Below are 72,089 nucleotides of genomic sequence, written 5' to 3'. Positions count from 1 at the left end.
AGCCCAGAGAGATTCAAGCAGCACATGCCAGCAGAAGTAACCAAAGAAAGGGAACATTAAATAAATTTTAACCTAAGCTACAAATGTTCAAACCAGTATTAAAAAGCTTCAACCTCGTGTACTTTTGTTTTTCCCTGAAACAGTCATGAAATTAAAATTATGAATAAATCAATGCAGCAAATCGGTCTGGATTTAAAGAGTTACTCCTTGATTATAAGCAACTGAAAAGTAATCAAAATATTTTTTCCATCTCCTGTTGCTCAGTGCTCTCCTTACTCAGTTCTTTATGAGAAAAATAATCAAATTGAGGGTGAAGAGGAGAAAAGGCATTACTGATTACTCTGAACTCTTATATTATAAAAGCTGGAAAATAAGAGTGACCGGGCAAAACAACAGAATTATGTGCATTGAGCAGTTGTTTACAGATGGTATGAGTTTCCCAGCAAAAGAAACAGCTGGAAATATTTTTAAAGAATAAATGTATATGGAATGAAACCTTGGAGGGGAGGAAGGTATTGTTATTTTTTTCTTGGGGGGAGAAAAAAGGGGTGAAGGAGCCATGTGATAGCATTTCAGAAATCCACCCATTTTTCCAGGCTTCCAATTTCACAGGAAACTCTCAGGAAATCAATTTTTTTTTAAAAAAAAATCCCATCACAGGCACTTTTCCAAGTTGATAAAACAAACATACTCAACAAGCTACGAACGCACACGGGAAAAAAAATTAAAATAGGACTTATTTATGCAGGGGATCCCAGTCTTGTTCAACACATTCTGTCCAGGAGTTCAGCACCTCCAGCCTCTGCCTTGGAACATCTGATGGGGCTGTGGGGCTCCAGGCACACAGGGACTGCCAGGAGCCTTGCCCAGGCTGAAGGGTGGGGAAAACCTGCAGGGTGGGTTTTGGGGGAGCCACGTCCCGAGCAGAGTGGGCTGGGAGCACAGGCTCTGGTGTCCTGGGCTCATCCCAGCAACGTGGCCAAGGCAGGGATTGTCCTCTGTCATTCCACCCGTGTGAGACCCCTCTGGAGCCCTGTGTCACCTCTGGGGTCCCTGCCACAGGGAAGTCCTGGGGCTGCTGCACAGAGTCCAGAGGAGGTCATGGAGCTGCTCCAGGGCTGGAGCCAGGCTGGGAGAGCTGGGGGTGCTCACCTGGAGAGGAGAAGGATCCAAGGAGAGCTCCGAGCCCTAAAGGGGCTCCAGGAGAGCTGCAGAGGGACTGGGGACAAGGGACAGGACACAGGGAATGGCTCCCAGTGCCAGAGGGCAGGGCTGGATGGGAGATTGGGCAGGAATTGTTCCCTGGCAGGGTGGGCAGGGCTGGCACAGGGTGCCCAGAGCAGCTGTGGCTGGGCAGTGGAAGGTGTCCCTGCAGGAGGCAGCGAGGAGATGCTCACCAAGGCCCCTCCCAGTCCAAGGCACTCTGACACTGTCATTCTCTCCGCACAGCTCAGCTGGCAGCTGGCAGCCCCTCGTCCTGCACACACAGCTCTGCCTCCCCCAGCCTGGGCAGCCCTGGTGGGCAAAGGGCAGCCATGGAGCTCAGGGGGCTGTGTCTGAGGTGTCTGAGCTGGGAGAGCCCTGGGCTGTCACCGAGGGAGGGACAAGCCCCAGCACAGGAGACAGGACACCGTGCCCCTGTGGCTGACACGGGGAGCAGGACAGGTCCTGACAGCAGCATGGCCCAGCACAGCCCGCACCCCGAGGACCCTGCAGAGGCTCCACTCCTGCTCCCCGAGCTTACAGAGGATCCTGAGGAGCAGCCAGCCAAGCCTGGACACAGAGGGAAGCCCAGAGACACCTCCCCTGTGCCCATGGAACCCCAGGGTCCCGTTGGTGCTCCCACCAGCACAGAGACACGGGGATGGATCTGTGGGAACAGAGCCAGCACACGAGGGAAACCTAAAGCCAGCCCCAGCTGGTGCCAAGCCCATGCTCAGAGGGTGGGCACGGCTGGGATGTGCCCTGGCCCCAGCCTGGGGATCTCAGAGCCACGAGGAGCCGGAGGGGAAACGCGTCTTGGGAGGAGCTTTGATAAGGCTGAGACCCTGCACTTCAAACCTGCAGAGGTTGTGGAGTGTCCCCCCGGGAGCTGCTCCAGCTCAGAGCTCAGCCATTTGGGTGTCAGGGGGATCCCTGGGCAGAACTGGACATTTTGGGGCTGGTTTTCTCTCTTTTTTGGTCAATTCTGAAGAACGCTCCGTAGCGAACAGCACTGCGGAGATGCAACGTGCTGCAAATGTTCAGCCTCAATCTGAGAGAAGCAATGAAAATTCAAACACTTGAAAAATACAACTCAAGGCAGAAAATTTGATCTAGAACAGAAAAAAAAAAAAAAAAGCCTAATTTAATAAGTATTTCAGTGAGATAGTGTTAGGAGACGCACCATGAGGAGGTCCAGCCTTGACCAAGGATCCCCTCCAAGGCTGGCACACACTGTTCATGGGAAAGGCTCTGCATTTGTAAAATAGAAATTTTTTCCTTGTAAAATAGAAATTTTATCCTTAGTAAAAAAAAAAAATCTCATGTAGCATTTATAGACAGGCTGTGAGGTTGAAGCTAAAACATTCTCCCTTGGGTGGGTAACTGTGGGACCTCACCTTCTCTCCCCATTTTGTATGATTGGTTTGTTTGAATAGCCTGAAATGGTGGTAATTTTACTTTGGAAAGGGGAAAAAATAGTCAAACCACATTGGTCTAAAAGTAAAAAAGGGGGCAGGCATACAAAGCTGGGTAATTTCTTCAAACTTAAGAAAGAGCAGTAATTATAGGGGGAATTTGGAAAGAGTTTAGTCTGCCTGGTTCCCTCAAAAACAAACAAAAAAAAAAAACCAAAAAAGCAAGGAAAAAATAGTAAAAAGAGAAAAAAGAGAAGGAAGGGAGGAAATGAAGCTGGAGAAAAAGCAGGCTGAAAGTAGAATTCTTAGAAATTCTGCTTGCAAAATAACTCCCATCAGCCAACCACAAATCCTATAAATATCACCAGATCCACTTCCTGAGCAGATCTAAATCAACAAATAAACAAACAAACCTCCAAGATTTAAAAAAAGTTCTGAAAAAAAAAAAAAAAACCAAAATCTAAATAAAAACTACCAAAAACCCCAGTAAGGCCAAGCTGGTGTCCCCAGGGGAGGGTGGCTTTGCTGGCTTCCCAAGGACGATGGTGGTTTGGAAATAAAGAAGGCCAGCAATGTTTCCTGGTCCATTTGAGCTGGGAAAGCTGCAGCATCACCTCCCCCTGCCCAGACACCCCAAACACAGCCCAGGGCAGAAGGATGGCAGCCTCAGACTCCTCCATCCAGGCATGGCACTGGGAAGAGCAGGATGTCACCAGGGACCATCGACCTGCCCTTTCTCATTCTCAAATCTCCACCTTCAGGCAATTGTTTGGGTTAAGGAAAGGGTTTTTCAAGAACTTTGTGGGGGACAAACATCAGTGGGACCAACCAGAGTGATCTTCCACTCTCCATCGTCCCTGGAGCTGAAAAAAATGAGGGCACAGAGCAGCTGGGAAATCATTTCCAGCCCAAAGTGGCCCTACAGTGAGATCATGGCATGGATTGGGATCATTTCTGCTGCACCATTCACACAGCAGACTCTGAAACTCATTTTCAAAAACTGGAAGTGACACAGTCCCTGACATTTAAAATTTCTGATTCAAAATACATCCTATTTATTTTTTAAAGCAAGAACTGTAAGATGTGCTCAAAATCTAAACAAAGCATAAGCCCCAGATTCTGTTTGACTGGAGCCTATGAAACTCAAAAAGATATTCCTTATTTCCTGGGCAAAAAAAAAAAAAAAAAAAAAAATCAGATCAATCTATTTTTCTTCTGGCTCTGTCTGAAAAGGAATTTTTCAATTTTTCAGAGCTTCAAGAAAACCAAGAATATCAATTATTTGCACAGCCCCGCAGAGTGGACAGATTTGTCTTGGAAAACCTCCAATGTGATGCAAAAAAAGGTACAAATGTTCCAACAGAATATCTTTCGGGGCTGAATTTTGCAGGCAGCACCATGAGTCCTCTGCCCATCGGTGGGCAAGCAGCTGCTGCAAACCCTGAGAAGAAAAGCCTAAGATAAAAGTGCAATTGGCTCCTCAGAGCTCTGGTGCAGCCCAGGGTCGTGTCAAAGGATGAGAGATAAACCCCCAAGGCCACAATTAACGCCCAGTTCCCAATTGGAACCTGGGGTTAGGCAGCACAGGGCTGGTTGGGTTTCCAATCTGAGAAAGGAGCAATGAACCCACGGATTGGTGACCCTTTGGATGAACAACTACCAGGCCAAGGGCTGTTTCCTCCTCCTGATGCCCCCAGAGAGCCCCTGGACACCAGCCTGCTCCAGTCCCTGGGAGCACCAACTGCAGCACAAGATAAATGTGTGCCACGTTCCACAGGCTCTTCTTAGAAAAGAAAATCTAATGCTCACCTACACTTTATTACAGACACCTTGGGTGCCTTATTTTCTACCCAGCTCATGGGTAACCTCAGCAGCCATGGATATTCTCCAGATGGATGTTTGTACCCAAGGAACGTGGTGTATCACTGATTTGGGGACTGCCTGAGAGCACAGCATCTCCACTGAATTACTCAGACACCTGAGAAATTCACTCAGGAATTGTTTACTGCACATAACACTCCAAGTGGGATTCAATGTATGGGAAGCTGTGACAGTTCCAAGTATCTGTATAAAATAGGGGAATACTGGGGACTGTTCTCCAGTCCCCAATTCCAGCCTGGGTGAGGGACCTCTGCTTTGATGCACTTTGCCTCCACATGGTCCTAAACGCAAAGGAGGGCACAGGATGCTCCTGAGTTCAGGGGAAAGCCTCTGGAGGAGGCTGGAGAAGAGCCCCAGCCGTGGGGCGGTTGAGGAGCCTGTCAGAGCTGCATCATTGCAAACCCTCCAAAGCATCTGCTTTTGTTGAAATGACAACTGAATTGGGGCATCTCCAGCTCCTCACAAATGCCATACATCACCTCACCCACCGTGACACATCCCTGTAGGGTGAGCTGGAGCCAGGACAGAATTTAGAGCTGCTCTGAGGTCCTGGCAAAGCACCACAGCACTGGGCTTTGGTGGAGAGGGAAGAACCAGAAATCCATAACCAGGCTCAGAGGGTTGCACAGGTCAGATGGCTCCAGACTGTTTGGGCACAGGCTCTGTGCCATGGACAAGCTTTACCCTGCCAGGACACACTGAACACCTGCCAGGACCCTGACTGAGCTGGGACTGGGGATAACTCAGTGTGACACTGGAAACAGTCCCTGTTCTCCCATCGTGGGACAGTGCTGGCTCCATAGCTGGACTCAAAGATCTTAGGGGGCTTTTCCAACCAAAATGATTCCATGATTCTGTGGTGATTAGCAGACATGCAATAGATGATGCTCAAACAAAACCAACATCCATCCATCCATCCATCCATCCATCCATCCATCCATCCATCCATCCATCCATCCATCCATCCCTCCATCCATCCATCCATCATCCATCCAATTCCTTCACTTCCAAGGCTCTGGGGACACCTTATTATGGCTTTTCAGTACTTAATGGGGGGTTATAAGGAAAAATGGGGACAGAGTTTTTAGCAGGGCAGTAGCGATAAGACAAGAGAAGATGGTTTTAAACTAAGAGTGGAGATTTAGATTAGAAATAAGGAAAATGTTTTTACAGTGAGGATGGTAAAACACTGGCAGAGGTTGCTCAGAGAAGCTGTGGCTGCCCCTGGATCCCTGAAGTCTCCATGGCCAGGCTGGATGGGGCTTGGAGCAGCCTGGGACAGTGGGAGATGTCCTTGCTCTCTGCAGGGGGGTTGGAACAAAATAAGCTTTACAGATCTCTTCCCAAACTATTCTATTCTATTCTATTCTATTCTATTCTATTCTATTCTATTCTATTCTATTCTATTCTATTCTAGTCTAGTCTAGTCTAGTCTAGTCTAGTCTAGTCTATTCTAGTCTAGTCTAGTCTAGTCTAGTCTATTCCATTCCATTCCATTCCATTCCACTCCACAAAGGACAGCAGCCCACAGTTCTTTGGGCCTGTGCTGCACCCTCAGCCTCTCACCAGCTAACCTCCAATGTCAGGTTCCAGCCAAGTGCTAGGCTGCCCCAGCAAGATGCCAAAACAGCTGCTTGGCTCCAAGCTCCGAGGGGCTTCACAAAACTTTGTGCCTTGCAGACAGATTTTTGTGCACAAAAACTGCGGCAGTTTTCCAGCCCCACAGCAGTTTTCCTGCTCGCTGCCCTGAGGGCAGGGCCACCCTTGGGCTGTGCCTGGGCAGCACAGGAGCCTTGGCACAGCCCCACTGCAGCAATCCCCCATCGGGGCTCCTTCCCAGCGCGCGGCGAGCGGCAGCCTCGTGAATCGACTCGGGTGAGCGATTGCAGAGGGAATAAAAAAAAGACCCTATCGGGCCACAGCTACACAGCCACTGGGTTGCAGTATGAAGTGGAAACGCTCTGGAGTCTCCTGGGATGCCCTAAAATTTGTAAGGCTCAGAAAAAGGACATTCAGAAGGTAAAACCCCACAGTGGCCCACGAGGCTCTTAAATGTGACCTCCAGGCTTCCCCGCAGCCTCTAATGGGCCAACTCTGCACTCTGCACAAATTATCGTGAGTATCAAAAATATCTTTACAACAGAGCTTTTATTTCCATATATTTGAAGCTGCTTTCCCCTTTTGTTTCTTCTCTAAACCGGTTAAAATGAGCATTAAGGGATATAATTATGTTGTTAGCTTAATTGCCTACTTAAAGCAGAATCTACAGGGGTTTAATGCAAGATTTGAAAAGAGGGGGGGAAAGGAAATTGGGATATTAATGGATACAATTTTTAAAAGGAACCTCTTCTGGGGAAAAGTGAGTTTGGGGCATGGGACAGAGTGTGAGGGGGGAGGAGGTGGAATCAGCTCCCGTCAGTTTCTGTCATAAGGTTTTGTCAAAATGCAAATTGTTGGCCCATTCCTTCTCCAGCAGTCTAATTTTGGAGAATTTGACCTAATTAATCATTAACCACCACACACAAAAAAAGTATGCCTCCTTCAGTTTGAAACCTTCATGCTATTCTTGGAGTGACACACTTATGGCCAGGACAGGGGTTGGCACCTGGAACGTGCCTGACACTGAAGGAGCAGTCCAGCTGGGAGAACTCTTGCTCCCAAACCACTCAGCAGACAAACCAGCACTTCCAGAGGCAGAGGAGCACAGGATGAAAGAGAACAATTGGTGCCCAAGCCTTATTCTGGTAACTGGTGTCTGGAAAAGCCATCGGTGTCCCTATGCTGAGGCACAGGGGTGTGAGCCATCCCTGGGAGCCACCCCTGTGTCACAGCTCCTGCCCAGCCCTGCTCTTGGATCTGTGCAGGAAACAATCACGGGGCAAAGCAGAGCAGAGCAGGGCAGAGCAGAGCACTGGCCCCATGCTGTCAGTGGCCCCACCACTTCCCTGCCATTCCCAACAGCACCGTGTGCCTCTGGATGTGGAGAGACTGAAGGCATCAGCCAAAGTCTGTTCAGTGCCCTAAATGCCTCCAATTTATACAGCTTCTCTTGTATTCCCAAAGAATCACCATGGCTGGTGCTGCTTTTGGTGTCCCAGCAGCTGAGAGGCTGCTCCTTAAGCATCTTTGGTCTCCTCTAATTAAACCCTCAAGATTGAACCTCAGCAGCAGCAGGGTTTGTCAGACCTAGAATAAACTTGGTGTCACCCTCCTGCCCCCGTTCTGCTGCTCTGGATCATGTACAGCTTCAACCACAGCTAGATGCCACACCTGGAACCTCCAGTCTGACTCACAAACTTGGTTTCTGCAGGTTTTGGACGACCTTCCCCCTGTCCAGTGTTCCCCATGGAGCTGGGGTGACACATTTGGGGGAAGTCCCCACTACCACCCCTCTTCAAGGTTTCACTGTCTGTATAACCCAGCAAGGGAAAACAGGCAAAAGAATCCAACAAATACAGGTGGGAAACACTGTTCTGCTCCTGCAGAGATGGAGCAAAGCTCTGCCTACAGTGTTTGCTCTGACAGACTCATGCAGCAAAACCCCAGCACCACCAAGGCCTTGTCTCTCCAGGAGGAGAAACAAAATGCTGATCACAAAAGAGATGCTTCCCACCCAAAACAAGAGCCCTCTCAGGCTCCTCTCCCTTACCTGCCCCCCTAAAAGCTGATTTAAATAAAATCTTGAAATTTCTAAGGATTTTTTTTCCTGTATTTATTACATTACACAAATATTAAATATCCAGTGTGTTATTTCAAATATATTATATATCATATGATACAATATATAACACATGAAATAAAAATATTTCTATTAAATATACATATTTGAAATCTTTAAGAGAACTAGCTCCTGTGATAAGCTGCTGTTTCCCTCCAGCCCTTTTGCCAGCCCTGCACAAAGACCATGGCTGGGATTTCGGAGGCTGCTGTTGTTTGATGTGTCCACACAAGGGAACATCTCACAATCCCAGATAAATTATTGGTGTACTTGAAAAAAAAAAATAAGAGAATTAATGTATCTCAGGGTCTCCTTGGAAACACAGAGGAAATGTGCATTGTTACAAAGTTGGATGTTATTAGCAGGAATATGTATAGCACAAATTAAGGACTTCAGAGGAGAAGCCACCTTGGATCGTTTGATTAATACAGTAAGTACTTCCTATACCAACATAAGTGGATTTCAAACAACTTGAACTCAACATAATTAGATAGATTAATAAAGCACCAGAATTAAGGCATTAGGTTGAAAGGAAAAACGTGAAAGAATCTGGAAATTAGCAGATAAAGTGAGAGAAAGTAAACAAGGAGAGGCATCAAATGACAGCTCATAAATCCCTGTGAGTCTGACAGACCACGGTCACCACCAGCAGACAATTCTGGATTAAAAGCCCATCCTGGAAACAGAACCTTACACAGGATTTACATTAAAACCAACACTGAAAAAAATAACACCGTTGCAAAATCAGAAAGTCAGAAACTGCCAAGAAAACGAGGTGGAATGTACCCTGTGTGACATGCCACCAGGCCTGAGATGCCACCAGCCTGCCCTTCGCTCTGACCCTGAGGTGGTGAACACACATCACTTCTTCCATGGGACCCTCAATGTGCCCAGCATTCCATCTGACTTAGATAAAAATTAAAACAGGGAGAAAAAAAAATAAAAATCCCAGCAGCCAGACTGACTTGGCTGGGCTCTGTCAGGCCCTCCTATATTTTTTTTTTTTTTTTACTCAGAATTAGAATTTTTAGAATATTTTCTAGAAATTATTATTATCTTTTTTTTTCTTTTCTGGTTGGGTTTTTTTCCCCTTGCCATATTTGTTCTTTCCTTGCTCCCTGGGTTTGGGCAGGGATGCTCTGCTCAGCCCCTCAGCCAATACCTCCTGAGGCTCAGCTGAACATTCACACCTCGGGTACCTCCTGAAGTGAATAACTCAGCTGGATCAGGGTGGGTTTTTTTCTCAGTGCCATATCCCTGAAATATAAAAAGTTCTCCCAGTTTCCCATTTGACACCCAACCGTGGTTTTCCTCCTTCCCTAAAGCAAAGAGCTCAGTGATGGTGCCAGCCCCAAACCCCTGGGACATTTAACCACTTTTAGGAGGGAAGGACTCAAACTCACAACTCCTAAAGATGAGGAGAAAGTAGGAAATCCCCTCTAAGGGCTCAGAAAAGCCTGGTTCCTCCCCATCCCCATCGAGTTTTGGGCTCACTGTGGGCAAACCCTCCTTCCTCTGAGCCCATTCATCAGCCAGGGCAGTGAGAGGTTTTTGCTGTGGCTTCTCCGAACAAATTTCCCCCTTAGGCAGACACCTGGCTTGGAAAATTTCAGTCCAAACACTTAAAAAAAGTTTTGGCAGAGTTAGAAAGAGTCAGAGGCAGGGCTGGTTAGAGCTGAGCAATCCTCACCAGTTCTGCCAGCGCCATCCCAGAGAGGCACAGGCCAAAATGAAAATCAATTTTAAAAACAGTAAAAAAAAAATAGGGAAAAAAAAATCTGAATGAGTCATTGTTCGTCAGAGGAGAGGAGAAATCGGGATTTTTTTGTGTTTGTTTGGGAGGGGGTGGTGCAATGGAGATACTGAAGGAAAAAAGGTTGTTTTGTTTTGCTTTGTTTTACAGCAATATCACAGGAAAAGTCTTGTTGGGAGATTAAGTGGTGCTATTAATGGTGAGCAAAATGGCTGTCAGCTCCTGCTCCGGGGTGGGAATACACCAGAGCTTTATTAGACACAAAAATAGAGCAGGGCCTCCCACCACAGCCAGCCCTGGCATCTCTGCAGGCTCACCGAGCAGGAACCCAGGGCTGGAGAGGACACCCAGGGCTGGAGAGGGCACCCAAAGCTGGAACATGAACCCAGGGCTGGAGAGGACACCCAGGGCTGGAGAGGACACCCAGGGCTGGAGAGGGCACCCAGGGCTGGAGAGGGCACCCAGGGCTGGAACAGGAACCCAGGGCTGGAGAGGACACCCAGGGCTGGAACAGGAACCCAGGGCTGGAGAGGGCACCCAGGGCTGGAACAGGAACCCAGGGCTGGAACAGGAACCCAGGGCTGGAGAGGGCACCCAGGGCTGGAGAGAGCACCCAGGGCTGGAGAGAGCACCCAGGGCTGGAGAGGACACCCAGGGCTGGTACAGGAACCCAGGGCTGGAACAGGAACCCAGGGCTGGAGAGAGCACCCAGGGCTGGAGAGGACACCCAGGGCTGGAACAGGAACCCAGGGCTGGAGAGGGCACCCAGGGCTAGAGAGGGCACCCAGGGCTGGAGAGAGCACCCAGGGCTGGAGAGAGCACCCAGGGCTGGAGAGGGCACCCAGGGCTGGAGAGAGCACCCAGGGCTGGAACAGGAACCCAGGGCTGGAGAGAGCACCCAGGGCTGGAACAGGAACCCAGGGCTGGAGAGAGCACCCAGGGCTGGAACAGGAACCCAGGGCTGGAGAGGGCACCCAGGGCTGGAACAGGAACCCAGGGCTGGAGAGAGCACCCAGGGCTGGAGAGAGCACCCAGGGCTGGACCAGGAACCCGAGGGTGGCACAGCTGGTGCTGGTGGCACAGATGGCACAAACCAACTCCAAATGAACCTTTCTCTTGCTGTTCGTAGAAAGTTTTATCCTTTTTTGATGAAATGAAGAAGAAATGACATCAATGAATCAATCCTGGCCGTATCACGTGCTCAGTGGCCTTACGGAGTCACAGTGACTCCCACTTGTTTCTTTCCAAATAGAACCATGAAATAAATATAAAGCAGCACTACACCATGTCCTCCTCAACACCACTGTCAGCTTGACAGAAAGAAAAGGCTTTGGAGCAATGAGGAAGTTGGGAAGAATTTTAACAACCAGCCCCAGTCAAACCCACTCCCAGGCAGCCACCACCCAGGGGCTGCCCAAATCCCAGCCCAGGAGCAGCACATTCGAATACATTCAAATTTTGGGAAGGCCTTGAATACCTCTAAATTGCATTTGAAAAAAAAAAAAAAAAAAAAAGTTAAAACACTTAAGAACTTTTTTAGGTCTTTTTTGGGTAGCTGCTACTAATGTTTTAGCAAATACACTAAAATAAGTGACCAGGAATATCCATGTATTGGTCCATCCACAGGTGGACTCCCTGATGACACCTGAGACAGAAGTGCAGGGCTGCTTGAAGGAGAAATCCTGCTCTGGGAGGGGATGGGAGAGAAGAGGGCCCTGTCCCTGTCCCCATCCTGCTCCAGGCCAGTTTTGGGGACCTCTGAGCATGTCAAGAGTGCATCTTTTTCCAGCACCTCTTGCCAGCACCACAGGAATGCCAATGTCATGAATGGTGTCCTTCCTTATAATGAAAGAATTAAACATAAAACATGAACAATGAATTTCTTGACCTACACGAGGAGAACTCCCCATGGCAGGCAATGCTGTAAAAAAGCCTGTGGAGCCAGCACCGCTCATCATTACATTGTTTTAAATTTCCTCTTGCATTGCCACCAATAACCTGAATATAAGGATGACCTTCCAGCAGGTTTTGAAACATTTTGAATCAAAATGGCACTGAAATGGCATCAAAATTCTTTTCCTTTTTTGTTGTTGTTTTTTTTTTTTTTTTTTCCCCAGAAACATTTTCATGGTGCATCATGGGTTTGATTTTGTTTTGGGTTTTTTTTGTTTTCGAGAGGAACTAATCCATGGAGCCTCCCTCCCAAGGCAGCAGTAGTTAAGCCCGTGCTAATAGAAGTGCAAATCAAGACTGGGCCAAGCAACATAATTGCTTTCCAGACGGGTGAACGTGCTGCCGATGGAGCAGCCCATCTGCTGAGAAAACGACTGCAACAACTGCTCCAATTTTTAATTTTTTTTTTTTTCCAAGAAAAGGTGCAGCAGCAAACCCACAAAATAGGTTTTGCTTCCAACAGCCAGCACCTCCAAGCCATTTTTATAATCCTTGTTTTCCTTCGATTATCCCAGTGTGGTTTTTCGGCCCGTTTCCGTGTTGAGCACTATTTAACCAGCACTAAAGTCTGCAATCATTAAACCACGCGACATGGAGCCGGCTGGGCAGCCAGGAAGGGCCAGGAGCAGCAGCCAGGCATTGCTGGAATAACTGCCTCGTTGGCAAAGCGATAAAAATAAAAGGGTTTTTGGGGTGTCACCTGGAGGTGCCACTGGCTGGCTGCCCCAGGGGCTGGCGTCCTGCATGGGAAGGTGGCTGAGCTGCCCTGGGTCCCCACCTCAGGTTCCTGCACACAAGAGCATCAAGAGGATGTAGATATCCAAGCAATAGATAATTAGAAGCATCTCTTAGCAGCAACCAATTTATTTCATAAATAAAAACCAGCTGCTTGGAGGCCTGGGCCTCTGAGCTGGGGTTTCTCTCCCTCGTGAGAAGCAGACATGCAAGGAGCAAAGCCTGGCTTGAAATAAATCCTACAGGTTAAGGCACCCAGGCCTTCCCCTGCAGCCACCTGCTGCTGTGCCACCACCTGGGCTCAGCTCCCCAATTCCTCCACGTTCAGACTCTGCAAAAATTCTATTTGAATCTGCACAGAGGACCAGGGCTCCCCCTGCCAGTTTTGGGAGCAAGGTGGGTCAGAGCCAAGGTGCTGGTGCTGCCCCAGCCCTGTTCCTGTGCTGCGATGTGGGATGAGCTCCAGGACATGGTCAGGTTCAGCTCTGTGCTCACTCAGGCATTTACTGAGCCCAGTCAGGAGCAGTCCCAGGCAAACATTAACCAGCACCCACCTGCCTTGCCAAAATCAGGTGAAAGAACAGCCTTAAGGAGCCTGCAAGGCTCAACAGCCCGGAGAGGTTCTGATTTACTGATAAAGGGCCCATTCCCATGGAAAAACCCAAGCACAAACATTGCCTGCTCCTGAATTTAAAAGATGTGCTGGAGGCAAGAGGCGAGTGCTGCCACAGCTGGGATCCCGGCCCTGGTGACTGTCCCTGTGCCACCCCTGCCTGGTGACTGTCCCAGTGCCACCCCAGCCCTGGTGATGGTCATTGTGCCACTTCTGCCCTGCTGACTGTCCCAGTGCCACCCCAGCCCTGCTGACAGTCCCTATGCCATCCCTGCCCTGGTGACTGTCCCAGTGCCACCCCAGCCCTGGTGACTGTCCCTGTGCTGTGGCTCACCCACAGGGACCAGAGCATTCCCCATCCCTGGGCACCAGCCCAGCTCACAGGGCACTGAGCTGCATCTCCCCATCTATTAGGGATTCACCCATCAACTCATCCTTCCTCTGCACTGGTATTTGCACCCCACGGCTCCAGAGTTCTCCAAGACTGGAAGGTCACAAAGCCCTTGGCTTTTACTAAAAAACATTCCCATGGAATCACAGACTGCTTTGGTTTGGAAGGGACATTAAACATCATCCAGTGCCACCCCAGCCATGGCAGGGACACCTCCCACTGTCCCAGGTCACTCCAGCCCCAGTGTCCAGCCTGGCCTTGGGCACTGCCAGGGATCCAGGGGCAGCCACAGCTGCTCTGGGCACCCTGTGCCAGCCCTGCCCACCCTGCCAGGGAACAATTCCTGCCCAATCTCCCACCCAGCCCTGCCCTCTGGCACTGGGAGCCATTCCCTGTGTCCTGTCCCTCCAGCCCTTGTCCCCAGTCCCTCTGCAGCTCTCCTGGAGCCCCTTTAGGGCTCAGAGCTCTCCCTGGAGCCATCTCCTCTCCAGATGAATACTCCCAGCTCTCCCAGCCTGGCTCCAGCCCTGGACTCAGGTATCTCATTTTTAGAACTTTTCATCATCACTCTGCATGCCTGCACAGAAACCAGTTTTGAAATGCAGTAGAAAATACAACTACCATGAAATCACCAATTTTGTTGTCTTGTGTGCAGTGGAACAAAGCCCAGAATGGAGGCCTTGCAATTTTGTCAAATACAGAATTTCAGTTCCCAAGAGATTATTAATTTTTGGTATTAAAAATACAAATGCATCAGAGTTATTTTGTAACAAAAATATTGAACATCCAAACTAAGTCAAAAGTTAAACATGCCACTGCCAAATTTCTGCAAGGCTCAAGTGCTATTTAAAGAAAAGCCTTCATAAACCAAAAAAAAACTCCAAACAACCTACAGGCCATGATAACCAACATCCAACAGCAAGATTTCTTTTGCTATGTGTAAATTTCTAATTATAACCACACACACAAAAAGAATCTTTCCAAATCCAGTCAGAATCTTTCCCACCTTGTCCCTGGAGACCAAATTTACCCAATCCCGTTTTTAAGAATTGTTTCCATATGCTAATTATTTCCTGTAAAAGATTAAGTCCCTTCTCTTTTGTGTTAAATCCATATGAAGGCTTCAAGTTCTGCCTCAGCTGAACACCAAATTATGGGACTTCTCCATGTTTCAGGCCCAAAATAGATGCTGAAAAAGCAAAACATAAACTTGTGCAAACTCCTGCCCAGCCAGAGCTGCCCCCCTCAGCCACTGCACGATGGAGCCAATGTCTGTTTAAATGTTCACCTGGGACAAGGAGGAAAATTCAAGTTTTCACTGATGTCCACAAAGAGGAGGATGTGAGAACCTTGCAACAAAAAGCAAATAATCTCTTTAATTTAGTTCCAATTGCAGGCCCAGAGCATTCAGCCAGTTTCTGGAGGATTCATCTCATTCCCCACCTCTTGAGCCGTGTCCTTCACTCCATGGAAGCTGTTGTCCAAACCCAAGCTGGTGCTGCTCCTGCAGCATGTCCTCCAGCAGCCTGACCAAACCAGGTGGGTTTTCCTCACCCACCAAACAGGGTATTCATGTCTCTCTTTCATTTCTTTTTTTTTGTGTGGTCTTTTACCTCCATCCCAAAGGGCCAAAGTGACCCCAAAGTCCTCCTGCCTCGAGAGAGATGGGCACTGCAGAGGGGCACTGCTGGACTCTGCTCCCAGCACTGGGGAGGGGCTCAGCTGCCTCCAGCCCCATCAGCCCAAAGCCATCCATAAGAGTGTTTGCTTTGTCAATATGAAGGTGCAGCATAAAGCCTTCAGGCACCAGTTAAATCTCGACATCACTGTATTTATAGTTATGAATAATAAGAGCTTCTCCCCAGCACTACAGCAGCAAGGCATAATTCAAGAGAAATTCAATTTTTAAAGGAAGATGAATTGTGATACACTGAGATTTTTATGCTCCTATGACTATTAAGAAGTCCATGATATTCATTTTAGGAAAGTAAAAATTGAATGGGGGGAAGTATTGTTCACAACTCGGGTAAGAGCACTAGTCCCAGCATCTGTGCTGATCTCCACCAGGACTGGAGAGGATGGGCCAGCTCAAATCCCTCCTGGGCTCCTCCATCACTGGTGTCAAGCTCCTTCCAGAGTCCAGGAATCCCAGAGCACCAACACCTTCCTGAGCACCTCCCAGGAGAGGCCCCCACTGCTCTCCTGCGTCACACCACACCACACTGATGTTGCAACTCTCATTTTCCTGAATTCTTTTGCATTTTTCCCTCTGATTCATCCAAAAAACGCTCAAAGCCTGGTTTTAAAGCCTTCTCCAAGCTCCTCATCACCTATCCCATCTCCCTGGCAATGTCCCAAGGAGCCTGACAGTAACTCCCACACAGACTGTGCTGCTGGACACAGATCTGAGCTCTGTGCTGCTGCTCCTGGAGAGCCACACCCAAGTTTTGCCCAGTGAGGATTTTGTCTGGGTGCCTGAAGTGCCTCTTCTCAAACCAAGCACTGCTGCTCCTCTGCAGCCCCAAACGTCCCTGTCTGGTTCCATCTCTCCAGCCCAGGAGTGAAGGATCTCCTCCTCTAAAGCAGCACCAGAATCCACTCTGAAACTTTCCCCCGAGCACAGAGGACAACAGGGACGCCTGGCAGCAGCGGAGATGGTGTCCTGACTGTGGCAGTGCTGTCCTCTGCTGAAAGGCAGAGAGAGGCAGAGAAATTCTGAAGTGAGCAATTACAGCCCATCCCGTGCGTGAGGAGGCTTCTGCTTAATTTGATCAGCTGGGGCCTGGCTTTTCCCTTAAACTACAGGGGTTTCTCTCTAATAAAACCCTTCTACCCGAGCTCTATGAACCACAGAGGCTTTCAGCATCCAAATAAAGATGTTTCAAATTTCTGATGCTCTTACCTTCCCTGATCTCTAGCAGCAGGCTCCAGATCTACAGCACTGTATGTGATTTTAAAGGGGCTGATTCACCACCAAGTTTCATTTTACCCATAAAGGCAACAAAAGATTTCAACTCAATATATGGAAAACAAATGCTTATTCACAGACCCTCACGCACACTGGCTTGTGCTTCAGTGTGGCCCCCCACTGCCAAGCTCTTTGGTGCCTTGGGGTCTGACTTAAATCTAGAAATCAGACCCTGGGCTGACTCCTGGCACCTTTACAGCCTGGCTTAGGGGCAGCTGCTCACCATGGACCTGTGAGGACACACAGAGAACCTTGCAGGACCTGGACCCCAGCACAGGAACTCTGACACCTCACTCTGCCAGCACCCAGCAGAGCCAGCCCTCCTGCCCCTCCACAACTCAGTATTTGCCTGAGGGCAAACACAGACAGGGCACGCCCAAAATACCCTCAGAGCAACACCAAACAGGCTAAAAAAAGCCTGATGAGATGTGGCCCCTCCACTCTCCAGCTTCTCATCCTCCTCCCAGCCACAACCCCTGCCCACCCTCTCCTCCTGCCCCAGAGCTCAGGGCACACACAGGACACTCCCTGACCCTTAAAGCCATTTAGACACACCCAGAGTCTCCTATTCCCCTCTAAATCTCATCTTGAGGCTTTTCAGCTGATCAGGTTTTCCATTTGACTTCACTGGTTTTTGGAAAAGGCTCCTGAGCCTCTTAAGGATGCTCCAAGGCAGAGGCAGCTCTTGGCTAACACAACCTTCTGTGACCACAGCACACCCCGGGATCAGAGACTCCCAGGGAATGTGGGACTCTCCCTGCTCTGGTCAGACCTCACCCACCACCTCCTTCTCCCCAGGAAAACACGACAAGGGCCACCAAGAGAGGCAATGACTCCTGCATGCCAGAGCTGGAGGGGGAAGTTCATTGTGACTTTCAGTCCTCCAGCTGATGGAGGTGGTGCCTCATTCCTGAGCATCCAAACCCCACCCCAGGACACCACAGTGACACCACAGTGACACCACAGTGACACCATCACACAGCAGGGGCTGATCCAGCTGTGAAAACAGCCACACACTGAGCAGGTGGGGGGACCCCATCCCTTCAACACCCCTGAACTATTCCTGGGTCCAGGTCCTCCTCCTCAGGTCCCTGTGAGACTCCCAGACACGGACTGGGGTTCTAAACATCCCTGCTGTGTCCTGCCCCACCAAATGTCACCAGGTCAGGTCACAAGGGAACAGTAAGATGGGTTTTTAACAGAGCTTCCCAACACCTCCCCGCTCAGCTTCTCTCTGTCAGCACCATGTGGCACTGTCCTCCCTAACAAAAAATACAATCTTTTTTTTTTTGGCAGTGTGACACTGCCAGACAAAAGAGAGAAATTCCCATGCTCATAGCAGACACAACCACCACCTCACCCAGAGAAACATGGGGAAAGGTTTCAAGTTCATTTTTCTGCAGGTGTGAACGCCTATGCAAACCTGGATGAAAATGGTGCAGCAAGAAATTCAGCCTAGATGCCTTTATAAGGGAAAGAAGAAAGAAAACCAGCCTTGTCAAAAGACTTTGAGTTCCTTCCTGGTAAGATTTATGGGTTTGGTTGAGAAAGATAACTGCTTTAGCATAAGAGACATAAGATTTTTGCACAGCTTACTATTGCACAAGATGTTGAGTCAAAAAAATAAATTTTAAAAAAACCCCAGCCCTAAAACAGAAATCAATGTAAACACATACTAAGTGGATTAAAACACAGCTATCTGATAAATTTTGAAAACCAACTGTAATGAGAGAATCCTCATTTCTTCTAAGAGAAAGCAGTCCCTGAAAGGATTCAATATCTATCACTGATTTACAAGCAGCTAGAAAATCATTCCCAGTCATGTTTGTAGAGAACATAAAATTAAAAATTAGTTGCACATAATTAAAGAGGACAGGTCACTAATACAATGCCATCTGGATCGATGGGTGCGCTGGATTCATTTAAACAAGATGCATTTTTAAGCAGCCAAACTGTGCAAGTAGGAAATAACCAAACCCCAAACCAGTGGGCATCAGAAGGACATTATCCTGGAAAAAGGGCTGGAAGATACTTATCTGGAGACCAAAAAGAGTCCTGCTGGCCCTGAGAGGCCAGAGAGGAGGCCAGGGGTGTTCCCTGGATGACGAGGCTGTTCAGTGTGCTGACACCACCAGGGACATCTTTATTTTGTGCTGCTTCCATTTCACCTGCAACAAATTCACCGAGGATGGGAAAAGAGGAGGCTCCTCACATCCTGGAGCAGGAATGTGACCTGTGCCCATCCCTCCTCACAGGCTGTGACAGGGCCTGGGTGATGAGGCTGGACAGAGCATTGTCTGCACTCCCTGGTGCTGCTCAGACTCTGAAATCAGCCCCGTTCTCCTCCATCCTGCCTGGCCTGGGTGACTGCAGTCCAAGAGCCTGTTTATTTTTGCTGAATTAGTCAGATGGGTTCCTGTCAAAAACAAAGCTCACTCTCCAGCAAATCTGATCACATCTAACAAAAATCTGCATAGCTTGGACCCAGAGATCCTGACTTACAGCTGCAAAACCCAAGGAAAGAAACAAGGAATGAGGTAGCAATTATTTTCTTCCCACTTTATGTCTTATAAACCCCTTTTCCTCCTTGGCTGCCCAATTTATTTTTTGATGACTGCCCTCGATGGCAGCTCCAGAAATCAAACACTTAACCTCTGCAAGTTGCTTCCCTTAATGAATACACAGCAGTTTGCTATTCATTACAGCCAGAAGGAAAAGCCAAATCTGTTTGTGCTGCATTAGCCAGCAGGGCTGTTAAACCCAGCATGGACAGTAGCCATGGAGACCTCCTCGGCAAGGAGCACTGGACTTTTCCAAAGGCTATTGCCACTGCTCAAAACATAAAATAGAAGCAACTTTTTTATTATTACTGTTAGTGTTGTTTATTGCTAGTTTGGAAGAAAATTCACCATCTGTGGAAGATGGCAGCACTGAAGGAGTTCACTCACAGACTGAGGATAAAATACTCAAGGTGTTGAGAGCTTATTGTGGGTTACCTGAGCTCTGACCCGAAAAGAGCCTTTCTAATGACACAGCAATTGGTCTCTGGGCACACCAGAACCCTGGCACTCTGCTAAGGGCACTGGCTGGTGCTCCACTGCTCACCTCCAGCACACAAAACCCCACTCATGTCCACCAGGACAAAGCCAGCCTGAAGCTGACATGGTGATGCTTTTCTGCCCCTAAGGAGGAGAAGGACAGAGCAAAGGATGAGAGCTTCTGTGGCAAGAGGTCTCCAGAGGCTCAAGTAAACCTCCCTCAGTCACTGTAAGCACTCAAGGCTATGAGAAACACCAACCAAAATGTCTAAAACATCCTGCTGTCTCCCACACATCAGTTAGGATTGACAATTTGAATGTGAGCTGATACATAATTTCTCTTCATTTCCTGAGCTGGGAAATCTAAGACAGATCATTTAACCAGCCCAGATCCACAGAAGAAGGTTTAGTGAGACACTTATCTCTTGAGTTTCAGTCTTGCTTTTTATTCACCAAAGCATTCCTTTGTCTTGGAGAGGGTATCTAACTGCCAAGGGTCATCCCCAGACTCTTCTGGATAGTCAAAACATCAAAAAGCAGATAGAGGCAACCTGGCCAGTGAAAGAAACAACGTTAAGGGCTCTCCAAACCACTTACTGCCATTGCAATTATGATGAAAGGAAAACAGGGTCATTTGATTGCTTCTCAAAGCCAAGAAGGTTATTCCAGGATGGAGGGAACCAGGTGGTGAGCTCTCACTATCCAGGGAGTGTTTATACAGACTGACACACGTGTGACTGCAACAAATAACCAGGGGCTGCTCTTTGGGGTCTGCTGAGAGCTTTGTCCCAGGAAAAGCTGCAGTCCCCAGCAGTGTTCCCATGGGCACAGGACACGGTGGGACACAGATCCACTGTTTGAAACACAAATCCAAACACAAACAGCAAACCCTCCATCAGAAAGCTGCCACAGCTGCCTGCTCCTCCCACAGGGCATTTGGCAGAAATACTCCAACAGCCGAGACCCAGCAGCCTCTTCTGACCTCTCCTTGCCAAGGATCCAGAGCCCAGATGTGACTCTGTCCCCAAAGCCACCCACTGTGCTCCCCACCAAGGTCTGCTCTGCACACAGCTCCAGAACAGGCTCCACATCCCTGCACAGGAGGCAGGAGTGACACTTCCCATTGCAGCAGTCAGCTGGGTGGATTTGCTGTGCAGGCACTCGGGGGATTGCTCAGCTCCTGCCCAGCCACAGGAAGCAGCTCTGAGCCCTTGTGGGCAGCAGTGCCAGTCCCCTGGCAGCACCAGCAGGCAGTGCCACTGGCAGAGGTGGCCAGGCAGCCCAGCACGTGCCAGCCACCAGTGTTGGCCACCACTGAACTGCCAGGTCTTCTTCTTCTGTTCTGAAGGCTCTAATCTATGTCCTTGCAAAGCCAGTGCAACTACTGCCCTCCTCCAGCAGTGTGGGGGAAACATAAAACATAAAACATAACACAGAAACATAAAACCTGGGCACAGCTTCGGTCTCCACCCCCCTGTGCTTGGTGGCCACAAGATTTATTTTTCTCCAACCATCTTCCACAGCTTTGAGCTAAATGGAGACTGCTGAAGACTGGAACAATTCCCATTCTCTATGGCTAAATACAATTTTGAGGGGCTACAACTCTGGGAGTCACTTGTTAAGATCAGTCTGAATGAGCATTAACTTGGTTTTTAATGAAGTGTAGAACACACCAAACAGAATAAACCGATTTGAAGGGCAACTAAAAATGCCTCGAAACCTTCACTCTTCAACATCTTACCCACAAACCTATTTTCCTAGTTAAACACTTACTCCATGCTGCATTGTTATGTATTTAAGTTAGAATATAGAACACAATCAGTGAAGTCGGACCTGTAAGAGCACCTGGGATAATGAAAGGTGTTCCTGCCCATGGAAGAGGAATAGAATGAGACGAGCTTTAAGGTCTCTCCCAACCCAAACCCATGTAGGATTCTATGACTGAATCCATAACCAACCTTCCTCCCATGCCTCAGGTGACCAGAGGCATCCTGTACAGAATGAAAGCTGCTGGGTCCAGCTGTGGACACATCAGCCCCTGTTACACCCTCCTGGATACAGAGGGAGGCTTGGGCTCTTCCCCTTAGCCCAGGATGCTCTCCTGAGCTGTGAGCACAGCAAGGGAAGGCAAGAGGAGCTGCTCAGTCTGGCACACTGGGATGGAAAACACCTCTCTGGCTGTTCCAGCAGCTCTTGGAAGAAAAGAGCCCTTCTCAGAAGGGAGAGCACCATCACTGTTCCATGGCACAGGTAGAAGCCTGGTTCAGGGGGTCTGGCAGCAGTCCTGGCCTGGCTCCAGACTCATCAGTCCTCACACACCGAGTGTGAAATGCTCTGGCTCCTGCATCCTGTGTTTATCACTTGGCTTTGTGCAGGATCAAGCCTCTGTACAAATGGAAGGCAGCTGATCCACTCCTGAGAGTGCCTACATGAGGAAAGCCGAGCAGCCTCAGACCATGGGACCACAGAAGGGTTAGAAAAGTGTATAAAACCAGGAAAAGCCAAAGTGCAACATCTCAGGATCATCTCCCATCCTCCACTGACCACTGAGGTGTTTCACAGGAGAGAGGTGTTGTCTTTGTGCTTGGCTGCTGTTGGCAGAAATTTCTTCCATGAATTTATCTAGTTGCTGCATTTTACTATTCTACAAACATAAAACATAAGACCAGGCTCTCACACCAGCCAGGACTGAAGACACTCAAAGCATTCCTACCAAAAGCATTCCAAATGCTCAAGTGTCTCACATCACACACAAAAACAGAGCAGCTACTGGGAGGCAACTTGGAGAGAGCACAGAACCAGATCCACGGAGTCACAGAATCACGAAGGTTGGGAAAGACCTCCAAGATCATCAAACCCAACCTTCAACCCAACACCACCATTCCCACTAAACCCTACCACAAAGTGGATCTCGGAGCAGAGCTCAGAGCACTCCTCCACAGAGCTCTGCCACCTCCCTGCACAGCTGAGGGGGTTCCTCACTTTTGGGATTTACCCTGTTTCGAAAAACAAACCCTAAACTTTGTGGCGCCTGCTCGACTGTTCCCAGATTCTCAGGACGTGTGGGAAGGTGGGCTGGGCAATGCTTCTGAACCGAACATTCAGCTTCCAGAGACTATTCCCAGCTGGCTGGGAGCCACCAGCACAAGCCAAGGCATGGAGCAGCCTCAGCCCTGGAGTGTGCTGTTAAGTACCACAACTTACAGTAGGCTCCAAAAACCAAAAATGAGGATTTTTCAATTTTTTTTTTTTTTTTTTTTTTTTTTTTTTAGTTTTAAATTAACACCACAAACTTAATAACATAGAACTCTCTGCCCTTTATTTATTTATTCACTGCTATTTTTTAAGGCCCAATGTGATAACACTGCACTGAGCAAAATGTTTGCTGAACATCTCCTGGCCTGATTGTCTGAGAGAAGAGCTGAACAGGCCAACAGCAGAGCAGGGTTTAACCCGTTATCCAGCATTTGGGCACTTCAGAAACAGTGCCAAAGAATTTAATGCACGACATTAATTATTTTAAAGTAGCTGGCAGTGCAATTTGTAAAATCTACTTCAAAATCTCTCTTTGCTAGAAATATTTTCACGACTTAATAAAATTAAAAGGAAAACTGGGTATAAGTTGAAGTATTGCTTTCACATTGCAGCCTCCAAATTTTTACTGTGCTGCAGTGTGGAGGAGAACCAGACAACGAAAAGTAGAAGTGATCTCACCCTGGTTTCATTTGTGAAAGTCTCGAAAGTGAGACATTTATGGGATGGATGTGTTGCATCATTTGGTTTTAGGAACCTCTGTCTCTGCCAGCGAGGTAAGGGAGGAGTCCAGAGCACTTGAGTGTTTGGCTTTTCCTCAAATAAATCTGCAGCTCTCAGAGGGTTGGTGATGGCCAAGCAGGACCTGCTCCATGCCCCACATCCCCAGCTGCTCCCTGCAGGGCTCCAGGTGCCTGGGAAGGGTCTGGCAGCCCCATGGGCCCGAGACCTGCCAGGGCTGGGCTTTGGTGGCACCAATGCAGGGCCCAGAGCCAGCAGGGCTGAGCTTTCACAACACCAGGGACTGCTCTGAAACTCCTCTCCAGGATTTAGGGCCACTCATTATCTATTACAAAATATGTTTCTGTATTTAAAGGGGAGCCCCTTTAGGGGCACAGACAGAGGAACAAGCTCTGGAGGCCAAGATGTGTGATACCTTGTCTGTTCACCATGGAATCCCAGGCTGGATTGGGTTGGGAGAGATCTTAAAGCCCATCCAGCGCCAGGGACACCTCCCACTGTCCCAGGCTGCTCCAAGCCCTGTCCAGCCTGGCCTTGGACACATCCAGGGATCCAGGGGCAGCCACAGCTTCTCTGGGCACCCTGTGCCAGGATCTCACCACCCTCACAGGAAGAATTCCTTCCCAATATCCCAGCTAACCCTGCTCTCTGGCAGTTTAAAAATATTCCTCCCCTTTCTGTTGCTGGCTGCCCATAAGAAAAGTCCCTCTCCCTCCTTTTCACAAGCCCCTTGAGGCCCTGGAAGGGCTCTGAGCTCTCCCTGGAGCTTCTCCTCTCCAGGTGAGCACCCCCAGCTCTCCCAGCCTGGCTCCAGAGGGGCTCCAGCCCTGGAGCAGCTCCGTGGCTCCTCTGGACTCTCTCCAACAGGTCCAGGTCTTGTGCTGAGGACCCCAGAGCTGGAGGCAGAATCATTCTATGATTCTATGAAAGAAGTGCCACAGCACGAAGCATTTAAACCCTCATGTGCTGGCCCTGTGCTAATCCACGTCGGATAAACGCCTTTTCCAAATCCAGAACTCTGTCCAGCAGCTCCTGAGCAAAAATCAGATGCACACTCACTGGCAGTATCTTGTGGGGAACACAGATTTATTGCTCCTTGGACACCTCCAAGTCCTGTGGACCTGCTTGCATGTCCCAGCATCACCACAGCTGCAGCAGGGACACGGAGCAGCCAGGGAAATGCAGGGGATGACAAATAATCAATCCCTCCTGGAGCAGGAGTGGGATAATTTATTTCACAGTTGCTTTGTACCTGTAGAGAAGTCTTGGCACCGCATCTTAACTACACCTTGAATGCCCCTGTGAGGCACTGAAGGTGCTTGGGGGGATCATGCAGTGTTAATATAAATATATTAGGAAAATAAATGAGGAGCTGCTCCTGTGAGCTGCAGTAACATCTCATGCAGTCCATTACAGACTGCTAAATTCAGGGAAAAATCTTGAATTTTCATCAGAGACAACCAAAAGGTCAGTCTTTCTTATGGGATTTCAGCCATTTGAGTGCCCTTTTGAGCTACAATCTTGAAATTAGGAATAACTCATTCATTACAGACTGCTGATTACAGGAGGGGGGGAGGAAACAGAAATTTGACATTTCTTTCCAGTTCACCAAAAGGTCAGTCTACTGATTTACAAAATTTATATTAATTTTAACTCTCTGTCACACTGGGCATGAAGCATCCAATTTGGGGAAATTAAGGTCATTTAAGGTCTCCAATTGCATTTATCATTTAGAATGCAAAAGAAGTTATCAAAGGCAAAGGCAAAGCTGAGGGAGACAATGGCCAAAGTCACTCAAATTTGGAACAGCTGCCAGTTTTAATACACTAAAATGCATTTCAGTTTAAAAAGAGCACACACTTTAAGTCTCTTCTTGCCACATCCTGCCAGACATCAGCTGCCATTGCTTCACAAGACAGAAAGAAGCTAAAATTTGGGGTGGAACCACCTCTCATGGCAAATCCATCTGTCCTCAAATCACACTGGGCTCACATCACCACCAGGCACTAAGGCCACCGGGTTCCCCTGCCACCACCAGCCAGCTGACATCCTGGAAATCCTCCACTCAGAGCCTGAAAACACCGAGAGGTGACGAGGAGGAAGAGGAGGAGGAGGCAACAGCACGGAAGTCATCTCCTCAAGCAGCTGGAGCAGAGGAAGCAATGCTTCAGAACTGACTCAGAGGTCATGGGGAGGAGGGTGGGAGGCGTCTCCCATGGATTTGGAAAATATTGCCAAGCTGCAGAGGAGGACCCAGCCTGGGAAGGCTCTGCTGGGGCTCCCCAGCCCTCGGGACAGCCCTGGCACAAAGCTCAGCCTCCCAGCACTGCCACAGCAGAACCAGAGAAAAGCCACGGCCAGGAGCCCCCTCCCCAAAATGCCCCAAACGCCTGTGAGCCCCTTGCTGAGCTCCAGGATGCTGATGCTGGTGCACAAGTCACTGGGCAGAGCCCTCCTGGTGCAGTGGAAGGGCTCCAGGGAAGGCTCAGGCTCAGGGAAGTTCTGCTCAGCAGCTCTGCAGCCCAAGGCATGGAAAAGCATCCCAAGGTTTGTCAGGAGCAGCAGGAGACAGAGCAATCCCACTGCCTGCCTTCCTGCCCCCATCACCAGGGAATGGCTCCCAAGGCAGGGATAAAGCTCCAGCCAAGGCCCAAACCTCAGCTGCTCTAAACCAGCCCCATCCCCACCAGCCCTACATTCTTTTCTAATGGAAACTTCACTCTTTAAAAAAAAAAAAATCTTTTATAAAGACACACTGATAAAAAATTGCAAGGAGGTGTGTTCAGGCACGAGGGTGCTCCCACTGGGGCAAACAGGACCTGTGTGCACTCAGCCTCTGCTGCCCCACACTGACTCCTGCAGCAGCCTGACAGGACCTTCTTCAGGCACAAAAATAAAGGAAGCACCTTGACGTGGTAATTTTGTGCTCCAGCTATAACCTCTGCCCATCAAGCCTTTGTCCTACCCGTGTTTATGCTGTAAGGAGATTTACATTTCCGAGCTTCTTAAACACAGAAAGTTGGATTTGACCACTTCCTCTTCGGAAAAAAAAAAAGCAGTTCTGTGCTCGGTTCTGTCTTAAAACTCAGCCTTGGTACAAGATTTTAAAATAAATTGCTGCTTTCTAAACTATTTGCAAACACTAGTTCCTCTTTGTATTTCATTTCTTCAGGGGGAAAAAAATCAAAATCAAATCCACAATCAGACATTTGCCTTTTTTTTTTTTTCTCCTTTTTAATTTAGTAACTTGTGAATTCATGCATTGACCCTGCTGAACAAAGGGCAAAGACTGTTAAATTCCAGAGCCCAGGAGATATTCGGTTACTCATTCAAGGCCTTCTACGGAGTTTAAAAATAAATAAAAATGAGCCTCAGCGAGGAGGAGTGGCAGATTTGGAAATGACACTTTTAAATTAACAACCGAAAAGGAGAGAAAGGTAAACTGGGAAGAGATTAGCTGCTCGCTGTGCTGTGAGGGAAGGATGGAGAGTGGGTTGGAACTCATTAGCCCAATTACATAATAGATTGTTTTGGCCAAATTCGAAGGCAATAAAAGCAGCGAGAGAAATGAACATTAGGTACCAGCAAAGATGGAGGAGGTGGGGTAAAGAACAAAAAAGGGCTTTTTATGATTTTATTCGGGAAGCTTCTTTCAAAGGCTCCATTTCAGCAGGGAAGCACCGAGCAGAGGCAGGAATTTGGTAAATAACCAAAATAAGGCTGGGGGTGCCCAACGCCAACGCTGCAGCGGTGGGGAGAGAGTGCTGGAACACCAACCAAGGGAGATAACAGAACTTGAAATTTCCCCGCCTTCCCTTCCTCCTGGCCCTGAAAAATCACATTTCATCGAATTCAAAAGCATTCTGAAATTCTACTAGTTTAGGAAAGATTGAATAAGCATGTAATTAAATTAATTACAGAATCACTGCTCTGCATCCTACTGCAGGAATAGCAGTGAATCAACCAAATGGATTCAAAATCACTTCCTAAATGCTTTCCAGTCAAATAAAACTTCAAGTGCAGCTTCAAACCACTCACGGCACAGTCCACAAAAGCCCAACCTCTCCATCAGTTTCCTTCAGCCAAACAGGACACGCTCCTAAAGAGCACGACCCGAGCTGGAGGATTTCCCTTCCCAAATAAACAGCAGCTGCTCGGAGCTGGATGCCTCCTGTCCTGCCTGCATCCTTACCTGCATCCCTGCCTGCACCCCTGCCTGCATCCCCTGCCTGCATCCTTACCTGCATCCCTGCCTGCATCCCCTGCCTGCAGCTCCCGTGGGCAGTCACCACACCCTGCACCCTGCCCAGGACCACAGAATTATTTAGGTTGGAAAAGATCTCCAAGATCAAGTTCAACCTTTGATTGACCTCCACCTTGCCAACCGAACCGACTCCTTTTCCAGCTTCTCATTTCTCACCCCTGAGCACAAGGAGATGGGAAGAATCCCTCTGAATGTTCAGGACTAAAGGATGCACACAAAGTGCATGCACTAATTGAGGATGAAGTGCCACCACCATCCCCACAGCCTCTGCAGGCCCAGAGCTGACACTCCAGGGTCTCAAAGGAGGGTTCTGTGTGGCTCCACACAGTGAGCTGTTCTCCAGCTGGAGGAAGACATCCAGTGCTGGCCTACAGGAGAGCATCATTCCCTTTGCTGGGGGTCTCTGAGATCAGAAGAGCCTCTTTCTCCCCTGTGGGAGAGCAGAAGAGCACAACCAGATGTGGATTAGCTATAAAAGGCAAGAGCTGCACCCCAGCCCTGGCAAACAGGAGCCCAGGAGCAGCAGCACGAGCACAGCAGTGCTCCTCCAGGCATCCACTCCTCCAGGAAAACAGGAACAGCCTCACCCACGCAGCTGGGGGCAAGGCTGCTTCTGTTAATGCTAAATGGGCAGGCAGGGTCACAGCCAGCGGGGCTGGAAGCTGCCAGCAGCCCTGGGTGCAGCAGAACCACCCTGGAGCATCACAGCGGCTGCCTGGCAGCCTCTGCCCGCAGCACAAGGCCCAGGAGAGGCTCAGGGCTTCTGGGGGAAGCAGCTCCATGGTCTGGTGGGAGTTCTGTCTCTGGAGATTCCCTCCCCTTTCCCACAGGAGAAGCCAGCAGCTCCTGCTCCCACCACACCAACACCCACCCTGCCAGTGTCTTCTTCCAAAGGTCCCCAAGGCACGACACAGCCTGTTCCACTGACCTGAGCACGGCCACAGCACACACACCACTGCTCCAGGGAAACCAAGGGCAACTGCTGACAGCAGCCATCAAACACCAACGCTGACCTGGGCCACTTGGTGCAAATGAAATGAAGTCCCTCCAGCAGCAGTGCTGCTTCCAAAGACATCTTCATCCACACTCTCTACAGCTCCAGCAGTGAAGGCAGCAGCAAAAGGCAGCTTGCATTCCCTACCCTATGGGAGACTCTGCCCCTAAATCCCTCAAGTGCTGCCAAAGATGGAAAGAGCCAAGGAGGGAACCCCTGTGGAGCTGCACCCATGAAATGGGTGCTCAGGAGCAGGACACCAACACCACCTCCTGCTTCCCAGTGTTTCTGGCAATTAAAAAAAATTTATTTTAAAAATCTCTTATTTAAAAATCCAAATAAGCACTCCAGGACCCACAGTGTGTTCAACAAGCTGGTGGTCCTTTTGTCCACAGAAAACCTCACCCCAGGCCTGATGTGATCACACAGGATCCTCATCTTAAAGCACAGGGACCAGCTGGGAAAGCCACCTCAAGCTTGTTGCTGTATACAGGGTTGAGCAGGAGCAAATGCAGGCTGGGGGTTTCTCAGACTCTTGCCACTGCAGGAGGACCTGCATTGTCCCCCAAAAAAGTTTTAGCTGCTGAAGGTACCTGCCAGCACCTACAGCCACACGTGCTGCCTGACCTGGTCCTGGCCAGCCCAACAGTGATGGGATGGGCTCCAAGTCCTCACCCCACCTTCCCTGAGCCCAGACACGGCTGCAGGGACAGCAGGACCTCCAGCACCACCCTGGACATTCCAGAGTTGGTGCTGTCCCAGCTGGCACTGACTGGGGCACCCAGTGCTACTGAGCTGCTCCTGTGCTCTGACTGTGGATGGAGACCTCAGCCCCCCAAAGGCATTTCTAATTACTGCACTAGAAGGTGTGAAATGCTTCCCTCCCACACACACTTGGCCATCCTCAGCGGCTGGGAGCCAAACCTCTCCTTGGCAGAACTACAGCAGGCTCCAAACCGCCCTTGGAAGGGATGGTCTGGGGCTCTTTGGGGCTCGCCCCTGCTCTGCCCCCTCACGCCCACCCACATCCACCACGTGTGCCCATGAGAATACCATCAAAAATCTTTGCAACACAGCTGAGTTTCAGAGTGAATGGGATAAAGTGAGCAGTAAAAACCTGCCAAGACCAGGTGGGACTGAAGGAAACCTCCCAGAGAAAGCAGAGATGAAACGGGTGAGGATCCCCGGTGCTGACCACACTGTGATGTGGGGCTGGGAGGTGCAGCCTCTCCCAGGGAGCTTCCCACAGCTCTGCAGGTGGAGACGTGCAGCACCAATAGGAGAATGGGCAGAAACCACTAAAATCAAACGAACCACTCAAATCAAAGTAGAATTATAAAAAAAGAGCAAATAGACCCATGCTTTGTGTTAGGAAGGGGTTGAACCTGATCTCAGTTGGTCTTTACATGCAGGGAAAACATCAGCTCAGTGCAAGTTACCAGTAGGAGAAGAAAGGAAAGGGAAGGAATTGTTTAAAAAGGCAAAATAAACAGAAGTCACAATTGTGCCATGAGCCCAAGTCTGCAGGTTTGGCCATCCTGCCCCAGAACTACTTTGGGAGTAGCGAGGAGGGAATGGAAATCCACCACGTTTCATTTCACTGCTCCATTCCAGCACAACCAAAAGTGGTGCCAAGATTCGTGCCAGGACTGGGACATAGGCAGGGGAGCACATGGCAGTGGCATTTCAGGCAGAAGCTTTAAGTAACTGTCACCTGGGAAATGGGTACAGAGCTACCAAATGTGTTTTCTTAAATATTCATCTTGTTTATTTAACTTCTCTTAATAACTTCTTTTTGACTTTTAACTTTCAAAAAGGCAATTTTTTACATAGTAGCACTTAAAGCCACTAATTTCAATTTACTCATTTTCCAGTTGAGCTCCAAAGAATCCCACTAACAGAGTAAACTCCTCATGTAACTTTAAATGTCCCAAACTGTCTCATCAGACACAAGAGTAATGGAGCAGCCACATGTAGCTCTGGGCACCAACATTTTATGGGAAAAAACCAAAGATATCAGAGTGTGCTTTGTTTCAAAATTCAAGGAGGCAAAAGGTCCTTTAGCTCCACATCCAGCACTCAGGGCTGGCAGCCCCTGTCCCAAGGAACAGGCAGAAGGAAAAGCAGACCCAGACTCTGCCAGGCTGAGAACACACTGCCATCAATTCTCAGTGTAAGAGAAAACCCAGCTGGTTCATTCACAGCCATCCCCACGGAACCACGGCAAACAGAGCAGGGTTTGCTCAGAAATGACTGTGGTCCCTGGTGAAACGAGGTGCTGCCCTCCATTGTCACTCTGCTGATAAAGAAGTTTCACCTAAAGAAAAACAGCACTGCAGGGAAGCTGCACATTTGCCTAATTCTGGGATTTTACCCTTGTTCCTGAGGTGGTGTGCTGACCACAGGCACGTTCCAGCTGCCTCCTGCCCCACTGGGAACAAACAGCTGCTTTCACCTCTTCTCCTGTCACCAACCCTTTGTAGCCCCTGCTGAGCCACACCTTGGGGAACCTCTGCAAATTTTGGAAGAAATGGAGCACAAGAGCTGGAGGTGCCCAGCACATCCCTTATTGCAGCCCCTTGGGACACGCCAGGTGAGAGCACAGGACACCAGTGCCTCCTCATGCCACAGGCTCTGCATTCCGGGTGGCACTCCAGGACAGGGGTGCTGTGGGGTCAGGATCCTCCCTGTGGGGTCAGGCTGCCCAACACCAGACCCCAGAGCTCTGTGTGAGCCAGACTGGGCACTGAGGGAGCTGCTCCAGAACCACGTCTGTGAACACACAGAATCACTCAAAGCCAGCACCCAAAGGGTGCAGCAGGGCAGCAAGGTTCCTGGAGGGCAGAAGGCTGGAAAGGGCAAAGGGAATGAGCCTGAGGGTTTCTATGTGTCTTTTCAGGAACCTTCTAGGATTGCCCTAGAGCTCGGCACAAGAGCCCTGCATGTGCTGCAGGGGGGAGCAGTAAGATGGGACACAAATATTTTTATATAGCACATCCTAAAACAGAATTCTCCATTTGGCTTCATCCTAAGAGAAAGGTCCACCTGCTTCGTGGAAAGCAAAGGCTCCAATGGCCACTGCACGGTTCCAGCTGCAAGGCAGAAGCTCCCCAAGTCTTCAGGCATAAAATACACTTATTGAAATAAAAATTCAGGGGAGGCCTGGCAGCAGCTGGAAGGGTAAGCGCACTGCTCAGGGCTGGTTTTGTTCCAGGACTCAGAGCCATAATGGGAGCTGGCATAGGGTCTGGTGTAGGCAGGCCATGGCAGGGGGGATGTGGCACTGCTCCAGGGCTCAAAACCCAGCTCCTGCTCCTGTCCATGGCTCTGGCAACCCTGGGAATGGTTTATTCTTCAACTACTTGTAACCAGACTAGACTCTGTGACTTGACAGTGCCCAGCTCCACCTGACCTGACCTCAGCCAGCAATGCTGAAGAGCTGATGCTACACAAGCCCAAGGGCCACTGCCATCAAACTGTGCCAGAAAGCAGGGTCAGACCCCAGTGTGACCACAGAGGGATGACAGCCCCAGACTTGGTGCTGAGCTTCAATCACTCCTTAAAGCACGTGGGGTGACAGAGCTGAGCCCTGAGTGGAGCTGATGCTCCAAGCCCACGAGCTGCCCTAGGGCAGGTTCAACCATATCCACGTGAGCTGCTGAATGAACCTTCTCCCTCCACATCCACACCACTGCTGAACCAGTGCTCTGGCCTTAATGCCACAGCCCTCACGCCCTTCCACCACAAGGGAGGTGCTGCCTTCCTCCTCATACTCATCCTCTTTCTGCTTCCTGCTCCCCACTCGCTGCTCCCCTCCACGAGCCAAGTTACTCACCAACCTGGCACAAAGCCCTGCTTTTCTTTTTTATTTTTTTTAATGTGCTTTTCCAAGGTTAGGGACATAAATCAACCCAAGAAGGCTCCAGCAAACACAAGCCCGTGAGATCAGCAGCAGATGACCACAGACAGAAGGCAGAGGACCAGCTCCCTGGTCTTTTGGCAACAGCATGTTCTTGGCCAGGCTCCCTTTCCCATCTTTCAGGCTCTGCTAGCCACCCACTCCTCCCTTTCCCAGGATGACTCTCAGTGTCGTTAACATCCACCAAACGAGGGCTGAGGGAGTTCACACCTCCAGTCATTCAGTAACACTGCCGGCAAACTCGAGACTGTAACGTGCTGCTCTGCCTCCAGACTGCGCTTGGAAAATCCTCCTCATAAAAAGCCCAGAGCTATTTTTAAAGGAAATCCTGGATGCCTCTGAACGTGCAGGCAGCAGGCAGCCACAAAGGTACGCCAAGTCAGGGAGTCTCTGGGCTGGATCTGGTAGTCTGACACCACTTCTGCGGCCGCGGCGCCGGCCAAAGCCACGGCGGGGGCCAAAAGACACGGGAGCGTGGCCAGGAGCAGGGCAGGAGGAGCCCAGGGCTGCGGCAGCTGCTGGTGGTGGTCAGCACTCCCTGCCAGGCACAGCACGGCGCTGGGGGCTGTGATGACCCCGCACAGGTCACGTCCAGCAGCGCACCTGAGGGCAGGTGTGGGTCTTGTGCTGGCTTTGGCAGAGTTGATGCAACCAGATCAGCCAGTGAAGGCTCACTGGAGTGAGAGTTTTACTGAAAATTGCATTAGTCAGCCTTTAAATGCTCCAAACGATCCTTTCAAAAGAAAGAACCAGTGAAGAAAAAGGATTCGTTTCTCAAAGTTCAAAGGACAATATTTATTTTTGGAAATAACATTTCACTACAAATCCTGTAACTGAGACAGATCAAAACCAGCAACACCACAAACCAAATGTGAAGGACAGGACTGTTGGAAAATCTCTCTCCAACAAACCAGAGAAGTGACAGAACAATTCATGGAGAGCACCTTAAATAACATCTTGTTCTCGTCCACCTCTACTTCTACAGGCAGCAGGTCTACACAACTACCTCCCTGCCAGGACCTGAGCTCCAGAGACACATCTTCCCAGAGCATGTGCTCCTGAGTCCCAACAGCATCCTGCATCCCATTCCCACCTGCCACGGTCCCAAAGGCTCATTGAGAGACTCCTTCCAGCCACCCTTTTCCATCACCATTCCCTGACATCTGGGCTGATGCCACCCAACCAGAGTGCGTGGGGACAAAGCAGCTGGGATTTGAGAGCAGCTCCAGGACCAGCAAGGCTCAGTGCAGGAATATCTCAGCAGAAAACCCTTCCCTCTACCGAGATTTCTTGCTTTTATCTCCTCTTTGTCTGGGCTGGTGGCTCCAGGACTCCATAGACCTCTTTCTTTTCCAGTACAACATACAGCTTCTTTTGCTGCCAATTAGATTCATTGATGGATAAAAGCTTCTCCTCAAGATCCACATTACTTTTGCACAAGTATCTCCCACATATTGGTTTTGGACTTTAACTTTTCTCCCCTTGAATCAAATTACCAATTTCCCTCTGATCATAATTTGGTTGGATGAAATATTAAGTTGGAGGATATCAGATTTGAGGGGAGAGGAAAGCAAAGCACAACAACAGACGTGGGGTGCTCATCTTGCTTTATTTCCCATTCAGCCCCACAGACACCCTGCTCTCATTAGCACTTAATGCAGGTGAAAATAAAGAGGTTTCATATTAAAACAGCATGGGCACATGGAAAATATCCACCTGGACCTGTTGGAACTTGCCCAATATCATTCCCAAGCTCTTTCTCTATACAAGGAGCTTTTTCACTCCTATGGCTGTAACTCCTTATCTGGGCTAGCAACATTCAGTATGAGACCCCTCAAATTCCATTTGAAAACTTAAATATTCAATAATTAAGACATTTCTCCACTCCATCAGAAATGTAACAGCTTAACGAAGACCATGCTGCTGCCATCACAGAACAGGCTACCCAGGTCTGCTGGTTCCACCTGAGCCCCAAGGTGTGAATGCAGGGGCTGCTGCTCTCCCACCCCGTGATCTCATCCATGCCAAAGAAGGGTCTTGCTACTTCACTGCCTGCAAAGAAAGGAAGGGCTGTGCAAGCACAACCAGGAGATCCTTATCTCTTAGATAAGGACATGGACTGTGGGACTGTGCAGAGAGTGTGGCACCAGTGCTGGGCACAGCTGGACACCTCATTCAAGCCTTGGCAGCCCCCAGCTGAACACACAGGCAGGGCTGTGGGTCTGAAACACTCTGCACAGCTGGTGTGACGCTTCAAGGGACAATCCTAATCTAGGAACAATGGAGCTGGTGGCATTCCTGGCCAGGCACATTCCAGCCCCCAGCGAGGATGTGACACCAGGCACGCGGCACTGGCTGACATGGAGACCCGGTCCCTTGGCGAGGCACTGCCCGTGCAACCACAGCTCCCCAGGAGCAGCCCTGCACAGCCACACGCTGCAGCCCCTGGGCTCACTGCTGGTTTCCTCCCAGACTTGTTGAAATCCACGCTGTGGTGCTGGCTGGGTGAGGAGCAGCGATTCAAACTCCACAAATGTCTGTGAGCAGACAGCGACGAGGCACATCGGTGGACACCAAGAGGAAGTGTCCACTGCTGGGAAAAACTCCCTGCCCCAGGCTGTGACAACTGATCCAGCGTGGGAACACACGGAATCCTTCCTTACAAACACAAAAAGCAGAACAAAACAAGATCCCCTGGCATTGCTGATCCTGCTCTCCAAACCAGAGCCCATCTGCCCCCACATCAGCCACCAGAAGAATCCCCAGTTTTCCCAGCCTGTTAAAGTCAACCCACTTTTCTAAAGGAAACGTTAACCACAGTGGGATATCAAGATACAAGACTGCTTTTAATTACATATACAAAGGAGGCCGTAACACTCCAGCTCTCTGCAAGGGCAGCTTGCTGAGAAAAGCAACTCTGATCAAAGCAGGAAAATCTAAATCGGGTGAGCTTAGTGAGAAACTGCATAAATTGTCCCCAGGTTTTTATGCACAAGACTCATGAACTTCCAGCCAGAATATGTTTTAGTTGTGGCATTATCTTTCCTTCTGATTCAGCGTCCGCTGAACTTAGAGAGGGATTTGTCCCTCTGTGTTCTGCACCTGTGAGGCCACACTGCGAGTCCTGTGTCCAGTTCTGGGCTCCACACATCAAGGACATGGAGGGGCTGGAGCAATTCCAGGGAAGGGAATGGAGCTGGAGCAGGGGCTGGAGCCCCAGGAGAGGCTGAGGGAGCTGCAAAGGGGCTGAGCCTGGAGAAAAGGAGGCTCAGGGGGGACCTTGTGGCTCTGCACAAGTCCCTGACAGGAGGGGACAGCCGGGGGAGTCGGGCTCTGCTCCCAGGGAACAGGGACAGGAGGAGAGGGAACAGCCTCAGGCTGGACATCAGGATGAATGTCCTCATGGAAACTGTTGTCAAGCACAGGAATGGGCAGCCCAGGAAAGTGGTAGAGTCCCCATTCCTGGAGGTGTTCAGGAAATGACTGGACGTGGCACTTAACGCTCTGCTCTGGTTGAAAAAGTGACGACATGTCAAAGGTCTTCTTCTGGAAAAGGTATCTTTGTCTGAGAGGTCTTCTCCAGCCTGACAGTCAGGAAGGTCATCAGAAAAAACTTCAGGCGTGGCTGTGGAACAGGGACACCCCCACATTTCACAGGTGAGTGCAAAAAGGCATTTTTGTTGTGCAACATAAAGACTTCAAGGTTCCTGCCAAGCTGCACAAACCTTAGTTTAAAACCAGCATCCCCCCAAGGTGAGGACACCCCAGTGCTCTGCAGCTCCCTTTGCTGGTCAGAGCCCCAGCACAGGACACAAGCTGGTCCTGGACACGGGTGTGCCAAGCACCCACTGGAGGCACAGCCCCAGCCAGAGGCATCCAACAGCTCATTGACAGACGTGCTCTTCCCACAGCTCCTGCTCCCATCCCTGGCATTGTCTTCAGTGGACGAGTTTCCTCTGCTAGCTTCTGTCTGCTCTGAATATATCTGAAGAATTCTTTGAAGTCAAAATATCCTTAGCAATTAGATCTTCTCTATTCCTTTTTGCCTTCCTAATTATCCTTTTAACTGCCTTCTGCTTATTTTAATAGATCTTCCTATCCTCCTCCTTACCAGACTGTTTATACTTTTTAAAAGGCTACTGCTCACTGCTCCTAATACTGTTTACACCTTCACTCAGCCACCTCAGCTCAGTTGCTGCTTTTTTTTGCCTGATTTCAGAGTCAACCAGGGGAAATCTCCTCTCTCATCTCTGCAGCAGTTTGTAAATACCTCCCATTTTGTCTACAAGAGGTTTTCTACAATAGGTTCCCTTTTCCACAACAGGTTTCTTCTTGGGAGGGAGAACGGAGTCTCCTCTAGACCACAAGTGTTTCCATAAAAATCCATATTCTATATTGCTCTAAGCACTCTTCTCTCTGCTGCTCAGCCTATTGCTTTTGCATTACGAATATAAAGCAGATTATTTAATGACCGAGTCCCATGTGTTCCCTAACTACCTCATTCATTATCATTTCCTGCCTCAGAAAGTAAACAAATATCCTTTTGTGCTCAATGTTACAGGAGATTACCTATGAATTTCTTCAGTTGTATCTCTCCTAGGGGGAGAAAAGCCACCTGGAAGTACTTTGGCTTCATGCAAGGGCTTGCACCAGGGTGTGGGTGGTGGTCTGGAGGGTTTGGAGCATCCCATAGGGCTTGGAAGTGAGAATAATTTAGGGTCCATTTGGTGGAAGCTAAAGAGTAAATTAAAGGGAAGCTGATTCAATATTTCCTCTGTTCCTTACAATCCTTCCCCAGCCATCTGCTCTCAGACACTGAGAAACAGGACACCAAAACAGAGACAGCAAGTGAGATCTTTTGTGAAGCCACAGAATGGCCATTCTTCACCCCACAGCACAGCTCTGCCCTGGCTCACTGCTCTCAGCTCTGAAGCACTTATTCCACAGAGACAGACCCCAAGCACCAGCACCCAGCATGCTGCACCCACAGCTCCCCTTGGTAGTTTGTTCTAACAGCCAATCTGCTCGGCTGCTCCGAAATTTCACCTCCTACTTTTAAAAATATTTTTTGCGTCTTCATTTTGTCATCTCAGTGTTTGGATCCTGCTTCCAGGTATTGTTTCTTGCTATGCACTCTGCTAAAAACCAAGGCCTCTGCTACCTGCTTTTTTAATTTTCTGCTTTTTAAACCCATGGAGAACTGGCTCTATGAAGATAAAAATCAACAAGTGATTTTTTTTTTTTTTTGGCAGAGTTTCCCGAAATACGATGCACGTCCCCGAGTGTTTAAGAACAAACACTAATGAGTATTTCTTTTGACTCCTCAAACTGCTTCACTCCATTCCCACGTTCTCTGTCTTCTCCAAATTTTCACCATCCCTTAAGGAAATGAGGGAACTGAAAATGGGGATGATGCACTAAGGCACAGGCAGCAGAAGAGCTGCTCTCACACAGCTCCCTCGCTCTGCACAACCCTGGCTGGCATCCCCCCATCCCCAGACTGTCACTGCTCACCCTTTCACCTGCCCCTTTCCCACCCCAAAGCCTGTCTGGCATCTCTGCTCCTCCCTGCTCTCCCCACACCAAAAGCAGATGCAGCCCCATCCCTCCAGGGGCACCATCCCAAGATTCCTATCAAAGTTCAGCTGATGGAGACGACTCCAGCCCCCAAATCCCTGTGGGCAGCTGCAGCCCCTCCTTCCCTGCCCACCTCTGTCACTGCCTGTGCCCATGGCTCACACCAGCTGATGCTGCCACAGGCCATTTTAGAGAAGGACACAAAACCAGATGTTTTGCCAGCTCAGGACACGCTCCCTCCATCCCTCCTGCTGGAGAACAAACCCAGTCTGACATTCCCACTGCCTCCTCCCCACACTGGCCAGACTAGGGCAGTACAGCACCCACCAAACCCTCTGCAAGATTCTCACCTGATACAAATCTTCCAGGAGGAAAGACAGACAGACACTCAGGGGGCAGAGCTGGCAGGAGTGCGCAGGGAACATCACCCCTAGGACCAGCTGGAACCCCTGCCTGAGCCTGCTCCTGTGCACACGGGCTGAGAGTGGATCATTCCTTCTCCTTACAAATAGGGAACAGCAATATTTATTAAACATGTCTAGATTTTCTGCTTTATTATGCATTTTACCTCTCCTCAGCCGCGATAAGTCTACACAAACCATTATTAGAATTTCTTTTGTTCCTAATACAAATACTTTCTTACTGTTCCTTGCACTGACAGTCACAGATTTTTTTTCTCCCTGTGTTTTTAACTTCCTTTATCCATTTTCTGCACTTGATAACTTCTAACTCAAGGATCACTGTCATCTCTTCCTCTTAATATTCCTTTTTTCCCCTTTTATTCTGTTTTAATTCTCACCAGCATGGTGCTGCCCTGCTCACAGGAGCTCAGCCTGCAAGGGATGGAGGGGAGGAAGGAGAGGGGGGCTCAGGGTTCTGCCCTACACAAGCTGTACCCCACATGGAGAACAATTTTAAGCCCAGACTATGGCTCTCAGTTCCTGGTAGAGACCACACTTCACTAAAAAGCGCCTGCAAATGGCACACAGGAACAGCAGATCCTCAAAAAGTGAAACTCAGGAGCTTTTTGTGAAGTCCCCCCAGGCCCCACCTGTAACCAGGCTGCAGGGTGGGAGCTGAGGAGAGCTTCAGCCAAAGGGAACCCCTCTGAGAAAGCCAGACACCATCAAAACCAAAGTGAAAACAGATGCCAGCATATAAAACCTAAAACCCTTTAAACTAAAGCCTGAGAAAATCAAAGTTACAGGAACATCCAGTGTAAGTGAAGCATTTTCTATTGATGAGGTCATAAATGTACTGTATCCCTGAAGAGCCTCATAAAATTTCAGGTAGGAGACAAAAGACTCGAGGCATTGCAACCCATATCCAGATTACATGGGAATTATGGAGCTGTGCTGACAGAGAAGCAACGTGCAGCCCAATAAATGAAACACAATTATTATGACAGGAGGTAGCAGAGAACCCTGATTGGACTGGAGCCCATCCCAAAAGGCAGAGCACACAGGGATGCTCAGAATGCCAAGGAACACCAGAAAGGCTGCAGCTCTCTGCCAAGGCAGGAAACACCATTTCAGCCAGAGGAGGATTCAGATAATCCCACAGAGACTTGCAAATGGGAAAGGCAGCTTGATGCAGAAACGATGCTCAAGGTCTCCCATGGGACTTCTGTCCCCACACTGTGTCCCCAGACGTGGCACATTAGGGGATCCCAGACTGGGTTGGGCTGGAAGGGACGTTAAAGCCCATCCAGTGCCACCCCAGCCATGGGCAGGGACACCTCCCACTGGCCCAGGCTGCTCCAAGCCCTGTCCAGCCTGGTCTGGGACAGCTCCAGAGATCCTAGGGCAGCCAGAGCTGCTCTGGGAATTCCATCCCAGCCCCTCCCCAGCCTCCCAGGGAACAATTCTTTCCCAATCTCCCTTCCAGCCCTGCCTTCAGCCAAGAGAGAAGCCATTCCCTGTGTCCTGTCTCTCCATCCCTTGTAAAGAGTCTCTCTCCATGGTTCTTGCAGGTTCCTGGAAGGCCACAATTAGGTCACCCCAAAGCCTTCTCTTCTCCAGGCTGAACAATCCCAATTCTCTCAGCTTTTCCTCACAGGAGGAACATTCTATGATCCTATAAACAGGAAAATTTGTTAAGAGTGTTAATGGAGCAGCTAAAAGGCCTTGCAGGTGAGGTGGAAAACTTGGAGATGATTATCACCTACCAAAGGGAGTTTGTTAAACAAAATAATAATAGTTTAACAGCACGGTGGAAAAGGCCATTAGAAATAAAAAGACAGCCTCAGAAAGAAATCCAAATTAGGAGAATATAAACTCAAGGAGGCTACACTTTAAGCCATAAAAAAGTCAATCCAGAAAAAGATTTTGAGAAACAGGTCACTGAAGGAAAAAAAAAAAAAAAACAAAAAAAAACCTAAAAATCAAACACACAAGCACCAGAAATCTGCCAGATTCTGGTATAAATCAAGCACTGAAGAAAGATAAAACCACAGGATAAAAATTCAACTTCTTTGCACCAGTGCTCATTTGTGACAGGGCTTGGCATTTCTTTTCTTGGGGAGGAGAATGAGGAATGAGCCGAACATCCACCTCAAACTGTGGGGTCACCAGGAAAAGCTGCAGACCTGCCTAACAAAATTAACAGCAAGAAACTAAAAATCTCCATGGCCCAACAGCATCCACCCGAGTCTGAAAGGCACTACACTATTTAAATCACTGCTCTCCACCTATGAACCAGCAAGCCCTGAATGTGACCCCACTGCTTCAAAAGGGCTCCAAGGAACTGCAGAACTTCGTTTTTGTGTAAGAAAAGTTACTCTAAACAGTAATTAAAAAAAAAAAAAAAAAAAAAAAAAAAAAAAAAAAAACCACCAAAACAAAACAGGACAATTGAAAGTCAGTGTTCCCATGGATTAAAAAGGCACACCAGGAATCTCTCTGGTTCCTGCAGCTGTAGGTCACTGGGCTCTGAGCACTGGCGAGGCAGTGGCAGGTACAAGAGGGTGTGGTGCACCCAGACTCCCAAAAGCTCCCAGAAGAGTTTTGCTCTGCGAAGGCTCTTGTGGCAAGTGCACTCACAGCACTTCCATAGGCACGGGATGGAGTAAGAGGTCACCTCAGTGATTACCCACTGATCAAGAGATGGAAAACAAAGGGCAGGAATAGTTGGTTTTCACAGTGGGATCCTGCAGACATCTGCCCCGAGCCCGGGTGGGGTTTGGGGAAGGGAACAGCACAGGGAGCAGCCCTGAGCTGCCCTCGAGGTGCCTGAATGAGCAAACAGCCCCCACCAAGGCAAGCCAGGAGGCACAGGGGCTCCTCTGCAGCAGCTCCGTGCCTCTGATGGAGCCAGCGACTCACTGTGGCTGTAGGGACAGGAATGTGCCCGTGCATAAAGCTGCACCCACAGCCCCTGGGGATCCCCCTGCAAAGAGACTGCAGAGCAAACCAAAGAGCAGAGCAGGCCAGGGAGGGTGATCCAGCCAGGCACACTCCTGTGCACTCACAGCGTGTCCAGAACAGCCCCAGAGAGCAGCACCTCAGGCAAAGGGAGACGCAGGATGGCTTAGCTTTGCTTCCCAAAGCTAAACCCTAAAAATAAACCCCACAAGCAAGCAAAAGCAAATATTTTTCAGGCCCCTGTTTGCCTAAATAAATTGCAGATGCTGCAATTATCCAAATGATTGCCTTGGCGGTGGGTAATGCCAGGCTACAGAAAATCCACATCCCAAGGGGCTGCAGCACACCCCGGGACAAGACCCGAGGAGCCTCCAAAGGGTGGGCACAGCACCGAGGTGAGAAAGGAGCACCTGAACCAGTGGAAAATACGGCTCTGACAGTAAATCATGTGTCCTGTAGCTGGAGCTACACAGGACCCAGGTATGGGACAGCTGGCAATGCTGCAGGCTCCCAAGGAAACCCCAAAACCAGCCTGCACCAGTGTTTTCTTCTTCTAATTTATTTATTGGAGTTGGTCACGCCACAACACCTGGTGATGGAGAACTGGGAATGAGAGCTGCTGATGGCCTGTGAAAAGGCATCCCCTGTAATGGAGAGGGCACAGAAACACCCAGGGAGGGCAGGAGACACCAAGGTCCTCAACCTGGGAGAGCAGAGAGCTCCTGCAAAGGAACAGAGAGCAGAATTCCCTCTGCCTTGACACAGAGACATGGGGAAACACACATGGGGAAACAAAGCCAAAGGACAGCACAAGAGGACAGACTGGTCAAGGTGTCCAAGGGGGGAAATGGTTATGATCCAACATCTCACCTTGCCCATGCAGAATTATCAACAGCTCTTGCACAGAAATTAGGAAAGGAGCCAGCGTGTTTGCTGAGCCCTCAGCTCTTCCACCCAGCATCTTTGACACCTCTAAATAATTTCCAGGAAGAAAGGACAGTCTCAAATTCTTTGAGTTTACAGCTTGAAGCTTGGAAAAATGTAATGAAAATAATTGGACAAAAAAGTTGAAAACTTATGATGTCCCAAAAAAAAAAAAAAAAAAAAGTTTCTGCAGTTTGCTTCTGAAAAATTTCCTACTGCTTTTTTGGGTTTGTGGGATCATTAAAATAGCTGAGCTGGGAACGTCATGACTTGGTTGGTTTGGCTAATAAAGGGTACCTTCTGGGCTGGAACAGTGGGGATGTTTATGGGGAAAAAAGGCTTTTTGTGAAGAAAATGGAGTCAACTATTGATATGTAAAATAGACCAAATGATTATTTATATAGGAAACTATTCTAATGTGATCAAACTTTAAATATTACAAAAAAAAACCCAAACCAACCCCAACCCGGCATTTTGGCAGAAAAGGAACTAAAAGTAGTATTCCTGGTGCCAGAATATTGCTAAAGGAGAGGGTGTATTCATGGATTTGTACTTCTTGTGTGAGGGCCCTCCTGCCATAGAGACAGCTCAGGTAGAGGGATGGGCTGTTTTGGAAACAACATTGGCCAAACACTCGAAAATTACATAAATCAAGAGGAGACAGATAATTTTTTTTTGCTATTTTTGGGTGGGAGGAAGGAAGAGCCTTGAAAAATGTAAATATCCAAATGCAATTTTTCCTCCATAATGCTATTTTGCTCATTATATTCTCCTAACAAAACAAACTCCTCCTGCCCTGCAGAGCAAAAGGGACAGGCTGGAGCCCAGGAATTAGGGAATGTTTCACTGACTTCAGTCAAAGCTGCTTGTAGGGAAATTTAACCACAAGCCTAAATCCCCACAGGAGTCATCCCTAACTGAATTCCAAAGCAGAACAAAAATTAAAGATTGAAGATTAAAAATAATAATAATAAAAAAAATTTTAAAAAAACCCCAAACCACATCTCCTATGAGGAAAAGTCAAGACAGAAATGGAAAATTCCTTGCTGGCAAAGATGCTAATTGCATACCTTGTGCTAGGAGCTGAATATCATAAATTTCTACATATATATTTAATTAGGTTAATTTGCAAACCGTAGACATATGTCTGCTTAAAGCAGACAGGAACATTTCATTTTATACATCTTAAATCTCACATAATGAACTCCAATCACAAGCAGTGTTTATGCTGCAAGAGCACGGCCAAGGAGCTCCCTGGCAAAGGAGGGAAGCACAAACATCTCCCACTCACACAAACAAACTGCCACAACGTGGGACTTATCTCCTCCACCTTATCAGGAACCAAAAGCAAACGCAGCACTCTCAGCAAATCCACTTTCTGGCAACTAAATCAAATCAGATTACACAGGAAAAAAAATAAACACCGAAAATTTCAATACATGCTAGATTTCAGGAAAAAGGACCTCGATTTTAAGGGTGTTTTTCATTTGCAAAGGGCACCACTATTCCCTCCACGTGGATCATGGACAATATCCACAGATGGAAGTGACCCACCAGGACCATCCAGCCCAGCCCCTGTCCCTGCCCAGAGCCCACCAATCCCACCCTGGGCATCCCTGGCAGCGCTGGCCAAAGGCTCCTGGAGCTCTGGCAGCCTCGGGGCCGTGCCCATTCCCTGGGGAGCCTGGGCAGTGCCAGCACCCTCTGGGGGAAGAACCTTTCCCTGATCCCCAATAAAGGCTCCAAAGAACTCTCCCACATCCCTCTGCTACCCCCAGGAGCAGCCTGGAGCAGGGCTGGGGCCACACGGGATACAAAGTGGCTCCCTGGTGTATCCCCACCTGAACACTCTCTCTGGATACATTCACATGGTTTATCCCTCTCCCAGAGCCCTTCCAGGCACGGTGGGTCCCCTGCCAGGCTGTCTCTGGCAAGTCCTAACAAACCTCGTGGAGCAGAAATGCCAATTCCAACTGTTATCACTAACCAGCCAAATTTAAAGGTCCTTAAAATAAAGATACAGAAGAAGGTAAAAATATCCCTCCCTTGGACTTAATATGCAGTAACCCAGCAGCATTAACCATAAAGAGAGATGCCCTGAAGCCAAGTCCAAACACACCCCAGGACAACCTTCCTGGTGGTCACTCATTAATTCCTTCCCTGTGAAGTCCAACTCCAGCCCTGCCAGCCTCAGGGCCACCAAATGCCACGTCCCAGCCTGGCCCCTGGTGTCACTGCCACTGCCATTGACCCTCAGCATCTTCAACAGCATCCCCTGACTGCAAAAAGAAATCCCATTGATTCCCAAGGGGATCCTCAGATCCCTTCTGCCACCAGCCTGATCCAAATCCAGCCGTCCCTCCCTACAGAAGTTCCCAAAATGCATACACAAATTCAAAAAGGTGTTTTATTCCCAGCCAATAATTACCCTGAGTTCTTACAACTCTCTCTTCCCACCCTCAAAATCACAAATATCTCACAAACACCAGTGAAAGCTCAGGATTTGCAGCCCACAGAGTAAGGCACATCAGACCTCAAGTGACAGATTTACACCCAGAAAAGCAGGAGCTATTCTTGGGTTTTGAGCCAGAGCCCTACTGGGGCTGCCTGCATGCTGTTCTCTGGGATGCTCCCTGCTCAGCCTCCAAACTAAATCCACCACCCTGCAGACTTAACAGCAGAAATTGTACAAATCTGCTGGAAACGGGTTTCATTCATTCATTCTCTCGTCGTGTGGCCAAGTAAATAGAACAGTAGTAAAAAGGAAAAAAATAAAAAAGAATCTCACCAAAATACAGACAACTCCATTTCCCATGTGCACCCCAAAGCAGCAGCACCCCAAGCCCTGCCCTGCTCCCAGGGGGGCCAGCCCACAGCACTCCAGGTTTTCCTCCAGGTTCTCATCCTGGCTCTCCCACACCAGCAGAGCTGCTGGCTTTGGTTGCAGTTTTGAAAAACTGAGGTTTAATACTTCTAAAAATAGGTCTAAAGCAATTAAATACTTGCACTAAAATTGTTCTCAACATACTGGAAGCAGCAAATGACAGCCCTCCAATGCAAGCACACCCAACTCCTGAAAACTGACTTCTGCTGCTATTTTCGGGCAGGAAAGGATACCTACACCCACGCAGAGCAAAAATTTAACTTCCATAAAATTCCTGCTGCCTGTGTGTATCCAGTAAAATGAAATCACAACAAATATTAAATGCTGAAGAGCCTGGAGACCCAGTGGTGCCATTGGGACACCAGCACGTGACCACATCTGGCCCATCCAGCCTGGCTCAACTCCCTGCCAGTGGGAAGGTCTGACAAACCCGGCTGCTCTCACTTCCATCAGTTGCTGAGATATCAAACCTTGTGTGATAACATCCCTGAGTTCTACACCAGGGCAGAAAACACCCCAGAGCTCCTCTGTTCCTGGCCCAAGCACAGTATGGACCCAACAGCCCTCACAGCATCCCGGACCCAGCGGAGAACCTCCCTGCCCCAGGAGCTCTCAGGCACATCCATATGCACAAACACACAGGTATTGATCCCTCAAATACCTGTGGCAGCTCCTCGAGGCTCCAGCAGCTCCTCTCTGCTCCACACTCTGACATTCATGTTTCCCTTTGTCAGCCCCTTATCAGGGCAGGCAAATTCTCCAGTCTCCACTTCTCCACTTCCAGCCTTATTTTCCACATTACACCAGCTAAATATAGACATGAAACAAGCAGGAGTGTTGGGAATCACAAGCAAGGAAAGCCTTACCTATATAATTAAATCTTTGCAGGTACAGTACAGCACTGAAACCTTTCTAAGCACACAATGGAGTGCCTCAGAGATACAGGTGAGGGAAGTAAAGGGAGGGATTCCCAAGGAAAGCTGCTCTAGCAGAGGAATTGGTGCGCTCACACTGCTCCCACCACCAAAAAACACAAGGCTTGGCCACCCTCGGCCCTTCCCATGGGGACAGCCCCATGCCAGGCTGACCCAAGGCTCTGCAGTTTCACCCCAAAAGAGCCACATGGCCTCCAGCTTCTCCAGGGGCAGCACAGCTCCATCAACCACAACCCCCATCACCGGGCAGGAGCCTGAGACTCTGCCCTGACCTGGGCCAAGAGTCACCCAGGGAGGAACAGGCAGGGGTCCAGCTGGTCTCCTCCCATCCAGGGGAGGCAGAACGTGCCCTGTGTCCCCCACCCTGCCTCTGCTCCCCAGGCTGCCATCCCAGCTGGAGCAGGAGCTGCCAGCGTGCTGGCACAAGCCCCCGCAGCCTGGGCAGTGAACCACAGCTAACTGCCACTCAACTGCCAGAAATCTGAAAACCACACGGCACAAGACCTCTTTCCATGGGTACAGAGGAGGCTTAATTAAGGGGATGGATTCTGATCTACCTGTGTCCCTGGCACACTGCTCATGCCCTCCGTGCTGCATCCTTCCCCAGATGCACCACTCAGAATATGAAGCTTCCTTGCACTTTCAGTGAGCACAGGGGAGAATTTTCTTTATTTAATCTCTTTTTTCCTGCTTTGGGAGAATCCAACAGGTGAAACCCAAGTAACTCAGAAAACCAGCATTCAGCTTGCCCAGCACCTCCCTGTGCATTTGCTCACTCTGTAGTGCTGGAGCACAAACCCCACATTTCAGGAGATGACTTGTGTCCATCATTTGGGGTCTGACACGCATGTTCCAGCACCAGCAAAGCAATTTCAGTGTGGGAAGAGCCCTCACTGGTGAGCCCAACTCAAAGGATGACCAACACTGACCCTGGGCATTACAGCCCCAAGCCAGCAGCCAGAGCCCTCAGCAGGAAAGGCCCAGGGATGGGTGGATCCAATGGACTGGCCAAGGTCTGAACACCAAACCTTGGCCAAGGGACCACTCTGACTGGAACTGGAAACACCAAGGAGCGAGAGCACGGCAGCTTTGATGTCTCCAGCACACGCACCTCGGGAAGAGACCTCCTCTGCAGAAAGGGCATCTGCTGAGCCTTTCCCTCCTCTCAGAGTGTGCAGCAATGCCTCCCACATCCCACGGGTCACCTGAACATGCAGCAGCCCCAGTCACACCACAGCCTCCCCATGGCCAGGCAGGGACAGCAGCACCAAGACCTGCTCCCTCCAGGGGTTTTGGGAGAAATAGTCGTTGCTGAAGCCACCATCAACTCAACCCTCTGCTTATTATTTTTGGTTATTGAATTTTGCATTCTCCTGGTGATGTTCCCGAGGGAAAAGCTCCGTATGTGGTGTATATTATCTGTTACATATTATGTGTTACATAGATTCAGGTTTTTCCACTCCCTTTCTGTTCCAGTTTTACCCCACTCCTGCTGTCCCAGAGCTAACCAGGGTCACCAGGAGCTGCTCCTACACAGAGCCCCTTCCCCACACACCACAAGCCTTCCCCAGTCCCTATTCCCACTCATGGTGCCACGGTTTAAAAATTCAGCTCTCACATGACGAGGCAGAGCCACTGTGACAAGCTGCACCAGAGCCCTGTGCCCCCGATGAAAGGCACATTGCAAATGGTTATTTTTCATATACTATCCATGGTAAACAGCAGCATTCATTTTTATTCCCTTGCTCCAGACAAATCAATGATTGTTAATGCAAAGTCAACACGTCCAGATGTAGTTTGCATACTAGTTAACCACTAAATTGGCATCACATAGTACAAAATAATCAAGAGACATTCAAGGAACCAAACAAAAGCAAAAAGGAGGCAGATGACTAGCAATTAATCCATAAAAGACCTTTAAAAATTAGAAACTTCTTCCCCAGAAAACACGGTATGGCCAAATGGAAGCCGTAAATGCGAAATTCCAAATATGTACAATACTGGATGCACAGAAATGTAGAAATTGCAAGAAATAAATATCTCCTGGGGCCATTTCCCCACATCCCTTACCAAAACCGCCCACAGCCTCCAGCAGCACTGGCAGCCCTTGCCCAGGCACCTCTTCCCCTCACCCCACTTGGAACATTATGCACAAATAGCGCCTGATCTGGCAAACCTCTGACAAAACTCACATTTTGGGGTGGCTCCCCACAACTGCAGGACCATCCCAGTTTGTTTCACAGCTCCCAGCACACAAATAATCACCCACAGGGATCCAGGCTTGAACTGGAGCAAGCACAGAGCCCAGTGTAGCACCTGCAGGGTACGGGGGATTTGGCATGGGGCATGCAGCAAACCCTTGGGATGTGCCACACTTCCTACACACCTCATCCCACAGCAGCACCGGGCTGGCGAGGACGGTCCCCTGTGCCACCTCCAAAATCTGAGCCACAGCTGTGGTGCTCAAGGTGAGGATGCTCAAGAAGAGGCCACCAGTGGCTCCAGGGGCAGTGCCAGGGACCTGAAACTGTCACACCCCTGGAGCCAGCCTGGCCCCGCAGGAGCTGTGCCATGGGGACTGTGCCATCAGGAGCTGTGCCATGAGTTGTGCCATGGGGGCTCTGCCATCGGGGTTGTGCCATCAGGGCTGTGCCATCAGGGCTGTGCCATGGGGGCTGTGCCACAGGGACATGTGCCATGGGGAGCTGTGCCATCAGGAGCTGGGCCATGGGCACACAGGACCATGGACCTCGTACTGAGTCCTGCCATTCCACAGGGGGAAGGTCGAAATCTTAGAACAGGCACAACAGCATCCAAAGAATTATTGATCTACAGAATGTCCTGAGCTGGGAGGGACCCACCAGGATCACCCAGCCCCTGTCCCTGCCCAGAGCCCCACCAATCCCACCCTGGGCATCCCTGGCAGCGCTGGCCAAAGGCTCCTGGAGCTCTGGCAGCCTCGGGGCCGTGCCCATTCCCTGGGGAGCCTGGGCAGTGCCAGCACCCTCTGGGGGAAGGACCTTTCCCTCATCTCCAGCCTGAGCCTGCCCTGGCAGACTGGGCACAAACCCTGACTCTGTATCAGCATGACCCTTAGAGCAGGTTTCAACCCTCTCTCCCCCCCAAAAAATTTAAATTAAATTAATCTAATTTTTCGAACACTAATTCCACTCTAATTTCACTCTTGCACTTGCATAATTGCAAACTTGACTGTGCATCACTGGGGCCACGTGACTGCACCCGTGAACTGAACTATTCCCAGCATTGCATTATGGCAGTGATATATATTTAAATTATCCTGGAGTCATGCAATAACCTCCCAAGGTTTTATATGACATTTGTATAAATATTATCTACTACTTTAATAATATTATGTCTGTTTTCATATTGGGATGAAAATATGTCACTGAAAATGAGGTCCTGGAAATTTAAAAAAAACAAAAAAAAATACATTTCAGTTATGTCACAAGAAATCTGTTGGTATCACTCAGCTGAGCTCCCTCCCTCCCCTTCCCCTTCCAGGCTGCCAACAGCAGTTTTGAAAAGGATAAAATATTGATCAACTTTCCAGAAGAAAAAAAAAAAAAATCCTCCCTGAAGGCAGACTGCAATGAAAAATTATGAAATCTTTTCCAGGCAGGAGCAGGTTTGCGCTGGAAGGACAGCCAGAAAGGTGAATTCAGACCCATCAAAGCCCCAGCTGTGGGATCTGGTGCTGGAGAGCTGCTCCCCAGGGAGTTAAAGATGGGCAAGGCTGCAGCATCACAGCCTCACCCCAGCGCTGCAGGGGACACCCACAGCACCCCCAGCAGCACCCAGGCTCTCCACAACAGCTCCAGTCCAGGCCTGCCCAGCTCCAATTCCTCAAATTCAGGAGAAACTCGAAAAGTGGCATTGCCAAACGTCGGCACCGTGACCCGAGAACTGAGTTTGCTCATTAATTCTGATTAAAATGCAGCCCCCATCAATGTGTGCCCCCCCAAACCCCAAATCCACGGGGTTACTCCCCAGATCTCCGGGTGCGTGGCAGGGCAAAGGAACAGCAGCATCAAAAGATTTGATTCACAAGAGAAAAAAAAAAAAATTATGAAACCTTCAAAAAAAAAAAATTACAGTAAACAGTTTCTTGGGGTACAACCATATCATAGTAAAAGTTCTGGGGTGCAGCTCGAGGAAGGGAATTCTTGGAGGGTAAGAACATGGAAAAGCCACCACGCTCCAGTTTCCTGGATGAAACCATGAATAAAATATTCTCCGGGACTGTTTAATCCAATTTGGAGCATTGTGTGTCATTTTTCCCCTGATGTGCCACCCGGCTCTAACTGCACCACTGCCAGGCTGGCACCAGCCTCCCGCTCCATTATTTGCTAAAAAAAGGGATTCAGGAAGAGGGTGGGTCCCTTTGGGGGGGGCTGGGGGCAAATAAATGCAAAAATAAAAATATGGAGTTGACATTTCCGAGTATTTCTTCCTCCATCCAAGAGTTATCCTGCTTGGCAAATTTTTTCCATTCCCCCCCCCCCTCCTCCCCTTTGAAAAACTCAAAACATGAAACAAATAAAAAGGGAGAAAAGTGAAAACAGCCCCCGAACCCTGAATTCACCAGCCATTCCTTTCTGATTTCCAGCAAAGATCAAGTTACAGGGAATAGAAAATCAAAACCAAAAAAAAAAAAAAAAAAAAAAAAAAAAAAATAAAAAAAAAAAAAACTAAAATAACACCAAACAAAAAAAACCAAACCAAAAAAAAAAAAAAATTTTTTTTAAAAAAAATTTTTTCAGGGGTTTGAGATTCAAAATTCAAAATTCATCCTGGCTTGAAATTTAATTTTATTTTGTGCAACGCCCAGATTTTCAGCATTTGCTGGTGGGTGCTCGGCAGCTCCAGAAACTGACTTTGGAGTTTAAAATTTAAAAATGCCTTTTTTTTTTAAAAAAAAAAAAAAAAAAAAATCCAAACTGCTGCAGCTGTGGAGCCAGCCATCTTGCTATTTTGTCCCCATTTTAGAGAGGATACTGTGTCAAGGTTGGTAAAACTCAATGTTGACCTAATCTTTCCCTTCCTTTCCCTCCCCCACTTTTGGGTGGAAAGGCCATGGAGCTTTCCTAGATTGCTTTTTTTTTTTTTTTTTTTGAAACAATGCATGTTTCAGTGCTCTTTTGTTATTTATTTTTAAAAAGATCAATACCAAGACCCCAGTATTCAAGGGCAACCCTACAATAATAAACCAGTGTGTGCACAGTCCAGAACTCACAGACACTCTGTAACAGCAAAATAATAGGGACAGGACAGCATTTAAAACAAACAAATTAAAAATAAAAATTTTAAACCCCACCAGAAATAATTATGAAAAAAAAAATATTTTCAATTCAAACTCCAGCAAGGCTTTAACAGTCAAGGAGAAAAAGGATTTTGAAATTGTGAAAAATATCATGGCAGAGCCCTTTAAAGGCACTTCATTTAAAAAAAAAAAAAGAAAATTACTAAATCTGCAAATTTTTTTTCACAATATTGTTAATTATGCATATTCATAATATCATGGCGGACCTTATAATAAACCTGTGTAAATATTAGATTTATGTGAGCCATAGAACCTGGAGTTATTACTGCGTTTTAAAAAAAGAAACCAGAGTATGGAAATTTTCTTCTTTACAAAAGAAGTAAGAAATTAAATGCTGGAAAGTGTTTTAATTATGCCAGGAGAAACCATCCAAAAAGCCAAGAAATTCTAAAATAAAACTGACATTCGACTCTTAATTTTGCTTGTCCTCGTGTTTTCTTGGATTGCGTTTAGAACCTCATTGTTTAACAGCAGTTTTGCGTGAAATCCAAAAATCACCAAAAAAAAAAAAAAAATTAAAAAAAAAAAAATTTGGGTGTGTCCACAGCAAATTTTCTGGGTTCTTCATTTTCCTGCAAAACTCCTCATTTCAAACAAAATAACTTCAAGCACTGCAGCAATAAATAGAGAAAAAAAAAAAAAAAACCACACACAACAAAAAAAAAAAAACACAGAGTTTTGGCAAAGCTCGCTGCACAAGTTCAAAATTACAATGAAGCCCAATTCCTAATTGCTCCGGAACAGCAATTCTGCCACTTTCCCAAAGTAACCTCCCTGCGGCTCAGCCGGGGGGCCACCAAAAACTTCACTCACTTTCCTTTCCCAGCGCTCTGCTGCTCCCGGGCTCCGCTTTTCTCTAGAAAATGGGGGTGGAGGGGAGAAAAACCTGAATTCATTCAAATTCCTGTTTAATTTTCATTTCTATGAGCTGGCTGCTTTGGCTCCAAAAGGACGCCCAGGAAATTTGCGGGGAGCTGCCAGAGGAACCCCAACAGGAGGGATCCGGCCCCAACTTTCTGGGAAAAACAAAAAATTAGAAATAGCAGAACATTTCCTTTTTTTTTTCAATTTTAATTTCGCCTTTTTTTTTTTTTTTTTTTTTAATTTACGAAATAGTCTCCTCTAGGTGGCGTCGTTTTAATGGAAAAAAATGGGAAAAAAAAAAAAAAAAAGGGAAAAAAAAAAAAGGAAAAAAAAAAAAAAAAAAAAAAAAGAACGTTCCGGAGGAAAAAAATTAAGAAAAGGAGGAAAATAATTTAAAAAAAAATAAATTTTAAAAAAAATGAAGGAAAAGGAGAAGAACAGAGAGCAAGGCCCGGGCAGGGTGGCGGGGAGCGGCGGAGCGCGGCGGGGCCGGGCCGGGCCGGGCTGCGGGGCCGGGCCGGGCCGAGGGGCGGCTCGTCCCCGACATGGCTGCTCGGCTCCGCTTTGTTTTCCGCCCGCTCCGAGCGGCGCCGGGCCGGGCGCGGCGGGATCCGCGGAGCCGCCGCTGCCCCCGCGCACTGCGCCAAAGCGCCGCCGGGGCTCCGCGACGGGGCGGCTGCGGCTGCCGCCCTCCCTCCTTCCCTTCCCTTCCGTTCCCTTCCGTTCCCTTCCTCCCGCTCCCTCCGCCTCCCCCCGGGGACACGCCGCCCGGCCGCCGCGTACCTGCGCCGCCGCCGCCGCCGGAGCGGAGCCGTCCGGCTGGTTCATGGGGCTGGGGCGGGAGCAGGCGAGCCCCGCGCCGCCGCGGCCTGCGATCCGCCCGCCGCGCACAAAGCCGCCGCCGCCGCCGCCGCTGCCTCCTTTCCGCCCTCCCAGGAGCGGCGAGTGGGGGCGATGCCCCCGCTGCGCGGGTGGGCGGCTCGCCGGGCTGCTGCAGCCCCCCTTCCCCCCGGGGCATGGGCCGGGGCGGCCGCCGCGGGCACGGGCGCTGCCGCTAGCGGCGCGGCGCGCAGGGCTGGGCGGGCGCCTCCCGCTGCCGAGCCCGCGCCGCCGCCATCGCCAGCCGCTCTGGGGGCAGCTCCAGCCGCGGCGGCGCTCGCAGCCGGCGGCGCCGGGAGAAAGGGGCTGAGTCTGGCCCCGGCGCGGGAGCCCCGCCGCCCGCCCGGCCGGCCCCGCGCTGCCCTCCGCCCCCGCGCCGGGCACCGCGCGGCCCGGCCCGGCCCGGCCCGGCCCGGCGGGCGCGGGGCCGCTCGGAGCCCTGGGGCCGCTCCGCGCCGCGGCGCCCCCCGGGGCTGTCCCGGTGCGTGTGTGGGTGTGTTGGGGGTGTGGGGTGCGGACCCCGGCCCGCCCCGCGGAGCCCGGCACGGCGCGGGGACGGTCCCCGGGGCAGCGCTGGGGACCCCGGCACGGGCGGGAGCCGCGGGGAGAGCCCGGGTCGATCCCCGGCTTCCCCAGGCCTCCCACACCTCCTACACCTCGCTGAGCACGAGGGAAAGGGTCCAGGGACGAAACGGGACCCGAGGGGACGCGGGGTGAGAGGGGACAGATGGCCCGCCAGAAGGGACACAGAACGGCTGGAGCTGTGTCAGGCTCAGGCTGGAGATGAGGGAAAGGTCCTTCCCCCAGAGGGTGCTGGCACTGCCCAGGCTCCCCAGGGAATGGGCACGGCCCCGAGGCTGCCACAGCTCCAGGAGCCTTTGGCCAGCGCTGCCAGGGATGCCCAGGGTGGGATTGGTGGGGCTCTGGGCAGGGACAGGGGCTGGGCTGGCTGATCCTTGTTGGTTTCTACCATCTCAGGATAGTCTGGGATTCCACGATTCTCCAAATGGCTTGCCTCCTCTCCCCCAGCTCTTTCTTTCCCCCCACAGCGCACCCAGGGCTGAAATTGCCTCGTGCCCTTGTAGGCTCGAAGCTCCCAGCTCTTGGTCCCACCACGTCTGAGAGCTGTTTTCCCACAACACAAAACAGGAAAAAGCCTTTCTCTACCCTCACACAAAACTCATCCTGACCCCCTGTCCCTCCACCAAGAGTTTTTCCTCACCAAGTGCTTACAGTGGTCATTGCTGCTCAGCAAACTTCGTTCATTTCCTCAGCAAACTTTGTTAATTTCCTCCAAAAAACAAGGGGGAAAAATCAGTGCTTTTCTTCTCCTGGAAAGCACACCACTAACTATAAACATAATTACATCTCATGCATACCTGGTGTTTTCTCCCTTGTGAAGCAGTGCCAAAAATAGTTATTAATAGTATTTATAAAATAATCTGAACTTGTGAATTTCTCTGCCCCAGCCCATGAAACCCTCTTTCCCAAGAGCTCTGCAAAATCAAGGATTTGTGGAGAGCCAAATGCTGATTTTGCTCTTGTTGCCCAGCCTAAGGATAACTTCAAAGATATTGCAAAACACAGATTTATTTTTCTTAATAACTTTTATGCAGATTTCATTCCAAATCGCTGTATGGTCAGATAATGTAATTACAGACCTAAATAAAAACAAAGAGGCAGGGGAATTGGTGGGGACGTTGGGCAAGGGAAGATGTTTTCCAAATGAGCTTAGAAGGGATATGGGAAGTCAAGAAGCAGAAACCACTCAGGAGGCTTTCAGCCCCAGTGTTGGCAGGAAGCACAACCAGAAGGAATCCCCCGTGGAGCAGACTGAAGCACAATTCAGTCTTTAACAAGCGATGTTTGAGGAGAGTTTGGGGGAAAATGCCACTTTGATATGGGGTTTGCAGGATGAGGAGGAGCATGGAGATACCCTCATCATGCCTTTGTTTTTGGAAACCTGCTCGCTGACCTCCAAAAGCCAAAGCCTGGAGGTGAAAGATGCCCACCCCACTGTGTCCCCCAATGTCTGAGGGCACATTTCAAGCTATCCCTGGGTGCTTTGAAGCATCTTCAGCACTGGAGAACCCCTCACAGCTCATGGTGACTTGGCCAACCATTTGTCCCCTTCTCACTTCGAGTCCGACCCTGTTTTGCTTCCATTTGATCCATTTGTAGCGTGGAAAACCTCCTGCCTCCCATGTCCACGAACCATGTGGATAAATCATACCTTCACCTTCTTTGGGGGGCTCTCTTCCCTCTGGAAGGACCATGTTTGAGCTCTCTAAGCTTCCTCAGCCCAAACCTCCCATGTCTTCTGGTCGTGGAGATAGAACAGATGCAGAAAAGGAGTGGCAACTGTGAAATTCACAGAGAGCCCGACCAGATTTCTGTCATGTGTGTTTTTGCAATGGCCTTGCAGTCTCCTTTGACAGACGCTGCTCTGGGTGGGGGGGTTGGGGGTCCACAGGGGAGAGTTCCCAGTTCTGGGTCAGCTCTCAGAGTTCAAAGCCTCCCTCCTGAGGGATTTGGCTGCTGGTTGCTCTTGGCTTTGGGAAACCAGCCCATAAAACCCGCCTGTGTTCCTGCTGCCGATTTTGTGCTGTTTACACACACCAAACACCATCACTGGTGACCCCTCCTGCCTGAGACAGCCCCTTCTCCTCCAGTGGGGTGAGGTCTAAGGCAGAAATTCTTCAAGACAAGACATCCTTGATTAGGAAATTTCTAGGGATTAGGTCTAAGGAATTCCAAGCATGTTTTATTCCTGGCAGAGAGTGATACCCATCAGGTCACTCAGGCTGAAGTCCCTTCTGATGAGGTGACCTATTTGGGACAAATGTTTTAGCCGTGCCAGTCTTGCCACTCCGACAGCATCCAGTGGGCTCTTCTGTCCTGAATACCAAGTTTTGGCTTTGTCTCTCAAAACTTCCTCCTGATCAGTGACTCAAGCTTGAAAACCTACATCCTTATTTAGAAGTGCTCTCAGACCTTCCCTGGGTAACAACTACTGCCAGGCCCATTGCAGCCAGGAGCTCTCCACATCACATTTCAGAACACACTTTCCAATAAAGATCAGTCACTTTTCTTATTCCAGTTTCTGGTGTCTGCAGGCAGGGAGGACGGTGGTGCTCACACCTCTGTGGGATTCCCAGCCTGAGAAGATTGGATTCCTCCTGGGACATCAGCATCTGCATGGCACTGGGCTTGCCAGAGGTGACTCAGTGACTTCTCCCTCCTTTCCTACCCTTAAGATGAAGCAGCAGCAATGCTTTCACCTTCCCAGGGAAGCTCTGTGGTCATCTCAGACTGAGAATGCCATCCTGGTAGGAGCCAGGAGCGGGTTCTGCAGGCTTGATAATCTTTTACTGTGCTGTATTCTTGTGTATTCTCCATAGGTTGTTTTTAAGGCAGGCAATAGTAACAGTTGCTGCTCTGTGCAAGTGTCCAAGCCTACAGGGCATCCATCACGAGGCGACGGAGTGTCCTGGGGTTTGCTTGCTGCAGCCTGGACTTCTGCTTGAGCTCTGGCCTCAGGGATGTTGGTTACAGGGACAGGCTGTTGGACAAACGAGTCACAGGGAGATGTCACTCAGCCCCTGGAAAGGTGTCACAGTTCACAGCTAACTCCAGTTTGGAAAAGTGAGGAGGTTTGGGTTGGATAGCAGGGAAAGGTCCTTCCCCCAGAGGGTGCTGGCACTGCCCAGGCTCCCCAGGGAATGGGCACGGCCCCGAGGCTGCCAGAGCTCCAGGAGCCTTTGGCCAGCGCTGCCAGGGATGCCCAGGGTGGGATTGGTGGGGCTCTGGGCAGGGACAGGGGCTGGATTGATGATCTTTGATCCCTTCCAGCTCAGGAGAGTCTGTGATTCTTTGGAAGCACACCTGAGGATGAAGATAAAACACAGTGGAGGCGAAGCCCAGCGAGGCTGTGAGGATTCTACATCAGGCACTTGTGCTGATTCCAGCGAGGAGCCTCTTTATGGGATATGTGCTCAATAGTCTGGAGGAGGAAATTATTGATAGCAGTCTGCCTAAGTAAATCTAGAGCTCACCATCCCTTTAATCCCATCACAGCAGTCACTCATCTGGGCCCAAGGTTATCCCTAAGGGATGTGGGGTTCCCTCTGTTCCAGTGCCCACTCTGAAGTTTGGATTCTGTGCCCAAAATGCTGAGGTTGAGCCCCGTGCTGGGGCAAAACGCTGAACACTCCTAATCACTGCTGTCAATAAGGAAGAGTCTGCAAACCACAGTCAGGAAATGGCCAAAGGGCTATTTATAATCACTGCTATCTGCAAAGATATTTGTGAGACCGGCAGAAAAAAATAAATCCCCACTTCACTCTTCCTGACCCCAGCACCGTCTGTTTGCTTCGCTCTGAGGCATTAAAGCTCATCAGAAATGTTTGCCAACGGTTTTACAGAAAGGAAGTGTTGGGCTGTATTTGTTCTTGTCAGCACTGAACTGCTCCTTCCTCTTCCAGCTGTGGTCGCTTTTGTCCCATCCTTTGCCGGGACCGTGTGTGCCCTGAGCACAGAAAGGATCTGCACTGGTGTGAGATGCAGCACAGGCTGAGGATCCCTGAATGCACTGAAAACCGGCTGTGGACAACAGGAGCTCCAAGAACATCCAGATTGAGGTACAAAGCTTTTCCCTGAACAAGGATTCAGGAGTCCTTCAAAAGCATCAAAGCCTTGTCAGAAATCACTGTGGCTGAGTCCTTGGGATGGGCTCTGTTTGGGCAATGCCAATAAACCCGTGTCCTGGGGAAATTCCAGTGGGAGCCCATGCCTCTGACTGTGGAGCTGATGGTGGGGCTGGGATGCAGGTGGGGCTTTGCTCCTCCTGCTCCAGGTGCTTGGTGAAAAGGCTGGAGCTGTGCAGGGCTCAGGATGCAGCTGAATTTCAGGAGCAAATGCCAGGGTGTGGGGGCATTTACGAGCATGTGAGTGTGAATTTTACCTATATAAAACATGAAACCTTTGGTTTTAAAAGCATTAGGATTGTATAAACATGACACTCTCCAGAGCAAACTGCAAAGCAATAAAATCCCAAACCATGGGGCACCTCTTAATCACTCTTTAATGACCACACAACACGTTTCTGCTGATGGGAAGAGGTTTATTGCTACAACAAAGAGCTTCTTTCTACCTCAAACAAATGATGAAATGGCCACCTCCCAGGGTTGGAATCCACCCTGCCTTTACCTTAGAGGATCTTGCAGTGCCTCAAGGGGCTCCAGGAGAGCTGCAGAGGGACTGGGGACAAGGGCTGGAGGGACAGGACACGGGGAATGGCTCCCAGTGCCAGAGGGCAGGGCTGGGTGGGAGATTGGGCAGGAATTGTTCCCTGGCAGGGTGGGCAGGGCTGGCACAGGGTGCCCAGAGCAGCTGTGGCTGCCCCTGGATCCCTGGCAGTGCCCAAGGCCAGGCTGGACATTGGGGCTTGGAGTGACCTGGGACAGTGGGAGGTGTCCCTGCCATGGCAGGAGTGGGACTGGATGAGCTTTCAGGTCCTTCCCAAGCCAGACCATTCTGGGATTCTACCCGGAGGTACAAGGCAGCAGATCCTCACCCGTGGGTCCACCAGGTGGGGTTGCAGCTGCAATAGTTTGGCCACCTGCTTTTATGGCAGGAGGATGCTCAGAGCTCCTCTCCCAACCCAGGGGCCACTCTGGAGGCAATATTGGGATGTGCTGGAGCTGATAGCAGAGCTTGGGAAGCTCTGCATTCATGTACCTGAGAAACACACGCTGGACTGAGGGAGAGAGCACTGGGGGGAAGAAGCCTCTGTGTGCTGTCCCAGCTTGGCTGAGAACCCGGGGAGTGTTCAGGGCTGGCACATGAGGCAGGGCTGTGTGTTTGGGTACAGCTCAGCCTATGCACCGTGCCCACAATTGTGTTTGCCAGGAAAAAGGTGTCCAAGGAAATTCTGACAAGGAAGCAAAGAATCTTAATAAATGGGATTTAAATAATAGATTTAGCTGAAAATCCCCAGAAGACGGATTTTTTATCCACACATCAGGTGCTGTAAGCTTAGAAAAAGATAACAAAGCATTCCTCAGACAGAAAAGGTTGAGTTCCTGCTTTAATTGAAAAATCATATGTGGTTTTGATACTCCTAGAGAGATGTTATGTTAAGAAGTAGTTTATACTGGGAGATGTATCATCACTATTTTGGGGTAAATTAGATTAAAGTGATTTGCAGTTATCCACATGCTAAGCAGTATAAAGGGAAGAAATGGGAAGTTAAAGTTGTACTTAGGAGAAGTGCAGGCAGTTTGCTGAGGAAATCCTCACTCGGCTCTGCCTTAACAGGCAACTGTCAGCTCAGTATTAGAGAGGAATTGTAGCTTTCTGGAACCATAATCAGATTCATCTGTCTCTTCTTTCCAGTGGCATGGCAGAGCAGAATTAAGAATATTTGCATGCCGTAAATTGAGTCTTTCTGCTTTAATTGTGTAATTATGGAAATCACTGTTTAGGGATCCATAGTACAGCTCTGCTGAATTCTGCACTTCAGGCAGGCACAGAATCCCTTCGTTAAAGAGTATTCCCTGCAAAACCCCAGCATCCAGTGCAGAGTGTGGAATACATGTCCTGGGTATGTATTTGCAAATTCATTAATTAACTTATCAGTTCAAACTAATTAAAAATTGGTTCTTTAGCAAATCTAATACATTGTGGCAGACCTGTCTTTCTTTTTTTTTCCTGAAGATCCTATTAGCAGAGTAATGCAGACCCCGCAACCTTCCTGTGTAATTAATACTCACGGAAATCTTACGTATAAATTTCACTGGCAGAATTTATTTGACAATGGTCTCGTACAAGATTGCACTTCATAACTGAAAGTTCATTAAGCAAGGCTCATTTGCAGGGTTTTCCTTTGGTTTCCCATAAGGATTTGCTCCCTTTCCAGCCCTCATGATCCCATGTGGCTGGGGCTCTCACTCTGCTCTGCTGGGGTGAAGCCTCATGGAGCAGGGAGCTTGGGAGAGTTGTGGCTGCTCTGGAGCAACAAGAAGCAGCCACACACGTGGGAGAGTTGGACCACAAGACATAGGCTAAGTAAGGAGCATAAACAGTTTTTAAAGTTCATTATAACCCCTTTGGTTCATCCCGTGTGGGCCGTGGGGCGGGAGGTTGAAGAAGAGGAAGATTTCCTGGCTGTTTGTTACCGTCACAAAGAGAATATACTAAATTATACATGACTGAGTGGTGTGATGAATTTTATTTGCACTCACAATCCAGCTTCCCTGCGTGTGAGTAATGTGTCCCTGCCAGACACGCGCCAGGAAAGCCCTTTTCGCTGCCCCACCACAGACAGCAAAAAAAACACCCCACAAACTTCCCCGGGCTCAGGCATGACAAAGAGCCTGACCAAGATGTAACATGCTGTCATTTGTAATCCTGCCACAGCTGCTGACACACCTCAGGTAAGTGTGAGCTGTGGCCAATCCAGGTGTGCAGCTGGCAGCAGAGCGCGGATCCTCACGGAACGGCGCTCGGTCAAACTGGGGATTTCTCTGGCCCTGGTCAGTACAAACAGCAGCTAGCACGGCTCTCACTCAGCATCAGCTGGGCACAGCTCTCACTGAGCTCTGCCCCACTCAGAGATGAACTGAGAACAAATAAAATGGTAACACTGAGCAAGTTTTACAGGAAAAGGCACATTTAAAGACGCATTTTAAAACGGCGATGGCGGCGTGTGGCTGTGCTGGTTCCCTAGCAGCAGCTCCTGGCCCGAGTGTCCCGTTCCCTCCCCAGGGAGCATGTCCCCATCCCGACACAGGACAGAGCAGCTCCTCAGCCCCTCGCTGCCAGCCCCTCTCGCAGCCCCCGGCGCTCTCCTCCCGCCGCGCCACTGAGCCTCTGCTCGTAAATTAACAAACTGCAAACACAACATTAAATAATAGCAAATGCATCCTTACAAACAAACAAATAAATATTTCCAGTGCTTTATTAATAGAATTTTGACAGCTTCATTAGGTCGGTGAAATTTCAAGATACTTAATGAAATAATGCTTCATCCCTTGGCTTGTGAGATAAATTCTAATGAAATGCGCAATTCCAATTCATCCCCAACAAACTGTGATGCTCTGCTCACAAGGCACTATCATACTGCCAAGGTTTTTATTTCTCTGACATTATGATCTTAACAATTTTATTTTAAAACAGTTGGAATGATGGTGTCTAATAAGTTAAATAGCCGAATAAAAGATCCCTCTAGAAGGCAAAAAAAAAAAAAGTATATGTTTAGGTGGAAGAGACTTCAGCACAGATTATGGGTTGTTTTATATTCTAAATATGACACATTAATATCTACTCATTTAATACTGTAATTTTTTTTAAGTTCCTTTCACTGAAAGATGATCTTTATTTCTCTGAAAATTGCCTGGTGGAATCCCCACTTGTGCAAATGATAAGTGACTGCTGCACACCACGAGCTAAATGCTCCAGAGCTCAGTGGAGCTGCCCTTAAATGAACGAAGTAAATGGAAAAAAAATTAAGTTGAATTAATATTATTAAAGATAATAATATAAATTATTAGTAGTATTCTATTAAGGTCAGATTAATCCCACTACAATTCAATTGGAATAATACGTGCAATTTATGCAATCACAAATGTTTTAACATTTAAATTACCTTTCTGGCATTCTAGAAAGCTGTATTTTGCATTCCAGAGCAAGGCAGGCCCTCCCCGGAGCAGAGCTCCAGCACCACCCCGGGGCTGTGGCCACTCACCCTGCCCAGGCTGCTCCAGAGGGGAAAAGACAGCTCTGGGGAGAGCTCAGAGCCCCTTCCAGGGCCTCAAGGAGAGCTGGAGAGGGACTGGGGACAAGCTTCCTTCTACCTCCAACAAATGATGAAATGGCCACCTCCCAGGGTTGGAATCCACTCTGCCTTTGCCTTAGAGCATCTTCCAGGGCATAAAGGGGCTGCAGGAGAGCTGGAGAGGGACTGGGGACAAGGGCTGGAGGGACAGGACACAGGGAATGGCTCCCAGTGCCAGAGGGCAGGGCTGGATGGGAGATTGGGCAGGAATTGTTCCCTGGCAGGGTGGGCAGGGCTGGCACAGGGTGCCCAGAGCAGCTGTGGCTGCCCCTGGATCCCTGGCAGTGCCCAAGGCCAGGCTGGACACTGGGGCTGGGAGTGACCTGGGACAGTGGGAGGTGTCCCTGCCATGGCAGGAGGGTAGAACAAGGTGTCTTTAGATCCCTTCTCACCCAAACCATTCCATGTTCTGTGATCCTGTTGTCTCCTGGATGCTGAGTTTGGCACTTTGCTTGGAGCAAAGGGACCAGGACACTGCCCATGGCTGCAGCATCCTGGGGGCAAGTACAGAGTGGAAAACCTCCTCCCGAGCTCAGGTGACACTTGGACATGGCCACAGAGGTGCCGGTGACACAGCAGTGGCGTTACTGGGAGCGGGACCATCCTGCTTGGAGGAAACCCTGCATTCCACCCACATGAGCTGATCCCCTTCTCTCCTTCATCACCACCTGTGAGGATGGATGTGCCAGAGGCTGCCAGGGGTCCAGCTCTTCTCATAATGCCGGTTATACAAATAATCTCGGGTTTAGATTAAAAAGAATCTTGGTTTTGACTGCTTTTCCCCCCCTGTGTTCTGCAGCAGCAGGCGCTGAGCCAGCAGCTGTCCCCAGATAAGATCTACACAGAGTAAGGGAGGGCAATTGGCCATCATTTTAAAAGCCATTATTTTGAAACACTGTGAGCACAGTGACAGAGGAGAGGCTCAGAAGCAGAGCAGTGTGTGGCCTGGGTCAGCCCCTGCCCAAAGCAGGGGGATGCTGGATTTCAGCCCTGGCAGAATGCAATGGACCATTTGCTGCAGTGCCCCAAAGCCCTCAGAGGGAAAAGTCTCTTTTCCCTCAGAGGAAAAAGAAGAAAAGATTCTCTAAATTTAAGCTTCCTCCAATGCCCCGAGGAGTTTATGAACTGCTTGACCAAGATAATGATGCTCTGACATTTTTGGATCCTCTCGGTGACACTGTTATTAATTTTACCATCTAATTTTATCATTTTTATCATCTTTTTCAAGTAGAAGCAGGGACCACAATTAGGGTTCTTTTTCTTGTTGATAATAACAGCTCTTAGTACCTATAACTCATCAGCCAGATTTTTCTATAATGCATTTGCCTCCCCTTATCAATTTCCTACCACTCAGAAATGTTAAGTTATCCTGATTACTAGTTTTTCCCTTTTTTCCCCCCTATTCTTTACACACCGCTTCTTTTTCTAATTGCTGCTTTCATTTTCATGTAGAGAGATCTCAAAATCAAACGCCATTCTTCAAAAATTATGGCACAAATAGAACTTTTTAACCAGGTTGGCAACTCTTAGTGGGAAGTTCTTATTTTTTCACTCATTTACGTACATGTTTATTTTTCTTCCCAGCAAGTTTCCCTCACCCCTTTATTCAGCCTCACAGATCCAAGGAGGAGCACCAGGTATTTGTTACTGGTTGGGACTGTCTTTTATTATCCCATAATTAATGTAATCAGGTCATGATCACCGGTCTCCAGGCAACCACCAATTTCTAGTTCAGTGATCAATTCATCTTTATCCATCATAATAAGATCTAAAATAGAATTACCTCACGTTAGGTGCCATCTCTTTTGTGTTAGAAAATTATCACAGATAATTTTTAGAGATGCCACTGATGTTTTATTGCTGCCTGCAGGAGGTCTCCAGCGTTCACCTCCCACAGCAATGTCCTGCAGAAAAGGAGTTTCTCTGGCAGTTCCCTCAGCTCGGGGTGTGGTGGCACAAAGAGCCTCTCCCCACCCTGCCAGCTGCCACCCTGCAGCCAGGAGGTGCAGGAAATAGAGACAATTGCCACCTCTCTGCATGGGATGGTTGGGGATGGAAGGGACCTGAAAGCTCATCCTATGGGCAGGAACCTTCCTCCATCCCAGGCTGCTCCAAGCTCCATCCAGCCTGGCTTTGGACACTGCCAGGGATCCAGGGGCAGCCACAGCTGCTCTGGGCACCCTGTGCCAGGGCCTGCCCACCCTGCCAGGGACATGGTTCCTCCTAACATTTTACTTAAGTTTCTCCTCCTTTAGTTTAGTACTCCCACCCCTTTTTCTATCATTTTGTGCTCACGTCAAAAGTCTCTCTCCTTTCACAACCTCCTTTGGCCCTGGCAGGGGCTCGGAGCTCTCCCTGGAGCCTCTCCTCTCCAGGTGAGCACCCCCAGCTCTCCCAGCCTGGCTCCAGAGCAGAGGGGCTCCAGCCCCTGGACATCTCTGGAGCCTCCTCTGGATCTCCCCAGCAGCTCCAGGTCCTGCACTGCCCCAGGGCTGGGGCAGCCCTGCAGGTGGGGTCTCACCTGAGCACAGGGGCAGAATGTGGGGGATCAGGCCAGCACACACAGCCAGGGCAGGCTCAGCTTTCCCCCACAGGAACCCCCAGGTCCTTCTCCCAGAGCTGCTCCCAGGGAGTTCTGCCTGTGCTCATGTCTGGGGCTGCCCTGACCCAGGTTCAGAACCCACCCTTGTTCTCATCAGACCTCATGACATTCCCATGGGCAGCTTCTTTGGGCTCGTGCAGGTCACTCTGTGTGACATCCCATCCTTTGGAGTGTCACTGCCCCCTCAGCTTGGTGTCCCCTGCCAGCCTGCTCAGCCTGCCCTCCATCTCAGTGTCTGTCCTTCTGTCCTCTATGGCCAGATGAGATATCCCAGCTAATCCTTTATGTCCCTCCCTATATTGCTTCACACACTCCTGAATTTATTTTTACAAAGAAGATCCTCCAGACCTTCCTAAGGCTGTCCAACTTACCCTTCCCCCTCCCTGTGCAATTCCAGATACTCTGTCCCCACTGGAATAATGTAGGGAATCCCACCTAGCCCACATGCAATTTTTTAAGTTATAAAGATATTTTGAAATATTTTGATAAATTAGAATTAGAATAATAATTCAGAATTTTGAGGAGTGTAATGGAAATGGGTGATTTAAAAAGGCAAGTTTATTGTCTTCAACTGACTCTTAAATCAACATTGTCATTACATTTCTGTCCTGTTTTATTTGCTCTTGGTTGGTTTTAGGCTGAAAATAGACTGAATTCACCAGATTGCATCTTTTATCTGTGCAGATCCTGGGAAGGAACTCCCGGTCCCGTTTGGCACATTTAAATGGCATTGCGAGGAAAATGGGGAATAAATCTGTAACACTCAGTTCCACTGGGAGTCCTTCCATGTCAGCAGCAGGGCTGGGGCAGGGCTGGTGCCTCCTGCACTCTGAAGGTGGGATTCATCCGGAGCTTTCTGTGAGGACAAGGACACAGGAACCCTGAGGAGCAGCTGAGCTCTTCTGGGATCTCCAGATTCCAGCAGGTTTCTGCAAAGAGCTGGAGAGCACCCTGCAGAGCCGCCCTGGGCTCTCAGCCCTGGCACTGCTGACAGCCTGCAGAGGGCTCTGGCAGTGCTGGCCAGGGGCTGGGCGTGGAGGGTTCCATGTCCCTCCCAGGGGCAGAGGATGAGGCAGGGTCTCCTCCAGCCTTGTGCTGCCTCCGTTCCCCAATGGAAACACTAAAATCATGTGAGACTCTGCAGGGAAATGTCTCCAGACTGCCTGAGGAGAGGGAGAGAAAGCTAGCTGGATGGCGAATAATTACAATAATTATTTGAAAATCAATAGCTGTCTGAAACAGCAATCAATTAACCTGGAGACATTTCAAAATGAGATCTATACTGACTGGGCAACTGAAGCCCGAATAATGACTTGGAATTTGCTCTGGATAACCTTAAATTATCTTTTGCCTTAGGTCCACTGCAGCCCTGAAACACCCACAGCCCTGGTCCCTGAGGTGGCCTCTGGGATGAAGGCAGCTTCCTCTTCCTCAGAGCTCTCCCAGGTCTGTCACTGCTCACGAGGGATTGCAGACACCCCTGCATGGAGAGGAGCATTTAATGCACGGTGAGGATTTGCTTCCTTGTTCAACAGAAAAAAAAAAAACCTGGGAAGAGATTTTGGAGCATCTGTCTTTGAAGCCCCAAAACAAGGGCAGGCTGGATCATGTTTACTGCAAAACAGAGTTGTTTGGGGGGCTCCTGGAGGCAGATCACTTCCCACAGAGCCCTGGAGAATCATCTGGTTTATTTTTGAACTGTAGCAGCTTTCTAGGAAGGGATGACTATCACTGGTGGCTGTTTTCTCAGATTAAAAAAAAAATAAATTAAAGATTTCACAAGTGTGACTTTGTGTGGACTGCCTGCATGAAAACTGCAACCCCAGCCTTGAAAACGTTCAGCTGAGCCTTTCCCAGAGCTCTGCATTGGAGCTGGCCACCAAAGGCAGTGAGAAGGCAGAGGCAGCCCAGCAGCCTCAGGAAGGGGCAGTTTGGGGCTGAAAACTCCTTTTTCCCCTTTGCTCACCCCCTCGGGTGGTGCTGCTGATTTCCCTGCTGATTCTGTGATTTACCTGTCTCATTCAGGCTCAGGCTCAGCACAGCTCCGTGCTGGGACAGCTCCAGGTGCCACCTCGTGTGACACCCTCCAGGGGAAGGGAATCCTGCTTCGTGCTGCGTTCCTGGATGCTTTAGGGTCAGGGGTTGGATGTTTAAAGCAGGGAGGAGGATCAGGTAGGTGCCCACTGCTTTCCCTGCAGCTGGTGGCTCCCAGGGCAAGGAGCCCCCAAGATGCTCCTCACCCCTCGCACATCCAGCTGGGCCTTCTCTTTTTCATTTGACTCCAGCGAAGAGAACATGAGGATGGACCAAAAGGAATGTTACAGACAGTTTAATTAGTCCCCACGAATCCAGCGAGCTAAATAAAACAAAGAGTTTTAACCCCTGGTTTGTTTTTGTGGGGATAGTCTCTGGTGAGTCCCTTAGTGTGTCCTCACGGCGTGAATTATGGTGCAATAATTCACACTGAGCTGCATAGACAGCCCTCAGCTCCCAGCCTTGTGCCTGACACTGCTCCAGGCATGAATTATTGTCCTATAATTCACACCTTGTCATATCTTATTGCCGGAACATCCCCGAAATGACAAAGCTGCAGTCATTAAGGAGAAATTCAGTCAAAACTTGGCGAAGGCAGTTGATGGCAGGAAGGACCCTGTACTTAAGGCTGATGAGGAACATCTGAGGGAGCTGGAGGGGCTCAGCCTGGAGAAAAGGGGAACGTTCTCACTCCCCACAACTCTCTGACAGGAGGGGGCAGCTGGGGGAAGTCAGGCTCTTCTCCCGAGTAACCAGTGACAGGACAAGGGGAAACGGCCTCAGGCTGCACCAGGGGAGGCTTAGGTTGGAAATCAGGGAAAATTTATTCACTAATGGCTGGTCAGGTATTGGCACAAGCTGCTCAGGGCCCTGGTGGAGTCACCATCCCTGGATGTGCTCAGAGAATGTGTGGATGTGACACCTGGAGACATGGGTTAGAGGTGACTGTGGCAGTGCTGGGGCGACAGTTGGATTTGATGACCTTAAAGCTCCCTTCCAACCCAAATGATTCTGTGATTTACCTGTCTCATTCAGGCTAGAGAGAAGAGCCCCAAAGAATAAACCAGGGGAGGAGCTGTGTGCTTTCAGTGCTCCTGAGTGTGTAAACTATCTCGAGAGGCATTTCTCCAAGCAGAGAGATGACTTCTCCAAACTGGATTTCCAGAGGTAGTGACCAGCAGGTCCATTTCCAGCTGTCGGAATTCCCATGCAGACAAATGATTTGCTTCAAGGGGATATTTGCAGGTAGAAGGTGCTCCCCAGGTGAGCAGAAGTCAGTGAAGCCCTTCACAGACCCAGCACACACATGGTCCTGGATGCTGTGTTCTGTATATCCTCCTCCTCCTCCTCTCCTCCTCCTGCTGCTCCTTTACCTGCCCTCGTCCCCAGAGGAGCCTTGATGTGTCCAGGGCTCACCCCCAGGTGCCATGTGAGGTGCAGCTTTGCCATCACTGTGTGCTGAGCACCCTTCCCTCCCTCCTGCAGCCCAGCTCCATCTCACCTCGATGGGGACAGGGCTCTGGTGGCCCAGAGCCACCCCTGGCAGGACACACGGACAGCTCCTGGCTTCCTGGGGAGCCTTGGGAGGGCACAAACCAGCCTGGTCACGGAGCAGATGGATTCTGTGCAACCTGAGCTCACTGGAAGGCATCCCTTGAGATAAAAACCAGTTCTGGGGAGAAATGGCTGGGCTTGACAAGCAGTGGTGGGGCAGGTGGAGAACCAGCAGCCCCTGGAGCCTGAGGAGGTGACTCTCAGCCCATGGCAGTCACTGTCCCCCTGTCCCCGCACAGGCTGTGCCAACACAGGAGCCTTGCTGCTGTTGGGATGGAATCCCTGCCACACATCCAGGTGCTCAAAAGAGCAAGTCAGGTAATCCACACCCTTCCTGCCCACGGAAGTTTGAATCATTTCAGTGGAAATATTGCACTCTGCTGAGCCAAGCGCAGGGACCAGCCTGTGCTCAGCTGGTTTGTGTCCCGTCTCCTGCTGCTCCTGCAGCTCTCCTGTCCTCCTGGCACAGTGGGAGCTCACTTTCAAACGGTCAAAGAGACAGAAAATGTGGCCACTTCCCCAGCTACTTGTTCCTGCCCATCAGCCAGCCCAGCTGGATGCAGGGACGCTGGGATCACTCCCAAATCCACTGCAGGGAAGGCTAACGCTTTTCCCTCTGTGGCAGAGTGGAAGGGACAAACAGGGAGTGACAAGTGGCTGGAGGTGGCAGAGCTTTCTCTTGGGGTCCCTGCAGAAACAGAGAATGCACTGCTCAGGAGGTCTCATGACAACAGCCAGTGCTTGGAATGTAGGGCCTGGATTTCAGAGTGGATTTTGGGATGCCCACCCTGCAGAGCTCTGGGGCTGTGTCCGGCAGCAGCTGACTGAGTCCTGGGTCACCACTTCCTAAAGGACTCTCAAAGAGCAGCTTATTCCTTGGACTTCACTGCCTTCCTTGGGATTGCAGAGGGGCATTTGGTGGGAAAGACTCCAGACTGTGCTGAGGCCTAAATATTGCATGATTTCATCTTAAACCCAGAGGAGCAGGGACAGTGCCAACCTGCTGGCACCGAGCTGGAGAGGTGGAACAGTGCACACAGCGCAGGTCCAAATTCACCAGCCTGCCCAGGTTCTCATTTCTCAGGACACTGAGGCTGCCTGGGTTAAGACAGCAGCTGGAAAAGGTCAGGACAGCCTGTCCAGGCCGGAATCCAGGCACAGGGCAGGAGCAGGGTGGTGTTTGAACAAGTGTATCAGAAATTATATGGCAAAAGCAGCAGCCAGTTGGCCGAGTCCCCCTAGGGAGGCCTTTTTGGATTTGCTCAGTGAAGAGATCAGCAAAATGCCTTGGGCAGTGGGGATGGCTTGTGTCAGGATGTCCCAGGGGATGACACCCTGGAGCACGGTGACTCTCTGAGGCGTCTCTTTGCCAACTGTTGGTGCAGCAGAAGGCAGCAGACTCAGGCGGAGCCACCTCCCGGAGAAGGCGGCAGCCCCACCAGCTGGCACCGTGCTGCATCCAGCTGGCAGAGGCAAGAGCACAGAGCCCTGGGAAGGTGAAGTCAGCCAGGGAAACCCAGAGCCCCTGTCACCCTGGCAGCTCTGACAGGGTTTGTGCTGGCACATGGGTTCAGCTCAGCGCTTCCCGCGTGGATGCAGCAGCTCCAAGGCGTCAGTGCCCGAGTGCAGGCAGTGGCTGCTGACAGCTGGGAACAAGCATGCATTACCATTAGTTATCCACTAATTAGTGGACTAATAACCAGCTAAACCACCTTGTATTTTAGTTGGTGAGCCCTTCCTGTCCTCCTGGATTATTATAATAATCACAGTCACTCTGTGTGTTCCTGCAGAGTCACTCACCCAGAAGGGACCACAGCAGAGCCTGCAACTGTCCTGCTGCTTCTGTCACCCCACTCCTGCCAAAGCTGATGGAAAATATCACAAACTACCACAAAACTGAGTGTTGGGGGGGTTGTGACATCCAGAAATCCTCCAGGACAGTTCCCTGTCCCAGCCTTGGGTCAGACCTGCACACCTGCCTCAGGTGTGAGATGTGGCAGAGACAGGAGCAAAGAGCTTGGAGCAGGTGAAACAGGCCCAGCCCAACAACCCCAAGTGCAGCCAGCTGAGTTTTCTGACCACAAGGAGCACTTTATCTTGTTCAAATGCCCTTTGGGATGTTCTCTGGGCTTGTCACTGCAGGAGAACAGCCTCTTTCCTCCCAGATTGTTGACGTAGCTTATTACTGAATACTCATCTGTTTGCAGATGTTCTATATTTTCCTGACATGAAGTTTCTTAACATCCCTTTTAAATTGTCTTTATGCTCACAATGTTGATGCATAATCTCTTTTTTTCCTTGAGAAGTTTCTGTAAGTGCCTCGTACGGTGATGAGATGAAAGCTTTCTTTGTGTTCCTGCCAATCCAGTTTGTATGCCTCTGTTTGTCACCTGCAGATAAAAGCTCAGGGATGTTGTTTAGAGCCAGCCTATGAAGCAGAGACTCAACTGGAGGCAAGGATAGAAGGAAAATGTTAGCAAAGCAACCACCTAATTCTTGACAATGCCAGCACCAGCCATTGTGAACCTTTGACCAAACAGGAATCCGTTCCCAAAGCCTCTTAGGGTGCTTACATGAGTACATTTGACTTCAAAAAGGGCACACACAAGGCCAGCTCAGCTGACAAGAAGGAACTCATTAAGCTGCAGTAATTTGGCAGGTCTGTGTTTACTTCTGCTGGAGCATCACATTTTGTGAACCATTTTTTTTCCAACCCGGAAGGTTTTGAACCGTGTTGAGCTGATGAAACCCAGTCACATAGACCATTGCATGGCTCAAAAACGCTTTGAGTGATGCAAGTCTCTGAACAGATCCTTTCATTAAACAGGGGACCAAGTTTCCTTTGGTTTTAGCCAACTAGAAACTGGTTTTAGCTGAAGCAAAGTTGTACCATGTTGTGACAGACTCAGAGGTGAGCTGTGAGGGCACACCAGTGTTACTTTATGTCCCAAGTCGCCCATGAGGGGGGGACAGCTGGAGCTCTGTTCCCTTGGGAACTCCCTTCAGAGCTCCCTCTGAATCCCTCTCCACCTCCACTCACCAGAGCCCGTCACTGGGAGCTGCTCTGAATCCCTCCCTGCCTTCTCCCCTCTGACCTTTGGCTTCGTTGTGTTGGTACCTGGTTTGCTGGGAGACTGCTAAACGTGCCCCCAGGCAGAACCTCCAGTCCTTTAAACCCTGTGGGCTGTTCCAGGATCAGTAGGTGAGTTCACTGATGGCACCACTGTGGGAATATGGCACTGGAAGGAACCTGCTCCACCTGGGCCTGTAAAGGTTTGTTTGTCTGCTCAACAATTCCTTTTCTTCTCCTCGTGGATCACCTTGGTGGCCACCAAACAGCCCCAGTGTCTGCTCTCCCTCCTCTCCATCCCTGCCCCTTTGCTGCTGCTCTGCTCTGGCTTGGGTGGGATGCAGAGTGTCAGCACTGAGCAGCTCCTGGCGAAGAGTCAGAACCAGAGTCACTGAGGCTGGAAAGGATCTCTGATGTGGGGGTTTGGGGGCTTTTCCAAGGTAGGAAAATACGATTTTCCTCTTCTCTCCTCATGCAAATGTGGCCAGATTGATTCGCCTCCAACTTTCCATAGAGCAGATTCATTCCAATAGGAGAATTTTGGGAAAAGGTACAAGTTTGTGAAAGACAGAATGTTCTTGTGGAGGCTGAAATAGTCACTTCAGCTG

Source organism: Sylvia atricapilla, chromosome 19 (assembly GCF_009819655.1).
Source record: "Sylvia atricapilla isolate bSylAtr1 chromosome 19, bSylAtr1.pri, whole genome shotgun sequence".
NCBI classification, from domain to species: Eukaryota; Metazoa; Chordata; class Aves; order Passeriformes; family Sylviidae; genus Sylvia; species Sylvia atricapilla.
The sequence above is the reverse complement of the archived record's forward strand: the minus strand, read 5'-3'. Positions refer to the sequence as shown.